This window comes from Aulonocara stuartgranti (assembly GCF_965226115.1).
Source record: "Aulonocara stuartgranti genome assembly, chromosome: 7".
NCBI classification, from domain to species: Eukaryota; Metazoa; Chordata; class Actinopteri; order Cichliformes; family Cichlidae; genus Aulonocara; species Aulonocara stuartgranti.
The window spans coordinates 33638534-33710622 of NC_138945.1; the positions used below are offsets into that span (position 1 = coordinate 33638534).

Consider the following 72089-nt stretch of genomic DNA (forward strand, 5'->3'; position numbering starts at 1 on the left):
CTGATGACTGACTGTTTGACAAACATCGGGGGTGAAACTACAACTCTCTTCAGCAAGGAAAAAGGAAGAAGGTTCAGGAAAAAAATAATAATAACAGGGGTACCTGGGTAATGTGTAAAAGAGAAAGAGAAAAAAGGGGTTTAAAAATGAGGGAGTGAGAGGACAAAAAAACTAATTTATATCCTATAAGAGGAATGTGAGGCACCCAGGGGGGCCCTGTAAGTTGTGAAAAATTAAAGGAGACGGATTCAAACTGTCCAATTTCCACATCAAACAAACCCCAGGCTCCATGCTCCTGGAGAGGCTGCCTCATATCCAACACATAGCCTCAGAAAAAGGTGCCCCCCCTCGTCTTCTCCTTCTTCCCCCTCCTCTTCATCCCCTTCATGAGTCCACCACTGCAGCCGCCTCATTTTTTATTTTTTTGTATTTTATTTATTTATTTATTTTTTACTGGTACTCTCCATTTCCTCAATAACCCCCGCTCTCTATAATTCCCCTAAGCACTGTACTGGTTACACTAGCCACTGTCTTTCCCCTGCCTAATTATACCCTTGTGAGTCTATTAATCAACTTGTGAATTATTTAAGAAGGAGAGCTCTTCTGTCTGTAACTGGCTTTGACACTGTCAAGGGGAGACGGAGAAGAGAAAGGCAGAGGGTAGGTGGTGGGGGAGGCTAAAGCAAAGGGGGACGAATATTAGGAAGGAGAGGAGGGAGGCGGTAGGTGGGTGGATGGATGGATGGAAGGGAGGAGAGAAAGAAATGTAATGAAAAGAAAAGGGAGATGGAACCAGGGGCTTCTTGAATATGTCCCCCGAGGACTGGGCTGCCTGTGCACAGTGCGCTGCACCCAGACGATCAAAATTCACCCTGTTTGTTTTTTGGTGTTTTTTTTTTTTGTCGTTGTTGTTGTTGTTTTCCTTCCCACCCTCTATTTTCATGCATAAGTTTTCATGATAAACAGGAAATTCATGAATATATGGAGTGATACAGTGAGAGACGGAGGAAGGAGGTGGGGGGCAGAGGGGTGAGGTGAAGGAAGAAAAAGAGGAGTGAACAGTCAAATCCAAAGAGTGAGGTGAGACTTGGGGAGGATTATGTAGACAGAAGGAGTACGCGCACACGCGCACACACACACACACACACACACACACACACACACACACACACACACACACACACACACACACGGCAAACCAGGGTCCATCCGCTGTTTGACAGGAGGCAGCGTCTCCCCAGAGCAGCAGGTATGCGTGGCGATGGTGATGATGGTTGTGGTCGTTAGCGTGCCGGAGTATGTCCTCTTCCTACTCCCCTGGTCCCTGCTGCTGCAGCCGCTCCTCATCAGTCGGGAGGAGCGGCCGACCCTTCTAATGACTCCCTTCGACACCGACACCGCCATAAGCAGTCGGAGAAGGAAGAAACAAGCGTTAAAGTGAGATCATTATTATTTTCAAAATGTTTTGTGCTTGCCGTTGGACCCCTTGGCACATCGCACGCTGCCCATGGAATCGCAATGAACTCGAGTCTGAGGAGTGCTTTAAGAGGCCGAAGAAAAGAAGTTCACTTCAAAGACAGCATGCCAGTTTAAAAGGAGATTTCACCCAAAGTGCAAAAAAGAAAGATATATCTTCTCTCCTGCCTTTAGTAGTATCTATAAAAATGTAATTTTTTGGCCAAGTTTTGAGCTATATGCCTGCCATGAGCTGAATGGAATTTTATTTATGGTGGTCAAAGCATTGAAAGATCATATTTAAAAGCACTATATCTGGATTTTCCTTTAGTGGATGAGTACTCTATGATCCAGAGTAACACTTTCTAAAAAAAATGGAGTGCAAGTTAACCATTGAATTGATATAAAAGTTTGGACACCTTGTTCACTTGTACATAGGTATTTTTTAAAAGCTGCATTGTGTCCAGGGTTCGAGCCAGAAACTCCTGGGTTTGAATTCACTATCTGGCCAGGGCCTTGCATGTCCTCCCTGGGTATTCCAACTTCCTCCCACAGCCCAGAGACATGCAGTTAGTGGGGTTAGGTTACTTGGTACTTAAATTGGCCATAGGTGTGACTGAGAGTGGGAATGGTTGCCTGTTACTTTGCATTAGCCTTGCAACAGGCTGTTGCCCTATGGCAGCTGGGATAGACTCCGCTGCCCACCATGGCTCTGAATTACACTCAGTCACTTAGATGAATCCAGATACAAGATCCAAGTATTACATTGCTTCAGGAGTACCCAAACAATATTTTATTTAAATCATCTGTGTCTGAGAAATTTACAACTTGGATGCTTCGGTACAACATGCAGTGTGCAACAGTGACATTAATACATGGATTGTGTACTCACAGAGGGCAAAAGGTTGAATTTTGTTCAGCAGAAGCAGAATGACCTCTAACTAATTCAAGGCAATCAGTAGGAGAAAACATAATTAAATCTACTGTGAAATGGCAGTGACAGTGCTAAAGGAGGCATATTTCTTCTGAGGTATTGATGTTATATGTGTTGTGCCATTGTTTGGTATTTATCAAGAATTTTTTATTAAATGTCTGGATGGAGACGCAACAAGATATAAAGGGATGTAAAACACAGCCATTGTTTCTCGCAGGTGCAAAACCTTTCAGGTTTGATTGAGGCCAACAAACCATCAAAATGTACTAACTACACAGAGTATGCAGATAGTGCATTGTGTACTACAGGAAATTACATGAACATGGGTATCCTGATTGAGAAAACTGAGGAAATATTATCTATATTGGATGCATTTTAGTCTGATACCAATATACCTGACTTACATCAATCCTAAAGAATATTCTGAAATGTTTTTTTTGACTGAACCTTAATAATGATATGAACCATTTTTGTCTTCAACGTTTCTCTTCTGTTGTCGCTCGGTGGTGTTATGTGGATGATCCAAAGTACCAGTGTTTCCTAGAAAAAGATATTTTAAAAAAAGAATGATTTTTTCTAAATCTTGTAACCACGAATAAAATCCCACTCACTTTCACTGCAGTGGAGTAGAGGCAGAAATCTCAGGATGTACAACTGAAAACTTTGGCAAATAAAACCAACACTATTTTCACAGCTAGAAACCACAATATGCAAGTGACATTTTTTTTGACATATTTATTGAGCAACTGAGCCTGTGGGCTGCACGGCTGTGTGTTTTCAGAAAGAGTGTGCCCACTTTGTGTGAATTGGCGAGTGTGTGTGTGAGAGAGTAGCACATCTCATTAGGCCCAAGCAGTGCTGTTGTCTGCAAGGGTACGTAAGTCCACATCGCTCCGTCTCCGTGGGATGTTTATTAAATTAATAAAAAGTTGCTCAAGGCGAGCTGTACCAGGGAATGCCCAGGGCTCGGCCGTGATTGGCACTCTCCGCCGCCTTGCGTTTTCTCAAGGGTCCGCCTGCGTTTGCTTTAACTAACTGGCCGTGACTGAGGAGAGCGGGCTGACATAAAGCTCCTCTCTTCTCCCTCCTCCTCTTCTTCCTATCTGTCTCCCTCCTCATCTGACTGGGTCCTGTTCACTTTGAATTGGGTGTTGCAGGAAACCAGTGAAACCTCCAGCTTTATCTTCTTTTTAGGACGATCTGCTGTTTAGCTAATTAAATTTAAAATTATTAGCTAAATAGAGTATTTGACCCAGTAGATTCTGTATGGGAAATGATACAAATATGTATAACTTGCAGAAGAGCTCATGAAATCTGTAAATCATGCTTTCTGTTATTATAATGACACTTTCTATGTATGTTAGTTTTTCTGTCTTCTTCAGGTGAAGCTTTTTTTAAGTATAAACATCACTTTTAGAGCATTTCCACATCTTTCGATTATCTTACCTCAATTTTGAAGATTTTATTCCCGGTGATGTGATGTTAACACCCAGTTCTTCTTTACATAACTCAGTGAGACAGCTGTGCAAATGCCTATAGAAAAAAATAAGAGCAGAGGTCACAAAGAGGAAACAATATTTATATCGACGGAGAATCGTCAGACTCAGAGACTCCTGTGGGAAAGATGAGCCTTGTTTGTTGGAGGAAAAAGAAAAAAAAAAGAGAAAAGAGTCATTATACAACCGTTTCTCACTTCACACAAACACTTTATTTAGACTACTGGTATTATGTTCCAATTAAACTCAAAAGAAAAGTCTGGCATTTCAAACTCTTCAGAGAATCTGCATATTGCCTTTCAGGAAAAAAAAAAAAACAAAGAACAAAAAAAAAAACAAAGGAAAAAATTAAAATATATTATCATCTTTTAAAATCCTTTTAAAAATAAACAAGACAAACACAAACAAAACACAACAAAAAAGCCCCACTCTGTCTCTTTCACTTTCTATCTCTCCGTCTATCTGACTCTTTCCAGCTCGGCTGGGCGACTCTCTGAGGAGGAGGAGGAAGCTGAGAGAACTCATTTGCATATAAACTGTGAGAGGCAGGGATTGTCATCGGCGGCACATTAGACGCAAGGAGAGCGAAGGGAGAGGATTTTCATGTGCAAATTTCAGCCTCGCCAACTCTGTGCATTATTATTTCATCAGCGCCTAAGAAGGAAACCCCTCCGATCCCCAAACCCCACCATCATCCCCATGGACGCCTCAAGATTCAGACCAAATCCCCCCCCCCCGCTCAAGTTGCGCCACTTCCCCAGAACGCCCCACTGCTGAGTAGCTGTTTACACTGGGGGTCCACAACACAGGAGGAGTCAATCCGCCTCTGCGTGAGATCAGATAAGAGGGAGCTGCAGAAAGAATGAGCACACATACACCAATTGTGACCAGCAATATTGGTGTTCCCTTGCATTAATTGCTTGTAAACTGCGAGGCTGGAGGCTTGCTGGCTTTCAAATTTAAAAAGGAGATTACAGCCAATTAGCAAGTCCTCTGAAAGCACTTTACTGCCTGGGGAATAGCAGCTGATCCCTAATATGGGACAGCTGTGAGCAACAAAAGAACAGTCGCAGTCCTGCTTCTGAAAACACACTTGCAAGAGGAGCACTTTCAAAAACACACACATATTGTATGTGCTCACATGCAAATAAAAGAAAACCTGATTGATGGCTGCAAAGAAGTGCCATTATGGGCATGAAAAATGAATGAATGTGAGGCATGCAAACAGGCACGGAGTGCACGCACACATTCCCAAAAGTGACAAAACGGGAGCAGGCAGGGAGGTAAATATGTTTTAAAAGGTGAGAGGAAAACGTTTGTGGGTTGGGGAACGTATTTCATCCTTTTAAATCAATTTGTCAGGTTCTTCTCGGAGCCGCGTTACCAAAAGAGCCGAGTGTTTCCCTGTAAACTGCCATCTTTAATTTCTTTGTCTGACATGCTCCACTGTACCACGACACACCAGAGACCGAGCGTGAGGTGAGCAAAAGGTTCAAAGCCCAGATGGGAGCAGAGCCTGTGTACCCCTGAGCACGGCGGGTTAACTCATTCACTCTCATGTCAAACAGTAGGTAGGAAGAGGAGGAACACAAGTCAAAAGAGCTCCACAGGCTCGGTAATCTACGATGATTTATGCCGAGCCCCACGACTCAAACATTACGAGTCAAGCTCGCTGATTCCCTTCTTCCTCTTTATCTTTTCTCTCCGTGTTTCATTCCACTTTCTGCCTGTTTTCTGCCTGTGTACCTTTCTGTCACGTTCGCTCTGCACCTGCACATCCTCAGCTACACCCCGCCGCTGCCGCCCTGCCATCTTCTTCTGCCTTCTTTCCCGTCCCCGCACGCACATTAGCGAAAACAGCTGTCTGCCAGCTATTGTCACTTCAGGTAATGAGACTCTTAGGTTTCATACAAAACAGTTTGTGAAATCTAAATGTCGAGGTCCACAGTCCTAAAAATGTGTTTTTGTTTGACAGATAAATTGATTTTGGTGCTTCAACCTTACCACAGCCTTAACGTGTGGATTTAAGGCTGTTAACGACCCTGATAGGTAGCCAAAATTAGAAGCTATTGCAACTGGTTATTGTGGTTATTGGGACAGATACCTGAACCATATCACAGTTCAATGCGGTTTCATTGCATTACTATTCTCCTTTTGCCAAAACTGGAGCACATTCAAACCTTCTAAGATCAAGTTTGTCCACTTCTGGTGCTAAAAGAGGAGGATAAAAAAACATGTGTGCTCTGACATGTAATGACGTTGCATCTCCAAGTGAATCTGTAGCTTCACAGAGCTTAACAGATCTCCTCAGTCCTGCACCAGGACTTTGATAACAGATATTTTGGGTTCAGTCTTTTGCAGGGTGAGGTTTCCTTCAGTCAAACTTGTTCTGAGAGGATCAGCAGACTGGACATTTTAATTTTAGTTAGGCTTAAGCACAAAAAAACCCACTTTGGTAATCTTTAGTAAAAGATCACGGTTTGGGTAAAATTGCAACAGTTACTAAGTCTTTTAAAATGTTGTTTTCCTTGATTGGTGACACCTCCCTGCTCATCATACACAAAACCTATGCTTCTTACAAAAATATATTTCCTATTACTCACAAATCTGTACTTACTGACACAGAAACATAACAACTTTTTTGTGGCTATTTCACAAAATGCTGTGACACTGGGCTGAAAATGTTCCCCAAAGCATTCCTGACAATTATTTGTTGGCGAAGACCTTTGCTGTTGGACCGTACCATTGCTGTCAGAGTATGTGTTGCCCTGCAAGAATGTTTAGGTGTGTGATTTGTGTCAAAGTAACATCCAACTCAATGCTCAGACTTTTTTTTCCTAGTAAAACACCTGTTGGTCTGATTGGTGTATACTTCAGAGTCTTGTTATTATGGCTTTCTGTTTTCTTCTCTCTTTCTCTGTACTCGCACCTCATATTGCTTCTCCTCTAACTGATAACATGATCATTGTTTTCTGCCTTGTCTGTTTTGGTGCACTGCAATAAAGTATATTTATCAAGGTGGATAAATATATAAAAAAAGAGTAAACAATCAACTGGCTCAAATAACTTGTCACTGTTGACTTTTTGCATCCATAGGGTGCCCATTTTTGTGGGTAAAGCACATTAATATGATGTCAGAGATCAAATATCATTATTTTGTATTATATTATTATATAAAAAGGGTTTTTTTGAGACGCAGTTGGATTTCCAGGTTCTCATAAATCTCTGTGCTTCTAAGCATTTTAAGAAATGCCCAATTTCTATCCACTAAATAAAATGTAGAGACAAAGCAGCACATTTTATTTCCAATCATATACTCCACTCAACTGCTGCTTAATTCTGCATGCCAATCATCTTGTAAGACTGGGTGTCCCGTGCTCTCGCTGTGCTCAGGGGAGTATTTGTTTATAGCATGACCCTCTCTGTAAAGTCAACAGCTGTTTCCAGTCGGGCTTATTCGCAACACCACCATCCTTCAACATGATGGGTTTTGCCTTTTAACGCATCGCAGTTAACCACATCCTAATTAGAACTAATGACTTCCTTGTTAAAGACCTCTGCAGCTAATTGGCATACTGAACTGAAAGCAGAGAGAAAACCACTAGGAGGTGAGGAATTTAAAAAAATAATATGTAAGTTGTAAAACGAGGGAGGCTGACCAGAGAACGCTGCTAACCTTCTTATCAAACTGCATTTTTAATTAGAGATAATCAATATTCAAGGCAACAGATTTAACACAGTTTATATATCCATCACGGATCATAAATACTTAATGATTAAAAAAAAAAAAAAATCTGAAACCCCAACACTCCCAGATTTTTATTCCCCAAGTTTATGGCAATCTGGCAAATCAGATATGATTAATTATAAATTAAACTATTAGAGCACGCTTCAGAACCTCACGTTCACAAATTGCATCCACAACTGGGGTTGAACATGAATTTGCTCTCCTGGTATTTCTGCAGCTTGTATGCAAAGTCGCTGTGTCTGATTCGCATGCAGGGTCTGTTCTGCACCCTGTAGTTTCATTTAGATCAAAAAGACTCAAATAGACAGAGAATCACAGGATATCCAGAATATCTGATCATCCCCCCATCACACCTCACCTTGCCTCTGAGAATCTGAGCAGCTACCGAGACAATCTCATTAAATCGGAGATGTAAGAACCGGAGGGAGAAATATACAGCAGTAATACTCCTTGCTGTTGAGTTCGCTGTAAGATACAGTGAATCCTAAGTGCTTCAGCAACCCTCCATGTTGGACCGTTCAGGGAAGCAGTGGACATAAGTGGAAGCTTTGACAGTCACACCACATTAGTGCAGTAACTGTAAAAAGGCCTTTCTGGGATTTGTTCCCTAAAAATACTCTCACACCACTGGAAGCTGAAGTCTCTCTGGAGCCTTATTTGAAGCCTTGCAGCCTGAGGACAAGGCAGGCAGAAAAATAAATAAAAATAATCAAACATGCCCTCAAACAGCTCCTATTACATACACAACATGGCAAACAGTGCAGAAAGAAACAGGACAGAGAGCAATGGCATCTTGGGGCAGAGGGCTGCAGGGCTGGGTGGGGGCCGCTCGGGTGGAGGTGGTAGGAGGGGTGCTCTAATGGGCTTGGGGAGGCTGCTGAGCCCTGCTGGAGGCCCACAGGAGGCCTTAGCCTGTGGTCTTGCCTTGGGCAGGCCTGCCATAGCAGCAGTCAGGTGGGCTGACAGACTGAGGGAGAAAAGGCCCTCCCCATGTGGCCTGCCATCACTCCCACAGCCCCCTCCCCTTTTCCTCCCTCTGCACAGATGTTCAGGGTTTGGGGAGCAACAAGCTGCACACAAACAAACAAAGACGGGGATTTAACATCTCCAAGTTGCATCTGAGTGATATCCTTCAGTGGATTGCTCTAATTGAGTCTCTGTGGTAGCTTTTAATTTTGGCATGTGCCGACCTCTCTGCTGCAAGATTAAAAGTTAAATGTTTGCTCATGCAATATGAAGGAGCCTGTAGTTTAAGGGTTATTAATTAATGGTCATTTACAGGCATGAATTAAACATTAACACAAGTCTGACATGTTGACACGTGTTAGTACAAAGTTTAGATTTGTGGAGTTGAAAGCGGCAGCAAAATCAATCTGCTCGTCAACACATATAAGTCTTTTCTCAATGGTCCGCTCTGGACTCACTCGGTACTTATATAGCCGACCTTTGGCCCAATAGTTCCCCGAAGCCCCATCTATACAGCCCGCTGTAGGAGGTAAAGATCAGGGCTACCCAGCTTGGACTCACCCCTCCTGACCAGTGACGTGTGTAAAGCCTCTGGCATGACTCTCAGCATGGGAAAAGTGCAGCTTTATCACCACTGCTCAAACATTCATCACACAAACCTCTCTTGCAGCACAGGGAGACAATAACGCCTCCATCAATTCCCATCTGAAGCTGCCGATTTCGGCAAAAGGTGGCACAGAGGCAACTTCAAAGTTCTGGGATACTCAAAGAAGAAAAAGGAGAAGCAAGCAGGGACAGTCGAGGAGGAGCATCTCTTTCCAGTCAGGAGGGAGGTCATTATCAGGCCATGTTTACGCCGGTACAGAGCACACTCATGCGTGTTGCTGTTTTAACATTTGAAATACAGTACTGCAGCCATCACTTCAGGCAAAATAGTTTATGTTCCTATGTCTGTGTGCGTGTGTCTGTGTGAGTGTTGTACAAAAACTCCACCGAGGCGCCACTTTAAAAGGTATTTGCATTATTTCTGCATAGAAAGGTGAAGGTCAGTGTTTCCCCAGCCAATCGCAGCATCTCAGCATAAACAGCAAAATAATACTTTAGAAAGTACGGCACCGGGAGACTAAAATGTCAGATTTAACGAGTCATTTGGTTTGTTTTCAGCTTTTTTTTAACAACCCCCTCCCCATAAAAATAAATAACAATAAACTGCCATTAAGACCTATAATATTTTTCTGCTGACAGCAAATAGTTGACATGAATGGACTCAAGCAAAGGAGGGAAAGCAGCTCTCGCCTGAATAGTAACAAATATCTGCTTCTAAAACTGAGTCTGAGGTAAAAAGGGGACGTGGACTAATGAATCCCATCAGAATACATTTACTCAAAAAGCAACAACTAGCATTAACTGTCTCGTTGAAGGCGCATAGCATATTTTATCAATTCTTGATCTGAAAAGCATCTTTGATGCTTAATGGCTATTAAAAATACCTGACTGAAATACAGCAATTTTATAAAATAGAAGATCCAGAAAATTCTTTACAGCATTTTTACTGTAAAGGTGGGAGAAACAAAATCGACACAGCACAGTATTGCGATATTTTGTGATGTGATATCATATCAATATAGCAACACCAAATATTGAAATTTTATTACATTAAATAAATAAAAATACTGTGGGAATACTATGAATAATGGGGCTCATATTGCCTGGTAGGAAGAAATCTCTCTGCAAACAGTCACAATCTGTTAAACTTGAACTGACTGCAATCAATCTCAGAGAGAATGTTAAAGGTTTACAAATAATAATCTAATTTACAAATGCAGATAAACTGCTCACGTTTCAGTCAGTTTGAATGAGTCTTTGAGGGGCTCGACTCAGCTGGCTGGCAGCTAGTTCTATTCTGGTTATTAGTTATTATTAATCCTCCACAACATGGTTTTTGTCCTGTCTTTCTTGCTTCATACATAAGATAAGATAAGATAAGATAAGATAAGATAAGATAAGATAAGATAAGATAAGATAAGATAACCTTTATTAGTCCCACACGTGGGAAATTTGTTTTGTCACAGCAGGAAGTGGACAGTGCAAAAGTTATATAGCAAAAATTTGAATCCAATAAGAATAAAATACTGTACACAACTGTACAGAATAGAATAAAATACTATATACAGTAGAATAAATAGAATAAAATATACAATAGGATAAAAATAGAATACAAATGCTGTATACAACTGAGTAAAAAACCAGTTGAAGCAGATGGGTGCTCCTCTTTCAGCCTGGCTGTGCTGGTGGTTTCTTCCTGCTAAAAGGGAGTTTTTCCTTCACACCTTCTCACTTTTATGCTCAAGTTATGCTCAGAGGGGATCATTTGATTTGTTGGGGTTTCTCTCTAATATTGTAGTGTCTTAGAATATAAAGCACCTCACAACTGTTGTTGAGATTTGGCACTGTATAAATAACTTGAATTGAATTGATTATAGTTCTATAGAACATAAATGTTGCTAACTGCAAATGTAATAGTTAAATGTGCAGTTTTGTTAAATGTGAATTTCTTTCTTTGCAGCAATAGATATCTTTAACAATTTATCACAGTTAGTTTCTGTATTATCTGAACCAGACTGTGTGTAATTGCCAACTTGACCCCATTCAATCACAGACTGACAGAAGACTGATAACAAATTGGCTTCTTCTCCTGCTTTTGTCTGTGGCTTTGTCAACACTTCTGTCTGACGTGGCCATCGTGTTCAAATAAAGCAGGCTTCTCTCTTAATGTTAGTGTTAGCGCCCATGTTGCGACTGCTTGATCAGTTCAGTACAGCGTGGGCACAGAGCACAAACACTTTGGTTGTGCAGAAGAAACCGCTGAACTCGATTTTTTTAAAGAATGAAGAACAGTTAAGAACAATGAAAGTGCAGTTATTTCTGTGGCAGAGCTGTTTACAGACCTGCTGCGCCGCTCACTGTCTCTACAAACCAGTTAACCCATAATTCATTAACATAAAGTGTGACTGAAAATAGCAAAACAAAGTCAAACTATGCCATATCAGTGATGTCAAGTGAAGTATGATAACATATTAGAATTGGAAATCTGGCAAAGTGATGATAACAACCTTGTGCACTCGCTCGGAAGGCGAGAAGAGGGTTAAGCGAACAAAGCCTTGAAAAAGAGTCCAATTCTCCAGCTCCTGCCCCAATCCTCGCAGTTACCCCCACAAAGTACACAAGAAAAAAGAAAATAGTATCATGCATATCATTCATTAGCAGCAAATAAAAGAAATTCTCTCTAATAGTGCCCCCAAATCCCTGAGCTCCCAGCACCACGGCGCAGGGAACTGAGGAAATGGGGGAGAGAGATGCAAAAGGAAGCCGTCTCCCTCAAGTGCTTGTTAGGCCCAAATTATTATGGCGATGAATAATTTTAAAAATAAATAAGAAAATAAATAAATAAAAAAAGGAACATTTATAGATCTAAGTATTATCAGAGGAGCCGCGGGTCTGTTGCCAAGCTCTCTGGGCCCGTTTGAAATCCGCCTTTGTTTTTCACTTTGATCTTTAACTGCTAACCTATCCATTGACTTCACCTGAATCCCCCACCCGTTGCTTCTTCACCCACTTCCTCCTGTTAAACTTTTCTCCTACGAGGCGCAGCACTGCCCGCACTAAGTGGCAATCATGATCGCATCATCATCCTCATCATCCTCGTCATTAACTTTCTGTTCTTCCACAACAATAATTAACATACTGCACAGGGAGCAAGATTAGGCAGAGAGAGAGATGCTGTGGTAAATGAATATAGAGCAACACAGAGCAAAGAGTCGAGGGAAGGAAGCCATGTTGGAGAGAAAAAAAGACAGAAAGGAGATGAGAGAACACTGAGACCAGCTCGAAGACTCGGCTTTCTCTCCTCCTATCACAGTTTCAATGATTTGCTTTCTTTTTTCGCTCCTTGCTTTCATTTCTTTTCCTCTTGGTTTCTTCTGCTTACTGTTTATCTTTTCTTCTCTTGTTTGTTCACTCCTCTTATCTTTTATATTTCTTCTCATCTACTTCCCTCTGACTTTCTTCCTCCTCCTCGTCCGGTCACGTCTTCCTTCTTCTCATTTCTGGTTTCTGCTTCTCCTGCCATGCTTTACATTCCCATTTGGTTCCTCTTGTTTTATCTTATCCTTTACTTTACTTTCCTTTACCTCCTTCCTTCTTATGTTTTTGTATGTCTATTCTCATTTTCTTCTCCTCTTTCATTTCAGACTTTCCATTTCCTTTTCTCTTTCACCCATGTTCTACTTTTATCACCTTCATTTCATTTCCCTTATTTCTTTCTTCTTCTTTTTACACTTCCCTCCTCAGTATCTTCTTTCCTTTGCCATCCTCTTGCTTCTTTTTCTTTAATCTAATCCCTTTTCCTCCTTCCTCGCATTTCATTTTCTCTCATATATGTTTCCCCCCCGCTATGGGTCCCTCTGGTATCCATTTTCATAATTTCTTCCTCTTTTTCTTATTTTACTTTCAACTTAATTTCATTTTATCTCATTTCCTGCCACATTCCTTCCTCACTTCTCACTATAAAATCTCCTCTTACCTACAATATCATTACCTCTTTCCTGTCTTTTTTTATCCATCATCCTTTACATGCTTTTTCATGCCTACACCCTTTGTCTCATTTCCTTCTCTTTACTTTCACAAGTTTTTGTCTTTTTTAAAATCTACTTTGCTGTTCTCATTTTCTCATGAGCCCACTTTTCCATTTTCACTGTTTCTCATTTAATTTTATTAATCTCTTCTTCCCTAATTTACTTTCCTTTTTCCTCATGTTCTCATTTCTGCTCTTTCTTTCTTCCAAGTTCTTTATCTAATTTCTTCCTCTTTCGCCCAAAACTTCCTTTTGCATTTCCTCGAATTTCCTTTCTCTCTTTCCCTCACATTGACTTGACCTCCTGCACTGATGCTTCTTCTAATTTCAACTTTGTTTCCTCTTTTCTTAGTTCATATGTCCATCTCCTCTACTTTTCTTCCTTTTTTCTTTTACAGTCTATTTTTCACTCTTCCCTTCCTATCTCCACCTTCTCCCTAATTCCTCCATTTTTATCTTCTTCTTGTCTCATTCATTTCCTTTTCCTTTTTATGTCCTTCCTTCTGCTCCATTCTCATCTTCCTCCTGAGCATTTCAGACCTCCAGTGAAGCAGCATCTCAGCTCTGTGGTCTGTGCCTGGCCTCTGATTCATATTATAATGAGACGCATCCCAACATCCCATTTTCACTGTACTCTTCCCCACCTCCTTCCCTGGCTCTCATGTTTTCCCTGGTACCCAACGTCACCCCCCACTCTCCCCACTTTGCTCCCCAGGTCCCCGAGTGGCTCGCTCGATTCCGTTTCATCACACTTCAAACGGGCCCAACGCGATCCACGCAGGGAGGACCCAGGGACCCGAACATCTGCACGGGGAGGCATGTGTTGTGTGGTACTCCAGCGTCCGAGGGGCTGGGGGGGGGGGGGGGGGGGGACACGCAGTGCTACGAGCAGATGTCACTGGGAGCTGAGCAGCAGGCTGGGGGGATGCCGCAGGGAAAGAGAGACATAGTGAGGGACCCACCCCTGCAGCCCTGCCTGGGGAAGGGGGAGAGACAGGAGATAAACCTGAGTTTCTCCAAACACTCCACCTTTGCTCTGCTCTCCTCTCCTCACCTTGCAGCTCAACTTCCCCTCCTGCTCCCCATTTTGACAGTACATTTAGGTAATTAGTCACCTCGGCACTAATAACCTAATCATTGCTTGTCTGGGTGTGTTTTCTCTCCATTTCAAAGTCTGTGTCCTCCACGGGCTCTCCTCAGAGTCCCGGTGTGGAGGTGGAGGGGCAGAGGAGGCATACAATTACCTTTGTCTGGTTACTCCCCATGGCACAGAGAAAGCCAAGGGTCTGATCCCAACCAAAGCAAGGGCCCCTTTTACTGGAGAGAGAGAGCCTGCTCTTTGGAAAGGGTCAAGATTGCTCTCACATCCATTAACACCGGAGCTATTTCATCACTGCCTTGTTCTGGCAGGCGGGAGCTGTTGGGGACTGTGATCAGCCTCAGTCGAGCACAGACGCTGACATTTCCCCAGTTAGTGAAAGTGGCAATCCGGAGCTTCTGCTGTCAATGAGTCATCAAAGGGCTTGTTTGAGAACAGCTGTTGACGTCAGTGCACTGCCACAAGCGTTAACCCTTGTTGAGATATGAAGTTGTTTTTTCTTCCCGTCTGCATGCATGGGCATCATACAGGCAGATCTCTAAGTTCACAGTTAATCTGCCATCAAGCAGGCAGCGTCTTCTGACAGCTCGAGCGGTACGGTGAATATTAAAAACTTGATTTTTGCAGGTGTCTGGTGTTTATTACAAGTATACTTTGCTCAGCTGCCCAACATTTTCCAAAGTATACTTTAAAAATTTGTTGTTTTTGTTTTTTCGTGGGGTTTTTTGTGCCAGGAAGGTATTAAATTTCTTTTATTTCAGAGCTGTGAAATCCTCCAGCAGTAATGTGTTGTTTTCAAACTACTTCACTGTCTCACAGCTGCAGTCACTGTTCAAAACTGCAAAGTTGTTTCTCCAATTTTAGTGCGTTCGTGCATTTTTAAAGCCAGAATGTGGAAACGACACAGACGCTACATATAAGATTTGTTGAATTTTAATGCTCAGAGTGTTTACAAAACATGCTGGAAGCTGCGTTTCCAGTATAAGGAGTAATAATAAAAACACAGCTGTACCTTACCTGCAATTTTTCCACCATTCTATGATTTGATTTGACAAATTTATTTTCATTCACCGTGTTTTTGTGTAGGACATCAACAAGTTGCCAAAATTGTATCTGTTTTTTTTTTTTTAATACAACTTGAGGAAGAGTTCACGTGAATTTTCCCAGTTGGGAATTCATTTTTTACGTTACTCCAACACTGCATGAATGCACAATGAGATTTGGACACACAGGGTACAAAAATATAGATTTGTCTGCTGTGACTTAAGTGGGTTTGTATTAGGCCAGTATGGTGAGTATTATAATGCATTTATCTTACATTTACAATGTAGTTTAGCAGATGGAGAATTTTTTGATTATCATTCAATTTAAAGTATAGCTGAAGCTGCGTTTAGTTTTGCAAACATGTTAGCACAAACTACAGTAATGCACAGATGAAAAGGTTGAAAAATAAATAACAGAAATAGTCACAGTGAGTTTATGTAATAAGCAGTAAAAGAGCTAAGAAACCTCCTAGATTTTCAATCTGTATCTGCTTTTCAATTTGGAATATTTTTCAAATCTCAACAGTTTGGACTCGTGTCCTGCAAGCACAAAAAAAATCTGCTTATTGTTGCTCTGAAATCACCCTCATTCATTCCTTATAATCTAGTGTTGTGTTTTTGGTTTTGGATCTCCAGCTGTGCTCACTGCGACAGCCGTCATGTCACCCTTTTTTATTATTCAAGTTTCTTGGAGCCAAACAGCTGTTTTGCATGGCAGATTGAATCAGAGCTTGTCATGACTCCTTTACTTACTCTGGTGATGGATAGAAGGACTGAATTCTTGCATTGTGGCACAGTTAAAAAAAAACACAAAAACAAAAAAAAGGAAAGAAGCCGATGTTGTAACCCCTCGGTACGTCGATGATGAATTGCAAAAGACTCTAGCTTTTAAGTGTGCTGTGGAGGTTGTTAGAGTGAGATTTTCACAGTGTACATTTATACTTGTATATAAATTAAGTTTCACAATGAATAAAACATCTAAACTTCACATGCATAGACTTTTAGTCAGAGGCAAGCGTCAAAAGCAGAGAGAAACAAAATTAATCGTTGCAGCCACTAACAATATTCTTGTCCGTAACAAACTCCTTCGAATGGATTTCACAAGGAAACGCGTGGTAGACGGGCTTTATTAGACGGAGCTGAATGCATTGCTTTGGCTTGATGGCGAAGTCGATGTGCTTCATCACAGTCTGGGTAATGAGAGATAACTTCCCTGCTTCTGCAGGAATCGAGTCCGGCACCACAACCCCCATGCATTTTTTATCAGCTGCAATTACTCAGAGCTTGTTGATATTTCCCATTCGTTTCATTTGGGAAAATTTGCATCTGATAACCAGAGGCCTGCTGTAGGGCTAAGCGAACTGTGCTGCAGTAAATTATAGGTCTCAGACTGTCCAACAACAAACTGGAGGATTTGCTAATGGCCACTCTGCAGAACAGGTCATCTGCAGAGAGGTCTTCCTTTTTAGATGTACTGTGCACATTCATTCTCCTGGCAGTTTAGTCAAAACTTGTGAATAGTACACATTGTGCTTTTCAATATTCTTCATTTGGATCATTCTCCCCCTCCTCACACGAGGTTGCACGTAAATGATGAAACAGTCTGCGATTTATGACGTCGCTCAAGGTGTAAGGTATCACCTGTCTACCAAAAATGCTCAATTTGCTTTAACCAAGATGAGCTTTGCTTCATTTCTCCAACTGCACTCTAAAAGTAGCAAAAATTATCTAGATGTAGGCCCAGCATCCTCAAAGTGGTTGCATGTTGTGGAGCCCTTGAATGGCAAGGAAATAAAACTACAGTGTGGTACTTTTCATTTGTCTATAATTCATTTGATACAAAGATAAAGGACCACAGAACAAGACTGCGGGAGTCTTCAGTTTCAACTCTTCTGTTCTACCAGACTTAATCTCTACAACAGTGACAAACACCACCATGTTCAGTGTGTGCGTTTTTCTTGTGTAGTCCTCAGTTACATGCTGACTCTTAAAATCGCCACTCGATAATCAAAACTTTTGGAATCTTGGCCTAGGCCTGGAGTTTTTAGAAAACTGGTTTATTTTAAACGATTAAACTATAAATAATCTAGCTTCAGCCAAAGTCTTGTGAGAATTGGTGTCTCTTAATTGGACTGCCCTCATCCATACCTTGCCAGGTGTAGACAGTTAGCAAGGCAACACTGTAAACTCATGCACTGCCACTGCAAAGCAATGAGGGGTTGTCATCACAGTTAAATTACTGGGCAGCTGCAACATGGTACAAAACAAAAATGGACAAAAATGAGATTGCCAGGAAATACATAATTGAGACACATTCCAAAAGTCATTGCACGATTAAGCAATCTATGATGGCTGGGTCAAAATATGTGATTATAGAGCATTTAATATATGCAGACTATGACAGGTGGCCGCAAGCCTAAAGATGTCAGCCACTGCCCCAGAGTAATAAAAGAAAAAAAGCACTGCATGATATTGCTTTTGTACTGTCGGTTTCTCTGGCGTACAGCGCTTTCTTTAATCAACTCTAATTAGCAGCAGTTCTTTTCGATTAATGCCGCAGACCTGAGGTAGAGATGAAGCTTTGAATATCAGTATTTCCCTGACAGGACGGGGAAGATGAGAGCTGATTGACAGGCAGCCTTCTACCCTGATCAAGGTGAGGAGACCAGGGTGGCTCCTTCCTGGTGTCTTGGATTTCTTGTAATTGACAGGTGCAGAGAGACGTTCGGGGGTCCTCGTGGAGCTCTTTGCCGTTTATGCAGATTAACACGTCACAAGTACAAATGAATAAATAAGCCAGTAAGCGCGAATCAGGCATTTAGCCTGAGGGGACGCCATCATTAACAGATTAAACAAAGTGACTAATCACAAAAACAATCCGCTTCAGAAGTGGAGAAAGTCAAAAGACGGCAAAGTTTGGGGGTAAAAAGCTAAGCAATCTCAATTATTCAGCTATTGGCAAACAAAAGATATGAATACATAAAAACCGAGTGCTGACAGATAATAGATTTTTTTTAACAGACAATTTTGATGAAAAAGAATTTGCTTGCTTATCTGCATTTCTTCCATAGCCCACAGAAGAACTGGAAGTTTATAATGAAGGAAGTTCATAAATGATCTTCGAGGGCAGGATCACACGGATGGCTTAAATTCTTAAAGCAGTCAGGCAGTGTGGGCATCTGAGGCAGAAGTCTCATGGGAATGCTTTAGGTCAGTGTGAAGAAAATGGTGGGATAACAGATGATGAACAAACGAGACCCACGCAGGGTGTACTGACACTAAAAAGAAAATCCTGCTTCCTTTGAAGCCCAAATGAGCTGATGTGAAGTCCTCATATTCCGCACACACACCCATGCCACTGCTCATGAACTGAATCCTTAAGAATCAACCAGAAATCAGATTTTTTTTTTTTCCATGGCGTTTTATATATATATATAAAACTCAGATGACCAGAGCGGCCGTAACCTCAAATTCAACTCCATTCCTGGAAACAACTCAGCTGTAAACACATCACTGCTTGTAAATTGGCCTAAAAGCGCTCCTGGTTTCTAGACTTCCCTTCACGCACAGCGGACACCAGCCTACTTTGACCTTCACACCGAGCCATGGCCCAAAACCTCAGCTATTGATTTTTCTAACTATCTGTTTACTCCTCGTCTTCACACTTTCCCAGCTGCTTGGAGAGCATCGTTTGCCCCGAGGCGATCAGCAGGGCTCAGCTTGTTCCAGTCTTTGATCATCGTTCACCCAGCGGATTAACATATGCGCACTCTCTTCCTCCCTTTGTCGCTGAGCTTGATAATAAATCTACGGCCTTCCTCTATCTCTCTCTCCCTCTCTCTCGCTCCAATATAGGACGAGCCATGAATCAATCAGCCTCGCTTTACGCCTCGTGTCCGACATGGATGCAAATCACAGAAGGATCTACGGGTAAAGCTCTGCTTATTAAAACCCGATGCCTGAGTCATTACAACCCGCTTGTGCACGTGCGTGTCTCTGAGATGAACAGCAGGTAACACTCGTGAAATACAGCAACTCCGGTGGAGATAGAGGAGATAGAACACAGACGGACAAGATTAACTGATTTCTAAGACTATTATCTCAACAGAGGCCAAAACTAAGCCTAACCCACTTTGCCAAACCAAAAAGAGAATGGGAAGCTAATGAAGTTAATTACTGAGTCATTGTGGGAGGTTACAGCCTCGTCTAAAAGAGGCTTAATCTGAGGGAAACTGCAGTGCAGAGGCTCGAGTTCATACCTGCCCTCGCTGTGCAGTAAGTGTACTAATTAAGGTTGGTTTGAGCCTACAACCATCCCAGTTAGCTCACTTAAAGGGCCAGGGCTTCTGGGGTTTGGAACAACACTCTTAAGGACTCTGCAAGTAGGACACTGAGCAAATGTGTGCGAGACCAAGCGGGAAGAAGAGAAAGTGTGCGTATTTCCAGGTAGACAGGTGACTTTTTTCTTAAAAAGCAACCCATGTGGTTTCTCTAATGGCCACTGTTGAGGCACGCCCTCACTCCCCGTTGCCTTTCTTATTTATTACGACCTAATTATATCAGTGTGTCAGCTAACACAACCAGCTCCTTGCCCTAAATGCCGCAATGCTCTTGTGACTGAACTCGTACTTACAGACCTTATGTTTCTGAGCTGTGTACCATTTAACCACAGCTTCTCGAGGCTCACATGGTTGTTTAGCCTGCTCTTTTTTTGTACCCCCACTCTGCCCATCAAGAATGCAACGGACAAGGCAGAGGACCACATGTGGCGAATGAAAATACAGTAACAACATGAGCTCAGGACTGGCAGGACGAGGCAGAGGAGGAGGAGGAAAAGGAGCGGGTCTGGACGAGTTCCCCTCCTCATCATCAGCATGTCGGCCAGAGCAGGCCTGCGAGGTGCCATAGCTGGGGCCCTATTAAAAAAAAGAGGAGGGGAAAAAAAAAACAAAGCCCAGCTTGCTGGAAAAGATCCGTCCTCTCACCTTGGAAAACAACAACCCCACTCGCTCCGACAGTGAGACAATCAGCCGTGAGCTGCTAAGGGTGAGGCGGCAGGTGACCCGGCGTGCCAAGATGAGGCCGGTTCCACACACTGATGAGCGCTTTCACAGACATCAAACCAGAGTGCCGCAGACCTCCCCACGACCTGCCTGTGCTGCCTTGTCTCCTGCTCTCTGCTTTTATTTGAGGTTGATACGGGCAGGCGGATTGGCAAATATCGATCACGGCGCTCTCGGTAAAATTCTCCCTTCAGGTCTGAGCGGTGATTACAGGCCTTGGACCCAGCTGATGCAGCCTGTGTGCGTGTATGTGTGGACATTTAGGTTTTCTCCTACCCCACCTCCCAGACAGGCTGAGGAGAGCAGCCCCATATTCTTTGGTTCGAATGTCTCCAATCATCTGCAGAAGAGAGACATCTTTAAAAAACACCCAGACAGACGGGCGGGTGGGCAGGCAGGCACACTGTACAACACAGAAAATAGGTTATAAAGCACGGAGAATAATGCATGTGAATCTCAATCATCGAAATTCAAATGATTTGGATGCATCCCCAACCAGCCCTCCTCTGCTTGTCTGCCTTCTGTCGAGGCCTCAGAGCTCACCAATCGGATCGGAAGGAAACAGGCTGCAGATTCAGAGGGTTTGCATTAGGAATGGCCCGTTATTAATTAAGCTCGTGGAGAAGAGTTTTTTGACAGCGGCTCCCGAGGCGGCGAGCGGTGTGGATCTTGGCGCTGACCTGGCCCAGCAGGGGAAGGAGCTGTGTCTTTGAGGTGGTGGTGGCGGTGGTGGAGGGGAGTAGACGGGGGCTAGAATAGGTGGTAGGCGGGAGAGAAAGAGGAGGAAGGTGGCGGATGAGGGGTGGGGGTTGGGGGGCTGGCTTCATGCCGACAGCCAGGCCTGCCACGTCTGCGTGCCCGCTTTGAAGTGTCACCTTGAGGGAAGAGCCGATGGCCGGGAAGCCGGGAGGGTGGGAGCCGCGGAGAGGAGTGGCACGGTTGGCATTGCCAGACACGGCGCTTTAATATTGCATGGGCTCCCGTCCATCTCTGTACACACTCAGGACATTCCTTCTGCTTGATTTAGTTTGAAAGTAGATCTTTGTTTTTTTTGTTTTTTTTCCTCCCTCTCCTTTCCCCTCCTCTCTCGCCATGCTGTGGCTCAACACCTGTGCTTGTTTTGTGCTCATTCCTGCCTGAACAAATGTCAAGCTCTGCAGTCAGAGGAACTTTAACAACTCCTTGCATTATGAAAGTTGACAGCGTTGCATTTGGCCTGCTGAGTGACATAAAGTCTGTGCAATATTACGTATTACAGTGCAATAAACATTCTGTCGATCAAAAGCTAATATGTTGACAGAAATATTGATGTTTTCGTGAGAAAAATTTCTTTTTTCATAAAGCACACGCATACACACACCAAAAAAAAATCTGTTAGTACAGTGAAAATGAAACCAATGTGTTTCCAGTGCTGAAGATAGAAACTTTAAGATCAATATACAATTAAAAGAAGATGTGCAGACATTTTATACTTTCTGGTCTCCAAGACGCCCTTAAACCCTTGGATGCTGAGAAAATTTAAACTTGGCAAAGAAAATCTTTAGTATGAAGCATTTCACATTTCAGAATAAAACCAAAGAAACTGGCAGATCGATACTCCCATACCTTAATGGCCAACTTTCTGTAGAATCTTACCAAGTAAAGGCAAAAAAGAAACTCTCACTCTAAATTTGCTAATTTCTAATACTGCTTTTATCCCTTCCTCCAGTGCCATCCTCCCTTTATGAAAACTAAACCATACCGTTGGGGACTCAACTTAAACTTTTATTACTTCTCTCCCATCATCACTGTGCTCGCCTGACCTGCTGCCAACACAGTTACAGAACACGGCGGAGAATTAAACATGGCGTTAGTTTGAGAAGATGCATAAGAGGGAAGTTTATCAACAGAGGCTGCAGGAAGGAGGTGTTTTGAAGTGAGGAAAAGCGCATTTAAAAAAACACTCACGCTGCACGCACTTTCTACCCACTTTAACAACCGTCCCAGTTCACAAATAGTAGTTTTAACTCCCCTGATTAGCACTGACATCTGCTGCCTTTCATCTCTCCCTCCATCTTGTTTTTTTAATCAGATTAACCCAAACGGGCATCCTTTAATGGCCTCTTTTTTAGGAAAGCTGAAAGAGGAGAGATAATTAAAATAATTAAACCGCTGGGACCGGTCTGTGCACGCTCATCTCCGGCTCTTTTCTTTTCTTCTTGCCTTTAAGTTTTGATTCCGCCTTGCTTACCAATTCAAGCAGCACAGAAAAAGAGAGGGAGAGAGAGAAAGACTCATCATCCTCACTTAATTGCATTAAGTTGACTCTCGGAGGTCCAATTTTTCCCTCCAAAACCAACAGCCAATGTAGGATCTGATCTTTAGGTGCATGTCAGCCTTCTAAATGTGGAAGCGGTGGGGGGAGGAGGGCACACTTCTAAACAGTCTTTATGGAGCATATTTATTTAGTCAGTGAGTGTATTTTGCATAAGGCCAAAGATAAAAAAAGAAAAAAGGAGGGCGGGAGTATCCTCTTTAATGATTATTTATTCATGGACTTTTAAGCTTTTAATGAGGACAAATGAAGGCGTTTTTCAGAGTGTCAGTATGTAGTATGCTTACCAAAAATATTCTTGTTTAGCATTTTCTTTTGCACTGTATGTCCACAAGGAATAAACACTAACATTTAAATATAACTAGGAGTTTGGAGCAATCAGTTTATCTTGATCTTGCATACAAACATCAAATCTCCCGCAAGTTTTGATCAAATTCTGTAATGATGATGCAGATGATGCTGATTATGATTTAACAATTTTCAGCGTTCCTTGTAACTGGCGCTAAATCTCATTGATAACCACTACAAAACAACAACAACAACAAAAAGAAACTGAAATTATAGGAGTCTGGGTGTTTTTCAGAATAAGAGTTTTCTCATTTATTTCCAATTAAAACACCAATGACAACGTTGTCAATCAACAGCCTTGGAATTGAACTGTTTTACATCAGCTATTCACGCCGGTGTAAGTTATTCCCCTTCATGCAAACACACGTCATACACTGGTATATTGTAGCTTCCAAGCTGACAGCCCAAAGGGAAAAAAGTAGGCTATACTGCACCATCTGAGTTATATTCTACATTATAGGTGTACATATCTTGAATATTATAATTACACGTCTTCAGATGAATTCAAACTTCCTGTCAGAAAGAATCTAATGAATTCTTGCATGAGGATTTTACTGAGAGCAACAGCCCTGACATCTTCCTCGGAGTGCAGCCCCAAACTTTACACAAGCTTCGATGTCTTTTTCCCCTCTCATACACTTTCACTTCATTCAGATCATTTTCACAGGGCTTCATTTCAAGTTTGCACCAAAAAAAAAAAAAAAAGAAAAGAAAAGAAAAGGAAGAATCCCTTTGCTGGAAATACTTAAGATTTATATTTAAATTTTCATGGAATCTTTGAGAACATTGAGGAGCAATTTCACATTTGCACTGACATCTAATTTCTCAAGTAGAGTCTGAAAGCACAAATTGCCAAGGATTCCCTATGTGCCCAATTATCCTGCATCAATTTCCTTGACCCTGCGGAATGCTGGTAAATTAATCATATCACTTTTTCCCCCCCTTCTTCTTTTTTTTTAGGGCTCTCTCTCGTGGAATACATATGCACACGTTTGATAAACTAATCATACTTGGTCGGTTGTATTCAGAAAAAAAAAAAAATTCTCTGAAGCAGGATGAGAGTCAGCAGTCAGGCCCAGAGAACTGGGAACTGATGCAACATGCAAAGTCACATACATAAACATGCAATCCATAAGCAGAAAAAATACAACGCAAAATGACAAAAAACCTATTCATTTTTGTATTAGTAAAAACTCAATTGTATTTATTAATCAGTAAATCATTGTGTCTAGTTTTCTGTATGCAGTATTTATAGACAGTAGATGATGGTAGAAGTATTAAAGAAAATAATTAATGTGAAGAGTCATTGGCAATATTATCAATACTTTTATATAAATAAATATACACATATTTTTATGTTTATACACACACTTTAACAGCACCATTAACAGCCTAAGGATCTAAAACATCTACGGTGATTGCCTGCATAACAACGTATTTACCAGGCTGCCTTACCTGTTGATCCCAAAGACTATGGTTGATCCTAACATGGCTGCAGAGTCTGGCGTCTGTTTATGGAGGAACAGTGTCCTCTAGTGGAAGCAACACAACACACACAACAGTACAAGTACAAGTAAATAAATAAAAAAAGAGAGGGCCGTGGAAAAACAACAACCATAAAACACTGATCTCAGAAATGTACTCATCATTTGGGAAAATGCAGAACAAGTGTTCTTCTTAAATGTCAAACAGCTAGGAAAAGCTGTATTTTTTAAGGTATTAAACAAAATCTAATGGGGTCGGGTACAGATGATACACAAGGTTCTTAAAAATGTCTTTACTGTACATTGTGTAATTTCTTCTGACTGCAGAGCTTTTACTTTTGTTTCATTTTTTAGTTGTCCACCCCCCTCACGTTTTTATATAAAAATTCTACTACTTATTGTCTAGATTTTTGTTGTTTTGTATGTAACTTAAACACAAAAACAAAGCAAAGGGCAATACAAAAACCTTTTAATCATGTAATACACGCTTGAAATCTTCAAAAAAAAAAAAAAAAGGCAAAGCAGCACTGATAGTTCGAGCAGTTGTTAATGATGCTGAGAAAACTAGATGAAAATACTATCACGTAAGTAAAAAAAAAAAACAACTCTAGGTTTAAAGAACTTAAACCTTTGTTTTGGTTAAGATGCTGGTATGTAAAAGATGAAGATTTTCTTTTAACTTGTCTGAAACTGGATGAAGTGATATTTGCATGGGGCGGGAGGAGTGGGAGTCTCTGTTTTTTTGTTGTTGTTTTTTTAGAATTCTGACTCTAATTTCATAATTATGAAAAATCTGACATTCTGAGAAAAAAAAGTCAGAATTCTGACATTAAAGAGATTTTGGCCCTGATCCTCTTCCATAAAAGTCACCTCATTGCTACTAGCTATGTTGTTTATATCTATTAAATAATGCGACAGAGCCAGGGAGCATTAGCTCGATGTCGTGCTTTTCTCCGGTAGTTTAGGATTTTTGTTGGGGTATTTGTCCAAATAGTTGGAATAAAAGCCATACTAGGTAAAGCTGGGCCCAAAAGTCCTAACTAGTCAATTTGTGGACGCACTAGAAAATACTTTTACATAGTAGGCCTATTTGCTATAATTGCCCAGGCTAGTAACTTTGAGGCTTACTATTTAACTAGTTAGCCGTAAAACATTCCCACGTGACATTAAGGACATTTAACCCCCATTTACTCCTCATTAATCCTTAAAAGAGTTTATAGTAGGTGGACTTACCTTTAGTCTGGACAAACCCCTTTCCCTCCCTGCTAGCAATTTTAGCTTAACTAAGCTAATCTAATCTTATCCTTGCCATATTATCAACTAAACTTTAACTGCCATTTATGGAAGCTTGTTTCTGCTGACTGTTACGACCCGTCTAGGGCCAGGCCATAACATGAGCGAGGCACTCGCTTCCCTCCCCAAGACCCAAGCAGTCACACGCAACAAATCCGTTAGATGTGAAGTGATTTATTTACAAGGTGAATAAAGAGAACCAAAACGGGAGTGTCAACACTTCAGGGTGAGCCAAGGCCAAAACAATAAACAAAACAAACCTACACAAATCCCGCACCCCTGACCTCACCAAAATAAAGTCAAAAATAAAGACAGAGTCTGACCTCCTTAACCAACTCAAAAACAGGAGAAAACGGGTGATCAAAATAAACGGCAGCTCACCCCTACCCACTCCACTTCTACAATTCTCGCACGTATACTGCAGCCAGCGGCTACCACAGGACTACTGCTGGGTGATGAGGAGAAATGCGAGGACCTCTCCCGCTGTAGCACTCCAGCCGCCTTTTATTGGGCGGGTCCTCCAGCTGGATCCAATCACGCCGGGGCAGTAAGTCCACGCACCAATCGGAACAGGGACCTGGCACAGCTAAATTAACATAGACAAAAACACAGCACTTGCACAAACAAACACACGGACATACAAGTTCGTAACACCCCCTTCCATAAGATTTAAACAATCCTCCTATTGTTTAATTCCTGAACTACAAAATTGCTCTCGACAGGGCGTCCGCGATGACATTTTCCGTCCCTTTCTTATGCTTGATCTGCAGGTTGAAGTCTTGCAAAAGAAGGGACCAACGCATAAGTCTCTGATTTGAGTTTTGCATCTGGGAGAGAAATACCAATGGGTTATGGTCAGTGAACACTTGAACAGGGATAGAGCTGGATCCGATATACACCTCGAAATGCTGTAGGGCTAACAACAAGGCAAGGGCTTCCTTTTCAATGGTACTGTAGTTCATCTGATGTTTGTTGAATTTTTTTGAAAAGTAACAAATTGGGCGATACACGCCGCAATGGTCTTCCTGCATAAGGACAGCTCCTGCACCAACCGCACTAGCGTCAACCTCGAGCTTGAAAGGGGACATGAAATTCGGGGCCGTAAGAACAGGGGAACTGCACAGTAATGCTTTCGCAGACTCGAAAGCAGTCTGACAAACAGGCGTCCACACAAAAGGCTTCTTCGGACTGATCAAATCGGTGAGAGGAACGACGACAGTGGCAAAGTTCTTACAAAACCCTCTATAATAACCACACATTCCCAGAAATCGGCGCAGCGCCCTTCTCGTTTGTGGGACTGGAAACTCAACGATCGCCTGTATTTTCGCGGTCACCGGCAGTATCTGTCCCTGACCCACCTGTTTTCCCAGATATGTGATGGTGGCTCTGCCAAATTCACATTTGGCTAGGTTCAACGTAAGCGAGGCCTCCTGAAAACGGCTGAAAACGAGAGAGAGTGTTTGTAAGTGGTCAGACCAGGTGGATGAGTAAATGACAACATCGTCCAGGTAGGCATCGCAGTTATTCACGCCCGCCAGTACTTTGGCCATAAGGCGCTGGAAAGTAGCGGGTGCATTACGCAACCCAAACGGCATAACCGTGTACTGGAGAAAATGGTCCGGTGTAACAAAAGCAGATATTTCAGAGGCTCGGGGAGTTAAAGGTACTTGCCAGTAACCTTTTAACAAATCAAGTTTGGTTACAAACGATGCCGATCCCACTCTATCAATACAATCCTCCATTCTAGGAAGAGGAAATGAATCAGGTTTGGTAACAGCGTTAACCTTCCTGTAATCATTACAAAACCGAGGAGTGTTGTCAGATTTTGGTACTAGCACACACGGCGAACTCCATGCGCTGGCGCTCGGAAAGGCTAAACCGTGTTCTAAGAGATAGTCAACTTCCTTCTGCATTATCGCCCTTTTCACTGGGTTCACTCGGTAAGCATGTTGCTTAATCGGTTTATGTCCTTCCACATCAATATCGTGGCACAGGACCGCAGTTTGACGAGGGTGATCAGAAAAAAGTGATAAGTTCTTTTCTATCAGATCAGTGATGTCAGCTCGAGCGGGTTCAGACAGGTGGACTAAATATGTGTCTAAATCATTTAAGATCTCCGAATTTTTCAACCGGCCGCTACCCAGCGCTTCACTTTTCTGGAGTAGCCCGTCATCAGAGGGTTCATAGGGAGAAACAGTACTAGCGGCGCACACTGGAGACGGCGCACCCGAAGGACTCCTCGAGTGAAACGATTTTAACAGATTAATATGACAAACCCTAGACTTTCTCCGGCGGTCTGGGGTCTGGATCACATAATTGTTGTCACTGAGTTTTTGTTCCACCACATATGGGCCAGCGAACTGAGCTGATAAGCTGGACCCTACCACAGGCAACAACACCAACACTTTCTCTCCCGGCTGAAAACTTCTGCAAACAGCTTTTTTATCATAGCGAGTTTTCATTTTAGCTTGCGTATGGGACAGATTCTCTCGAGCTAACTGACATGCAAGGTGAAGCTTTTCCCGAAGTCCGCTAACATAATCCAGAACATTATGCTGAGTTTCAGAAGTTTCTGACAACCACCTCTCCTTCAGAAGGCGGAGGGGACCGCGGACCACGTGTCCAAACACCAGATCCATCGGACTGAATCCCAAGGATTCCTGAGTGGTTTCTCTGACTGCAAACAACAATAACGGCAGACCCTCATCCCATTCTCTATCCGACCCCGCGCAGAACTTGCGCAGCATAGCTTTGAGGGTTTGATGGAATCTCTCCAGAGCACCTTGACTTTCTGGGTGGTATGGACTGGATTTTACATGTTTTATGTGCAACTCCTCCACAACCTGTGCAAACACTTTTGAAGTAAAATTCGTTCCTTGGTCTGTTTGAATAACCTTCGGAAGCCCGAAAGTAGAGAAAAACTTAAGTAGTGCCTTTATCACCGGTTTTGCTTTCAGCGTGCGTAGTGGAATCGCCTCTGGGTACCTTGTTGCTGAACACATTATTGTAAGTATGTATTGGTGTCCGGATTTGGTTTTTGGCAGGGGACCCACACAATCCAATATTACTTTTTCAAACGGCTCACCTATTACTGGAATAGGATGTAACGGAGCAGGTGGAATGGGTCTGTTAGGTTTCCCCGCCATCTGACATGTGGTACAGGTACGGCAATATGCCACCACATCAGCTTTCAACCCTGGCCAAAAGAAGTTGCGCAACACCCGATGATATGTTTTGTTCACCCCAAGATGTCCAGCCATGCTGGCATCATGCGCTAAGCTAAGCACCTGCCCTCGATGTGGCTTCGGCACCACCACCTGCGTAGCACCAGACAAACCACACCGGTCAGAGGACCACCTCCTCATAAGAACTCCATCTTGCAAAAAATAAGAAGTGGGTGATTCACTTCCTGCACTCTTAGCTGCAGATAGAAAACAGGGAGCCAGTGATGAGTCATTCTGCTGAGCGGTTATCAATGCATCCCTATTCAATTTCTCATCCAGCTCTGGCATCAGTTTCGTCACATCATTTCCGCTTGCTATTCTGCCACTCTCACGGCTGGGAGATTTTCTTTCGTCTAGCGTCGCCATAAACGTGTCAGCAACATCCACAACATCATCAAATTTGCGCGATTGCGCACGAGTAATAGCACAAACAGGAAACACACTTGATAAAGGGGCGGCAACATCAGTGACAGAAGAAATAGGCGTTTCCACCACTTCAGGCGGTGGGAAAACTGTTCCACCAGCCAAGTCATTTCCTAAAATAAACGAAACCCCTTTAATCGGCAACTGGGAACTCACCGCAACTTTGACATGCCCCGTTTTCACGGGCGAATGTAAATGGACTTTGTGTAACGGCGCCCGAAGAACGCTCATCTTAATTCCCCAAACCAACACATCTGAATCACAAGCAGTTTTATCTGACAATGGCAGTACACTATCCAACATAAACGACTGATGCGCACCTGTGTCCCGAAGAATAGTAACAGGCACTTTGTCCCCCTCTTCTCCCGTCACAGAAACAAAGCCTTTCGTGATGAACGGTTTAAAACGTGGCTCTATTTCTGCATCCACATGGTGCAAATCACGGGTGAGAGTGGAATGCGATTTAGGCAAAGGGACAACTTTGATGAGACCTACGCCCGCTGGATTTCTAGAGCCTTTGCGCTGCTCTTTCCTCCGGAGCGCAGGACAGACAGCGATTAGATGTCCGGGTCCGCGACAATAAAAACAGTCGCGATTAACACCATCCTCCTGTCTATCTTTCAGTCCTATCTTTGGTGACTTTATCTTCCTTTCCTGTCCCACCCTAATATTCTGTGAGACAGCGGCTGAAAATATAGTTTTGTGGGTGAGAGTAAACTCATCAGCCATCACTGCCGCTTTAGCAAGTGAGGGCACCTTTTGCTCATTCAGATAAATAACTACTTGGTCCGGCAAACATTTTTTGAATTCCTCTAACAAAAGAAGCTCTTTCAGCCCCTCGAAATCCTGTGCTTTACTGGCCTGCAACCATCGTTCAAACAGGCGACTTTTCTCACGGGCAAACTCCACAAATGTCTGATTGGCGGTTTTTTCACACTTCCTAAATTTTTGACGGTAGGCTTCTGGGACGAGCTCATATGCCTGCAACACAGTCTTCTTCATGACGTCATAATCCAGGCTATCTTCAATCGATAAACTGGTACACACCTCCTGGGCTTTGCCAACCAATTTGCATTGTAACAGCAGCGGCCAAAATTCCTTCGGCCAACTTAACGCGGCCGCTATACGCTCAAAAGCGTTAAAATAGGAATCCACTTCGGCCTCACGAAACGGGGGAACCAGTTTAACGTGTTTGGTGATGTCAAAACCTGTCGGGACCGCGGTGGACGTACTAGGATGACTAGAGGCAGATGTGGAGGGCTTTCGCTCCAGCTCCAAAGCTCTGACACGGAGGTGCATTGCTTGTACCTCAAGCTCTTTAGCACGGGCTTCCACCTCCCTAATACGGAGGGTCAAACGGAGATCTTCCGTAGACCCTCCCCGCCAGGGGTTCCCCGGCCGTACCAGACTCAGCTGCTTCAGGCTTCGCCCCAGCAGCATCAGGGTCCGCCTCGGCTGTGTCAGAGCCCGCCTCAGCCGCATCAGAGTCCGCCTCGGCTGGTAGCACGTTAACAGGCCCTTTGGCATCCGACCCCGGCTCAGCCTCCGGAGCCACCTTCACACCCCCGCCATCAGGCTGCTCTACAGCTGCCTGCGGGGCAGGAAGAACGCCTCGCTCCACCAACTCTGCACACAAAGCGTCCCTAACCACCGCTTTGCGGGCACCATAGGACACTTGAACGTCATAACAACTAGCAATGATAAGCAAATCCGCTTTCCTGCACTTCACAATTCTATCCCACGAAGGCGAAGTAACAAAATCATCCAAAGAAAACTCCATAATTCCACACACCTACCACCCCCACACCCAAGAAAACCGCCAACAGACCAAACACACGCAAAAACCCACAGAAAAAGGCAGAGGACGAGCCCCCAATTCATGTTACGACCCGTCTAGGGCCAGGCCATAACATGAGCGAGGCACTCGCTTCCCTCCCCAAGACCCAAGCAGTCACACGCAACAAATCCGTTAGATGTGAAGTGATTTATTTACAAGGTGAATAAAGAGAACCAAAACGGGAGTGTCAACACTTCAGGGTGAGCCAAGGCCAAAACAATAAACAAAACAAACCTACACAAATCCCGCACCCCTGACCTCACCAAAATAAAGTCAAAAATAAAGACAGAGTCTGACCTCCTTAACCAACTCAAAAACAGGAGAAAACGGGTGATCAAAATAAACGGCAGCTCACCCCTACCCACTCCACTTCTACAATTCTCGCACGTATACTGCAGCCAGCGGCTACCACAGGACTACTGCTGGGTGATGAGGAGAAATGCGAGGACCTCTCCCGCTGTAGCACTCCAGCCGCCTTTTATTGGGCGGGTCCTCCAGCTGGATCCAATCACGCCGGGGCAGTAAGTCCACGCACCAATCGGAACAGGGACCTGGCACAGCTAAATTAACATAGACAAAAACACAGCACTTGCACAAACAAACACACGGACATACAAGTTCGTAACAAACAAACGTAATAAAAAAAAAAACAACTCTAGGTTTAAAGAACTTAAACCTTTGTTTTGGTTAAGATGCTGGTATGTAAAAGATGAAGATTTTCTTTTAACTTGTCTGAAACTGGATGAAGTGATATTTGCATGGGGCGGGAGGAGTGGGAGTCTCTGTTTTTTTGTTGTTGTTTTTTTAGAATTCTGACTCTAATTTCATAATTATGAAAAATCTGACATTCTGAGAAAAAAAAAGTCAGAATTCTGACATTAAAGAGATTTTGGCCCTGATCCTCTTCCATAAAAGTCACCTCATTGCTACTAGCTATGTTGTTTATATCTATTAAATAATGCGACAGAGCCAGGGAGCATTAGCTCGATGTCGTGCTTTTCTCCGGTAGTTTAGGATTTTTGTTGGGGTATTTGTCCAAATAGTTGGAATAAAAGCCATACTAGGTAAAGCTGGGCCCAAAAGTCCTAACTAGTCAATTTGTGGACGCACTAGAAAATACTTTTACATAGTAGGCCTATTTGCTATAATTGCCCAGGCTAGTAACTTTGAGGCTTACTATTTAACTAGTTAGCCGTAAAACATTCCCACGTGACATTAAGGACATTTACCCCCATTTACTCCTCATTAATCCTTAAAAGAGTTTATAGTAGGTGGACTTACCTTTAGTCTGGACAAACCCCTTTCCCTCCCTGCTAGCAATTTTAGCTTAACTAAGCTAATCTAATCTTATCCTTGCCATATTATCAACTAAACTTTAACTGCCATTTATGGAAGCTTGTTTCTGCTGACACTGAGTATCTTGAAATTTTTAAATTCCGAGTTATTTTGACTTTTTGGAATTTTCTCATTTCAATTTCATCTGTTTTTTTTGTTTGTTTGTTTGTTTTTAAGTGTTTTTAATTATTGTTGTATGGGGGACATATGTCAGAGGTAAGAATAAAAAACCTGTACAGGTATTACAATTAAAACGTGGAATTTTATAAAAGCAATGACTTAGACTTGGAGCAGTTCAAAGTCTGAATAAACATGTCCCCCTAACCCATTAAGCAAATTGATACCTTTTTTGTTGTTGTTTTTTAACCAAATTAACACATAATCAAACCAAGGATATCTCCTACATTTTTATTTTAGTTTTACAAATTCACAATGTCATTTGTCTTAGTTTTTTTTTTTCCATCTAGTTCTAGTTTTTAAGTTTACGTTAACTATTATAATACTGATTCTGAGTAAGTTAACCATTTCAGATAACTTTTCAACTTACTCAATTTTAAATTTATTAAGTCCAAATTTAAAGAACTTGAACTTTAAATTTCTAGTAGCTTAACTGAGGAGAGTAAGCTTATTTGTCTACTTCAATTCGACTGGGAGGTGACTTCCTAAATTAATAATATTGTCAATGAAGATCAAGAAACTAAAATTCAGTCAGAGCTGAAAGTAAAATATTAACCCATTTGGTTTTGTCCAAAGATTAAACTCACAATGACCAGAAAAAAAAACAAAAAAAAAAAACGAGGAAAACTCAGAACTGTAGTGCAAAACATTGAAGACGATCTTTATTGTTCACAGTTAAACACAAGCCACTGCTTTACGAACTTCCTTTTTTGCCATTTTGTCCCAGATTCTCCAGCTCCGGTGAGAGTCCTGATTTCTTCCTTCAGTTTGTGCTGATTGTACCTTCTGTCTTGGTTTCTTCTGTCTTGGTTTGCTGTAGATACTATGGTTGGCATTTAAAGTGGATTGTTGAACATGCTTTAGATAGCGAGGCAGAAGGAAAAAACAGCAGGAGTTCCCGGTGGACAACAGGATTTTGATGGACTTCCACAGCCAGAGTTTACTTCTAATACTTCCAAAAGGGGAACAGGTTACTCCATGTTTATCAGACCTGCAGAAAGGAAAACCCATCGGACAGAATATGTCTGTTTTCAAGCGTAGTGAACAAGTTGAGAAACAACACTTATGTTTAGAGATGACTGAGGTCAGCCAGAATGCAAATATATTGCTTGGCACTTTCAAAATAATCGTATTGAACTGAATGTTGTGATAAAACCTGGGTCGTGCAACCCTGTCAGGTCTGATTCAATTTTAGTTCATGTACCCCAAAATTTAAAAAAAAAAAAAAAAAAAAAAAAAAAAAGGGGGGGGGGGGGGGCAGGGGGTGTAGAAAATGTAGCATTTATAAAAATTCATAAAAATGTTACCAGTTTCCAAATCTCATTCACTCACTTTCCTTTTTTGTGGAAATAATCATTTTTGTGTGTCCGCAGCACCTACACTTAAACATTTGGATGCAAAACCAATTTTCCTTTTAACAAAAACGTAAAGGTTTGTCGGAAATGTTCTGCTTAAACACAGGAACAATAAAGTGTGGGTTCAAAATGTCACTAGAACAAACCAAAAACTCAAGCGAACTTATATTCGAACTTTGATTAGAAGTGATAACTGATGAAAAATAAACAGTGTTTTCTTTTTTTTAGAATTGCTACCATTTAAATAGGAAAAAAAGAAAATGTTTCAAACAAAAACAAGAAGAAAAAAAAAAGTGAGTAAGCTGTCAGTTTACCCAAAATTCAGGTTTTCTGACTTGTGCCTTCAGTTACAGTCAAAGAGACAGTTTCTGCCTTCTCAGCTTATGCAATAGTGATGAGTGGAATTTTGCTCACAGCTTTTAGACATGATCTCTAAATATTTCAACAACAAACCGTCTGTTACTGTGGATAGCCACACCACCACAATAGAAAGTAGCTCCAATTTAGGTGAACTGACTTTCTAAAAAGTAAATAGTCAAGGTGTCCTGTGTAGGGAGCTTCATGATTCTTTATCACTGTTATCAGCTTCCTGTCAGTGAAGCTTTCAGCACCTTTGTTTTGTCAAGCGTAGCGTGCTCACTGGTAACATGCTGACATTGCTTGTATCACATTATCAAAATTCTTCAGGGAAATAAAGCATTATGAAAAAAACACAAACAAAAAAACCCCCCAAAATCAATCATAAGTAGAAGAACTTGGGGTGAAAATCCTGTTGTCCACCCAGAGTGACACTTAGGGAATGGGACAAATAACACTGAATTGCTGACATGTTCCTCTTGTCGATTTTGTAGCTCTTCTCCGTCATTAAATTTCAGTCTCCCTTCATACCGGCTCAGTCCTATGTCCCTAACTGTGCTCATGATGGGTCTCGTTATAGTCCATGATCTTAAGCTGCTGCTGCCGGGGGCGACTTGACCCTACCTGTACCCTCCCACCACCAGGCCCCGCCCCTGTCTTTCTGCAGAGACTTTCCTGCCTGGAAGCCCTCTGCTGCTTCGGCTCACAGGCGGGCTCCTTGGTGGGCACAGTGAGAGGAGTAACAGGGGGAGGGGGAGGGATGGGCGAAGGTGCGGGGCTGACTGGGGCAATATAACTTGGGCTTATCGACTCCACGCACAGCTCAGTCTTCAGGCCGTGGGCGAGGCCAGCGAGGCGAGGAGGTGGCTGGTCCTCATCACACTGGCTCTCACTCTTGTTGCGGAACAGCTCACGTGCCCTCATGCCCAGGAAGCTCTTGGCACTGGGGTAGGAGCCCACGGTGAGTGGTGTGTCTGAGGCGGCCAGGGGAGTGAGCAGGCTGGCGTGGGGGCAGGACAGGGAGAGCTCCACCAGCAGGGGTGGGGCAAGTTCCTGACTGCCGTTGATGGAGTTTGCTGTTGACTTGGAAGAGTTGCTCGCCTTTGGTTGCCCTGGCGATAAAGTGCTGCCATTGCCATGAGGGGAGTCATGTGGTGGTCTGCTGTCTGTGTCCTCGTTGTTGTGAATGTTACTTGGTCCATCTGGCACGATGCCACTGTGGTGGGGAGAAAAAACATTATTTCAGAGTGGACCAAATAGCTGAAGTTCTTTTTTTTTTTTTTTAAATGAAAAGAAACAGTGAAACATACATTTTCCATTTTTTCCCTCCTCCAGGTTATTTATGAATAAATTAGACAACTGACATTTTTTTCCCCTTACAACTAAAGATTTGCAATGTTAAAAAGCCTATGAACCATCTATGATCCGCACAATAATAGAAGTTATCTATGAAATACTATGCTATCCATCCATTTGTGTCTGAACCAAAGTGTCAGACTCTAGTTTTCAGCTCTGCCGTTTTAGCACTAAAAAGAATATTATATAATTTGTAATGTACTAATAATACGATTTCACCAAACTGAGTGTTGGTGGATTTGCACACACTCTTACAGGTGCTTTATTATATGCCTTTAAAAAAAAAAAAAGCGCTGTCACACACTCACACGCTGATGGATGCATTAGAGGCAACTCAGGGCTCAGTGTATTACTCAAGGATACTTTGACATGCAGGTTGGAGGAAGCAAGGACTGAAACACTGACTTTACTTTTGCATGGCAAAAAGTAACATCACAACTCCACTCTGACCTGGAGTCACAAGGCATGTGTGGGTCATCTCTGCCCTCTGGTGGTGAGCAGGAGGTGGTGCTGGCTGGAGCCTCCATCTCTACTCTGCTGTAGAGCTGCAGGAGTTCAGTCTGCAGCAGCTGAGTGATTCTCCTCTGAGCCTGATACCTGCTGTCTGAGGCCTGCAGCTCAGCCCTTCAAAGAAAAGAGAGAAGACACTGGTTCAATGTAGGAAAAGACAAACATGGAGAGAGAACATGAGACCAAATTGTGGGGGGAGCCAAATGTTTTGTTTGTAGGAAAAATGATCTTGCCTACTTGCACAACTAGTTTATGATCCGTACTAAAGTAGCGATCCATCTTCTCACACAAAGATTACGACAAACGCTAATTTTCAAATTACACAATGCTGCTTTAAGTTATACAGAAAAGAGTTACATTAAATTCTCTTTTTGTTTGAATCCTGGTGCTCACTTTGCTTGACATTTTACGTCCTCGAGGAACTTCTTTTGCTCTGCGATAAGGTGTTCCTTCTTGGAGAGAAGCGTCTCCAGCTCGGCGACTCTCTGCTGCGCTGCCTCGAGTTTCTGACCCTGAACCAGCAGACTCTGCCGTAGAGTCTCCACCTCCTTTCCGTAAGACACCTGCAGCATCTGGGCCTCCTGGGTGGTGGGTCACAACACAAGAAAAATGCATGAAAATGGGAACAAAATACAGATTAAGATTTTCTGCGAGCCTTACTACAAAGCTGTCATATTCTACAAGGTAAGTTATCTGCAAATTAGCAGTAAGTGGTACATAAGCACAGTCATGTCTTTGTTTCAAAGCATTATGATTAGCTGACTGCCTGTGACTTCATTCACCAGAGTTCATATTGCCATGAAGTTGAAAATGCTTCACTGGGAGAGTTTTGTTTCACACCCAACAAACCCAATTAGTGTCCATTTTCACTTCAGTACGTCATCTCTGCTGTTCCCTGCAAACACACACGTACCTTTGTGTTATTGGCGTCTGCGTGCTGTAATTCCTGCATGGACAGCTTATGTGCCTCCCCGAGGAGCAGCAGCTGCTTGTTCAGGAAGCTCATTTGCTGCTGGGTGCTCTCGCTGTTGCTCAGCTGAAGGACAAATGAGACAAACAATGATGATGGAGGGCAAATTAGCAATTATGCTACAAATACCCTGTTCGAAAGAATTTGAGAAAAGCAGTCCTTAATGATCTGACTCTGATAAACGTCCAATGAGTTGCGGCAAAAAGTCATGTGATATTTCAGTACACAGAGAAATCCAAAAGATTTCAACTTTGTTTAAATGTGTCACACTTTACAGCCATTCTGTGAAATCGTCCTAAGAAATTACTTCCCAGGTCGTGATATTAAACCATATGGCCATGGTCTTGAAGAATATCTTGACTGCCTAATAAGTGAGAAATTTAAGGAATAATTCAGAATATGGTGAGGCATCTTTTGCCTCTGCCAACTTGTACTTAACCTGAATATCGTGAACAAGGACCTTATATATGACCCTATGGATGCTGTCTGATCTGAAATGAATAGACGCCTCCCTGCTCATCAGGATTTCGGTTCAGTCTGGGTCAGAGGAGGGAAACAGACTTCAGACCAATCCCAGGAGCCAGAAAAAACACTCAGACCCCCTGTGTCGCTGACCCAAAAATAAAGAGGGTGAGACAATATCTCCAAGGCAACGAGCCCTGGGACAATCTGCATGTTTTTTTGGAGCTCCCCAAGTCTGACCCAGCTGTCTGCAAGCCTGCTCATGGTACTGCACAGTTTTTCCATTTACAGGAGAAGCAAGCACATAGAAAAATAGAGTAAAAACACAACCTGACTGTGTTAGGAAGTTAGTGATGTCTCACCAGTGGTCATATAGGTCTGTTGGCAAAGACACGTTAATGTCCCTGAAGTTGAGAACTTGCTCTGACAGAGAATGATTAGATATGATATAAGGATATCAGAGCTTGACTTAAAAAAAAAAAACCAGGTCAGGCACACATACCACTGGATTGGAACTTCCTATAGCAAAAGGTATAGGAAGTCTTAATATGAAAGGCAATCAAAGACTGTGGGGGGTGCACCTGCAGCAGCTTTAAGTGCAGCTGCTACTTTTAGATTCCTCACCACAGGCTTGAAGCTGGCTTAGAAAGTTAACCACTTCTCTCTCTAACTGACTCAACTTTCATTTCAACCCGTGGTGACTTCTACCGCTCAGATACCAGACAGCAATTTTTGAGTCAAGGAATCAGTTTTCAATCTGGTAAGGAGCACAATGTCTTCGACCTTCTCATGTTGGTGCACTGAGAATTTGTCTCCCAAGGTTAACCTGTGAGTCCTGCTGCCTAAAGACAAGCATCCAGTTTTTAACTACCTGAACCTTTGTACAGATGCACAACCCTGAACTAAAACCAAATTTAAATTTTGCAAGTCTTACAGAAGGAGTTACAGTGTGCTGTAATCACACCACGTACAGCATAGAGACACCTTCCTTTTTTCTATAACAAGTGGCAAAGCCACCAATCATCCACCAGGTGGAGGTTATCGCACTAGTAATGTAGCTACAAAGGTAGAATGTCAAACTATCAAAACACCAACAAAAGCCGAAGTTCTGACTGTGGTTTGAAATGATCTCACACTCTGTACTTCTTTACCTTGATAGTCATCTGATTCAGGAGGTGACCAGTGTGACAAACTTTGTTGTTGGCCCTTTGAAGCTCAGCTTCCAGTTCATCCATCTTCTTCTGATACTCCTGCAGCTTGCTCTGAACATGCAGGACAGATTTAGATGAATACCAAACTCTAATGTATACCGTATAGAAATGTTAGCACATCATAATATAAGAGTGAACGTGCATGTGTACCTGGAGCTCCTGGTTCTTGGTGTAGTAGTCGTCTCGACCCTGCTGCAGCTGTCTGATCTGACTGTGCAGCCTGGTCACCACCGTCTCCCGGTCCTCCCACAGCTGCCTGTATCGCTGCTGCTCCACTTGCAAGCTCTCCCTTAGAGATAGGATGTCCACACTCTGCAGGTTCAGCTGGTCCTTCTACACACACACGCGCACACACACACGCGCACACACACGCGCACACACACACACGATAAGCACAGAATTTTCTAAACCAGAAACTCAGATTGAACTGTTTTTGAATGATTTACAAAAATACTGGCACACGTCTCAATACAACCTCCTAGTAGACACACCAATGGTAACATATGTCGCCTGGTTCTCAAGTTAATGCATTCAGAAGAAACTTTACTCTGACCCTAACATCAAGGTCACGGAGCTTCGAACTCCAAGATTGCTATTAGATGCACTTGTGGTATCAATTTGAAGTTCCTACATTGCCTCGTTTTCAAGTTACCAAATTCACAAACTCTGGTGTCCATGCTGCCCTGCTGCTTGCCTGGTGGAGTGGGCAGAGGGGTAAAAAGTTATTCTTTTGGTTGATTGCGACATGGATGTAATCAAACACATTTGATTACTGGAGGCAAAACAGCCTTTGTGACTTCTTTGTAACTGTTATTTGTTGGAAACTAATCTGTGTGCAAACAAAACTTCGGTTACAGTTTCATTGGTATGTATGCAGATGACCCTCAGCTGATTAGACAGCTGGTATTATGAAATGCCCGAATGCCTCAGTGATTACTGAATGTCTCTGAAGAATTTAGATGAGCTTTGTCCCTTTTTTTATCGTTCCAAATGAAAATAAGCTATTGAATCAGTGCACATCTAGTGTATAAGATAGCTACATCACCTTTTGTACATTTTCAACACTGTTTGAAAGTGTTCAATCTGTGATAATGAGCACTTGCAAACTTGCCATGGCGTTGTTCTGCTCCTCTAGTGCGGTGGCATTGATGATGCGTCGGAGGAGGCGTCGGTTGCGGACGGCGTGTTGCTCCCTCTTGTAGCGCTCGTACAACAGCTGGTTGTGCAGTAGGAGCAGCTGGCTGCGCAGCGTGTGAAGCTCATCCAGCGGAGCTGAGCCTGAGGAAGCCCAGGTAATAATAATGTAATTAACACACACACACACACACACACACGACTAATTAGTGGAGTTAATTATTATTAGAGTGTGAAACACAAGATGAGCACAGGTAATGGTTTAGGTATAAAATTATATTCTATAATCTATTGCTTTTCCTAACTTTGCTAATCACTCACACGCAGTGGTATAAAGAGCACTTAAAATAGCAAACACCTTTTACAAATGAGTTCAGGTGTGCAGTTTAGTAAGAAAATGTGAATTTTTTTTCTTATTTTCAAATCAAGATTGGCATTTGTTTACATCATGATAACAGAACAAACATTTGATCACTAAAGGCTGAAGTTCAACAATTAAACAAGCAAAAGTAACTAGTACTATGGTCTGGTTGGCAGTTTGACGAATAACCTGATGTCATTACCAGTTATTTACATCATAAATATTATATACATTATGAATATTTAAAATTATGTCAAATAATAATAAAAATCTAGGAAATGCCCAGTCTAACTTTGAATACACGGCTTTGCTTATCAAAAAATGATAGACTAATTTAGTGAGTATGTGCTGGAAAGTTTGATCCAGGATCTTTACAGTCATCCAAGGGCTCCATGCCCATCAGCCACAAGTGAAGAGAGAAGTTTTGTTTTAGATGTAATTTGAAAGACGTGACTCCTATCAGTCAGCCAAGGGAGATTATCAGATTCCAGAGTTGTAATTATAGGTTGGCAGAGTTTTATTTGTTTTTCCTTTTTATGAACTGCAGCTGGAGAAAATTTGATTTGTGCGCTTAAGCATAAACAAAGGCAGAGAAGACATCTTACATCTCATTTCAAAATACTGCAAATGTCTTAAGACCTCGCGGCCAAACTTAGTCATGCATATTATTTATATACTGCTCCATCTGCAGTGTTGATAATGGCTTCTTTCATCTGTGTACAATGGTGTTCTGAGTGTTGTGAAGGATTTACCTCCAAAGTGTGTCCAGTCAGCTGACTTACTTGGCAAAGGTAATCTGTTAAAGAAGATTTTTTTTTTTTTTTTTTGGGGGGGGGTGGGAACAAAAACAAAACAGGTCAGTAACATGAGCAGTTTTTGTCGTATTGTACTCTTAATCTGCCCTTTTTTTTCTAAAAAACAAAACAAAGCCATGTAGTCACCGGTAAAAGCAAATGTTAGCACAGGTTAATGGCCTTTGCACACCGGATGCAAATAAAGCGATCTGACCAATCAGACCACTGTATTGGACAGCAAGTGTGCTTTAGCTCAAAAAGTGCACTTGTGCTAAATATACAATAATACAGAAATGACTCATTTTTTGTGATGAAAGTCAGTGTCAGAGGAAGCATCTGGATGCACCTCCTATCTTTCTAGCAGAACATTCAGTATTTTTGCAAACCAGATCACGCCAGACTCTAAGAGCCTACTCTGTGGGCTCAGTCTTGGGACTTATTTTCTGCTGAAGTGACAAGACACAACAGCTGGCTTGGCTTTGTCCAACAGTATCAAAATCTACCTAGCAGAGTCTAGAATTCACTAAATGTCAAGATATATCAAGACTGTTTATAAGAGCTATAATTATGCTCCTACAATTTTCCCATACGTTGTCCATATTTCCTCCCCTTACAGGTGACCACATCGCAGTAAAAATGGCATGCTTGTAACTTGTCTTATTTCTCTCTCTGCCTTGATTTTGACATGTGTGTGTGCCAACTTCATTCTCTCCACCTGCCTGTATTAACACAGATAAAATCTAAATATGGCAGTAGCAAGCAACTAAAATTGAATGCAGTCTAAATGATCTGTGCTTAGTCCTGGCTTTGCTGACACCGCTTGTGCTGTTGTATTATTGGCACTGTGGACAAGCCAGCTGTGTGTGTGTGTGAGTGTGTGAGAGAGAGAAAGAAAAGAAGGGGGAGGTGGATTTCAAACAATGTCATGCTTGTTCAAACCGGGTGTTTTCCTTTGGAACTGCGGTAATAGACTGGAAACAACCCAGAAACACTCTGAACATTGAAAAGCACATCAAAACAGACTCATGAGGTTCTTCAGTGTGATCAAGATGAGTGGCTGACTCACAACAAAGAAGTTAAAGAATGAATACCTAAACCACCGCAACATACATGTGTTACTTCAGTATTTTCATACTGAAAGTTGATATTTAATAACTTAAATTTTCTTTGAAACTGTATCCATCTAGCAGAGTTTGTATCACACTCACTAAAGCTAATCAGGAAAGGCACAGAGCTTTTCTGTGCAACTAAAACTACAACTGAAAATACAGTTTCGGTGCATCTAACCTCATGGCATGTGTTTCATGCCATTCAACAATGTTGAAAAAAAGGTTTCTGCATGCTTTTCAAAAGTTAATTTAAGATGTTTGACAGCAGAACACAGTAATAACTTGAGCAATGCACACTGATTATCTATTAAAACTAAATGTCTTCACACATTCTGATTTAGGAATCATCAACTTGAAAATGACACAAATGTTGTGGATTATGCAAAGGAGCCACAAACCCTCTTCTAAATACTTAATGTTGTGGGTGTTTCATTACGCCCAACATAACCAGCTTGCGGTCCACGTGGCACTGATGATGAGGTAACAGTGGAAATGAAAGACTCCACTGGCACCCTTTTTTTCTAAACAATTTGAACCTTATATTGGACTCAACTGGATAAAATTTATTTTTTAAGTTTAATTTTTTTCCAAAACATTTAGAAATCACCTAACAATTGGAACCTCGTGTCCTTGCTACTTGCATTTCCCATCTGTCACCTTCTAATTGTCATTTCACCTCTTCTAAACAGCCTGTAATAGAAAACAATGCCGACTACATGTAGTAATGCATGTCTGATATGGTCAAAGTATTAGGACATTTAAAATTTATGATCTCTCACAAGTACTTAAGACTTTTAAAATATTTTATGGCTTAAAAATCAATTTAAATACTGGAAAGAGCTGAGCGGATCCTGTAGGAGTTGGAGATAAGAAATACTCAAATACAGGGACTTGACTTTTTACTCAAGGGGCTAATCTGATAGATTACTGGCTGCTGCGTTTGTAATAGCATTGTGAGGAAACTAAATGCAGTTGCTGCCATTACACATGACATTTTTAGAAGAAATATTTTTGGCAAATCAAACCATTTCTGGTCTGACTATAGCACATCAGAGGCTGGGTCATGACCAATTCTAGTCTTTTCATGCACAACAGAACATTTTAAACTATTAAAATACACTGTTGCTAATGTTTCCAAATAAGCTACAATCTATAGAATCTGTAGTGTTCGCAGAAGCTGTAGCAGCTGAGTCTACACAGGATGTGTGCAGGCACAGGATGGAGTGCAGGTCACCTGTGTTTTAGACCACAATCACTGTAGATATGAGTGTTAAAATGATGTAGACTTAAAAGTCTCTCACCTCTTGAGAACTTTGTCGTGGGCGTCACTTCCCTGCTGAACAAGGCGATCCAGCACCTCCAGTGGTGAAGCAGACACTACCCCTTCCTCCTCTCCATCCTCCAACCCCTCTTCCCGCTGCAAAAGTCTCTCCATGGTGACCTTGTGCGCCACCTCTGACGTCTTCTGGTGCACAAAGAGTGAAGCTGCCCTCGGCAAGGCCAGATCAAAAAATGACTCATAGGGAACCGGGGCTGGCGTCTTGCTGCACGGACTCGGGGAGAACATCCCAAACTTAGTCACTTCATCATCCGGGACAGAGGGGCTTTGGTGCAGGTGGTGCTCAATAGGAGTAAAACATGTGTGAAAGGAGCATGACTGCTCCAGGCCAACAGCTGAATTCCTTCCTTCTCCTGCTCCCGCTCCTCTTTCACTGCCAACAGTGCTGCTACACACGGTGTTCTCCGCTTTATCTGGTGTTGATACAGCATGATGGGTGTCCCGGACGGTGCCTCCAGGCTGGGTGCTGGAGCGGGTCTTGTCTCGTGTCTGACAGCCAGTCAGCGTTTCAGTGGTGTGATAGAAAGGGGAGTCAAAGCCCCTGACACCTGACAGCTCCAGCTTTTCTTCAGTGAGCTTCCATAGCTCCTCTGTGATGGCAGCTGCAGTAGATGGAGACAATGACATTCAGAATATACATGCAGGTTTAAATATTTCTGCAATCACAAAACTAGCGCCCAATTTTTTTTTGTATTTTTTTTTTTATTATTTAAGAAGGAATGGATGTTTACATCTAAGCACCTAGCTTTAGAAACAGAGCTTGTGCCATTTGGCAGATGCTTCTGTTAAAAGTGGTGTTCGCAGCACTGCAGGTGCATTTATTTTTATTATAAGTGGCTCAAGTGGGATTTAAACCAGTAACTATGCAGAGAAAGCTCAACATACAGGGAAATAAACAGATGTGTTGGCATCCTGGATGTTTAGTTCATGAGCTGAGAATTGTCCAACTTAACTGGGGGAATCTGTTTATCAGAATGTTGATTTAATTAAAAACAGACCATCCTACTGACTCATTGTTCTTATATATGTGTTATCCAATTTTATTAAGGTGTCTGTTCTGAAAAATCAAATTACTTTGCTTTAAAGAATGCAACTAGTTTAAGGGAAAATCTATTGGGCTAGGAAGTACAGTTTCCTTAACTTTCCTTTCATTTCTTTTTGAGAGGCAGCGTAGGCCATCTCTAGTCGTATGACAACTGGGATAGGCTCTTGTCAAACATGGTTGTGGTAGTGTGATAGCCTGGGGCTGCTTTGCTGCTTCAGGACTTAGACACTGTAATTAATGGAACCATGAATTCTGCTCTCTACCAGAATATCCTGAACGAGAACGTTGGACATCAGTTCGCACCCTGAAGCTCAAGCTGGGGTGTGAAGCTGGATGATGATCCAAAACACACCAGAAAGCCTACCTCTGAATGGCTTTTACAAAAAAAGGCAGCAAAACAAGGGTTTTGGAGAGGCCTAGTCAAAATCTGGACTTGAATCTGATTAAGGTCATGCCAAAGCATCTCAAACAGGCCTTAAGAGAAAGGTGGGCCTCTCCAGTGATGTGAAACTTACTACAAATGCTCGACTGCAATTCTTACTGCCAGGGTGGCAAAACCACTTATTACGTTAAACAATTTAAAAACTGAATTTTACATTTACTTTTTTTTTCCTTTTTGTCTAATATAAAAATGTAATGAGTTGAAACACTTAAGGGTGACAAATATGAAGAAAAAAAAAACCAAACAAACCAAGAACTCTGCAGGTGTAATATTAAAGAGAAAAGGAGCAGACTGCTACATTAAGAGCCTCTCAGGATTATCAATATGGCTTTGATGGCTCCAGTGATTGCCAGTAGCAACCACTAAACAGAAAAGCCATATGACATTGAGAATTTTCAAATGTAGGTCTTGTGCCAGAATCACCAGTTCATACAGCTCTTTTGATGAATATGTGCCTGTGAATGCTGCTCAGATCCAATGTTTGAATAAAAAATGGCTAGCATGAATTTATTCAACATCTTGCTAGCATTTTGTGTGCATTTATAATTCAATAAGAGGAATGAGAGCAGCAGGTAGTCTGCCTTTAACACCATGTGAATAACTTGGGGAAACTATAGACTTCTTTTTTGTTAACCTCAAAATAAATATTTTTTTTAATAGTACAGCAACATTTTCTTGGGTTGACTTTAGTCCTTGTGGCTTGAATTTGCTGACAATGTACATAAATGTGTTTCTGCAAGAAAGAAACTCACCCTCTTCCTTCTCTTTTTCTTTCTCTGTTCTCAGCTGCAGCTCCAACTCCTGTTTCTTCATGAAAACTGAAAGCTCTGTCAGAGTCATGGAGATGTTCTCTGCAGCCCCTGCATCTGATGACGAAAAACATGCCACATGTTTGCATATGGTATCAAAAAATGAAAGGAAAAAAAAAGAAGAAATACTTTTACCCTAAACTTGAGAAATTAACTATTAAACCTCTATAAATAGTAAAGCAGAAATCAAACACATTTTAGGTCATTTCAAGTAGAAGTGTGCACTTCACTCAGATTACAAATGTTTATGCTGTTGTAAAATATCCAGCATTTTAAAATTAGGCAGAACGGAGTCTTGCCCAGGAGGGGTGGACCATCAGATCAAATTACAGTTGTGAGTTAACTGCTTCATCTGGAGCTCCATCTGAAATGTATTTCAGTCAGACTGGTTTTCTAGGATCATTCTGGATCTAATCCAAAAAGTGATGGCCTGTGAAGACTACTGTAAAATGAATGATAATAAACCGTATCAATGACAGACATCACGTCTAACCTTTGCTTGTGGCCACTTCTGAACTCTTCTCAGGCTCTTTTACTGGGTCTTGTCTCACCAGTGTGGGCTTTGTGCCTTCCCCATGTCTCCGATCCTGAAAAGTCACACACAGTTAACAGTCTCATTAGAGACAGTTTCAGGACACATCGATGGTTTGTTCCAGCTCTTCTTTCCCAGTGTAATTCTAAAATACATTTTAAATAAAGTTATAATTTTTCCCTCATTAAACATAATTACTCAAATCATATTGCCTCCTGCTGTTTTCATGTAAGGCACATTGAATTGTTCAACATATTAGTCATATTTTTTTCAGATTCTTAAGTGATTAAAAAAAATGAAAACATCATAGTGTAATGAATAATCACAATCTGCCCACTGCCAATGACCTTTTGTAATTCTATCATGCAAAGTGTTTGGCAGGATTTCTAAAATCTGCATCTTATGGACATTTTCAGGATAGCATTGAGAGAGCATACTTTTCTTGGTGGACTGGACTGTACTGTGTTGGCTGGTAAGGAGATTACAGGAAAGTCATCTGATAAGGTGGGAGGCGGAGAAGACGTGGCTGGGGTGCTGGAGGCAGGCGTTCCTTTTCCTCCTGCTCGGATCAAAAACAATCAGCAGTCACCAGAAAAGACACGACAGGACGTCACGTCAGAAAACGGTACGGTACGTACAGCATGATGTAGCCTGTACCTGATGTGCAGTGGAAGCGGGTGGGAAGATGTGAGGCACTGTGGGAGAGCTCCAAGTTGGGCGACATGCCCCTTGAGGAAGGGGGTGTAGTCATGCCACACAATGAGGAGGGGCTCCACAGAGGGTCTTTCCCACCACAGGAGGAATTTAATTCACAGGAGTTCTGCAAAGAAGAGAGTCATTATTACTGTAATATAATAAAATTTGGGAAACAAACTGGTCTATAGATGATATACTGTTGTAGCTTAGTAAACAAAATTATTAGATCATTCTCTGTCATATATGGTGATTTGGTGCCCTCTTGTTATAAACTATAAAGTGGGGACTAAAACTTCCTGATGCATTTCGTCGCCCACACAGAGAGGGACACAGACCACCTGTGTATCACAATCAGCTTTATGAAAGATTGGCAGTGCTACATTAACTGGGGGCAATTTAAAATTGCACTTCTGGAGGAAGCTTGACTATCCTCATTTTGCAGGACCAGTCGCATGCCCATTTGCCTGGATACCTGAGTTGAGCTTCTCAAAAATTACAGGATATTTATTATTCTAGAATTTAAAATACATCTCAATTGGCTGGGGTTTCTTATTCTGTTAATGCATTGTAAGAATTAATTTACTGTCAGATGGTAGCTTGAATGAACTAGAAAACATTGAATAGTGGCTGAATAGTGGAACAGGTGGATGTGGGTGAAGCAAGCCAAGTAAAAAATGGCGGCTCTCACGTGTTTTCCAGATTATCCATCCGTCACAGTCGTGGGAGAGAAAAATTCTCAGACAGACCCCAGGGGGCAGAAAAACACCCAGACCCCTCCTTCATGCAGCTGGTCCGATAATAAAAAGGGAGACAGCATCTCCAAGGCAGCAAACCCTTTCCAGCCCTTACGGAGTGGTGGCAGGATAAGCATAGGGGCATGAACCTGACTCTGCCCGCCAGCTGATTTTAGGGACTCAAAAACACTTTTTCTTTGCGTTTTTCAAAAACATGGAGGACAGCTATTGTTCTTTTTGAACTCATTCATAGGGCTTTCTGGACAAACAATTGCCTAACTCTGTCTGACAGGTGCTATATGGGGTGTAAACATGACCCTGTGTACAACAGCCAGCATCAAGCAGAAGCTTAACAACAACGTGCTCTGGCACTACCCTCTGATCATCAGTTACTGACAAACCCTGTGTCCTAAAGCAACAATTATGACAGATTTTGATCGAATTATGGATGATCTTACCTGCCGTCTGGAGGTCTGTGGGCTGCGGTACGAGGATTGTGTCCCTGAGAAGGGGGGCAAGGACAGGGGTGGGGGTAGAGGCTGTCGTGGAGTTGAAAATGGGGTTGAAGAAGTGCTTCCTGTTGTCAAGAAGACAAATGGTATGAACAAGCCACTAATGGATCCAGCCAGCAACTTTCAGTCTGTTCTTAGGGCACCACTGTTCCAGTGCTCTTTAAAAGCTGCTCCAAGTAATGCTTCAAAGTAATACTTCAAATGATAAAATGTTCTAACCTGAGCTATGGTTCTTGATGCAGATGCAAAAATGCAACATGTCTATTATTATTCTTACTCGTATCAGTATTGTTTCATATGCAAAACTGACCATAGCTACTGTGGAGGTCTGGGTAGGGGCTGGAAGTGCAGTCCTGTGGTCGCAGGTGGATTTGGGGGTAAAAGTTCTCAGGCATGGTGGCATAGCCCTCCTCGCAGGAAGCCTCCTTGGGGTCTAGAGACACTTTGGCACATTCAATGACGATATCATGGATTTCATACTTTTTCCACCTACAGAAAAGCAGAGCAATGTTAGTCAAAGTCCTGCTGGAAATACAGAAAAATAAAATAAATAAAATTTGTCTTACCTGGTGGGGTCAAGCTCATGATCCTTGGTTCCCGTCACCAATTCTGGATGAATGCGAACGTGTTCAAGCATCGGCTGAAGGTTGGACACAAATTTAACATCCATCATCACTTTGCTTCCAACTCTAATGAAGAGCAACAGATCACTGCATCTGAAGTAATGCGCTTACCTTAACTACTTCCTCAAAGGTTTCCATGTTCTCCTTCATGCTGTAATGGGAGCGCAGGTAGGACACAAAATTGCAAGGGTACATGCCATAGAGACGGTGGAAGAGGGAATAGACGCTGGCGTGTAGGTGGATTAGGTAAACCTCTGAAACATGGCCTTAAAGTGGGGAAAAAAGGGTTAGAGAGACAAAAACCTAAGCTTGCTCAGCGCCTATAAAAACACCCCTTTACCTCCCACACAACTGGATCAAGACCCTTAAAAATGAACTAGAAAACATTCAAAAAGCCGACAACATATTTTTGAGACATGACAGGAAGTTCCTACCTGGATTTTTCAGGTTCCACGATGCCAAACGGCCAAAGATGTCAAAATACTCCCACAGGTGTTGTTTCCCAGCTTGAGGGATCATGGGCAGCAGAGTGATCAGCACCAGCACTCCAGTGATAAGCACAACTACATCTGTATCTGTCTGCCATGATATCAAGGTGAAAGTATTTAGGTTTAGGGCACACAAAAGACATTACATAGGACAATCAAAAATCTTAGGCTTAGCGTATTAGCATACAATTTGCTGACAAGCTCTAGTAGAGCTAAGGCAGATTTTGTGAGGTTTGGGGATGGGTATGTTGTAGCTATTAAAAATAATACAAGCCAAAGTACAATACAATAAATATAATACAATTCTTAGCCTATACTCTGTAAGTAATGTTGTGTTTAATGATGTTGTGTCTAATGGTTTTTAATGTAGACATTTAAATACTTGCTAGTAACAGCTCAAAGATGTGTGTATATGAACAAAACCCAGGTAAGTAACTGCTTTGAAAGCAGAAAACTAAACAATCTACTGCTTTGTGTGCTCACTAGAATTAAATCCATTCTAAAAGCTGCTTGGATGAAAAACTTCTGATCCGCATCCATCCACACACGACTCGGTGCCTTTACAAGATTTCTTTGTTCATCGAGTCGTATCTGGGTCGTTACCTTTAGGCATTTGAGCAGTGAGAGTAGCAGAGGGTATCGAGCAATCTTGTGGATCCAGGACGGCTGCTTGCGGACTACATGGCCGAGCAGAGTGAGGGTGGGCAGCCGGCAGGCCTGTTTGGTCATACAGTCATTCATCTTATCTAGAAGGTGCTGTGACAGAAGGACATTAGGGTCAGGGTAGCAAACACAATCAGTACTCAGCACAGGCAGTTAGTCTCCTTTTTAAAGCATGTTGAAACTAATCTGTGACAATATAAGCTGCAACTTTATACAGGACCATAATGACCAATCAATACATAGAGTTTAATGTTTCTAGAAGCAGTGCTTTTTGTTTTGTTGGTTTTCTTTTTTTTTTCCACCCACGTCACAGGTAAGCTACAACAAACAAACTCCACCTCACCTTATCATGTGGCTCTCTGACAGATGACAGGATATGCACAGCCTGGGCGGAGTTGGTTTCTAAATAGTAGTCCACCAGCGTGTTTAGCAGCATGGACCCACGTTCTTCAAGGAAAACAGGGAGGAGATTTTGAATAAATATGCAGTGAGGTAAGTTAAACCAGGTGATAAAGCAAGCATTATTAAAAGAATGAGATGCAATCGGCACAGAATGGCCAAGGTTATCAAAGTTCAGTGGTTTCCCCACACACAGATTTTACTTTTATGGGCTATTGATACCCAAGTACATTTTGTGATGTATTATTTTATCTGTCTGAAAAGATGATGCAATTGCTCAAGTAGCAGTATCACTGCTTACCAGCTAGCTTCCTTTCTCCTACTTCCTTACAGCCAGGTTGACTAGGCTATCTTTTTCATGGTCATATAGCCTTCAGCTGCCTCACAAACTCAACCTCCACGTTCCTGGACTACAGCTAGCAATGGAAGTCCATATTCTAGTCTAATGGCCAATTTCTGCTTAAGCTGGTAATCTATGTTGCAAATTACACATTGAGTCGACATAGCCTGCTACGACTACAACTGGTGTTGAAGGTTACATCGCAGGGTTAAGAGGGGTTTCCGGTTATGACCTAAGTTAACCAAGGCTGCAGAGCAGAACAAGGACTACCATTGCTAGGTGCAACTTAAGAGAGTGGATCAGAGTTTGTGAACAGAATGAGAAACTCACTGAAGAAGCACAAGTATGCATATAATTTTTAATTATTTATTCTGTTAAGTTGTAGTGACATCACACACACACAAGGAGAAAGAAAGCTGTGCCCAGAATAAACTGTGCTGACACATAACAAGCCAAGTGCCTACCAGTGCTGAGCTGCTCATTGATAAGGCCTCTGATCTCTTCTAGCTGGTGGAGGTCAGAGGTCTCCAAGAGTGGGAGGAGGTCCCCCACATTTGGCTGCTCCCTGGCCATGGTGGTGGCAGTGCTGGACGTGGAGGCAGCGTCTCTGTCACGGCGTCCGTCCCCACTTGCCTGGAGGACTCCTGGGACCCACCCACCAATACAGTCTCCAGGCACCTCTACAATGCACCAAGATCAAATCAAAAACATTTCCAAGAATGTGTTTAAGCTCTGATCCAGGATTACTGCTTGCGTGACAATATCAACGGTGTAATGGGAAGCAGGGTTTGCAGTAAAGAGAATTCTCTTAAATGGGGAGAGAGAAAAAAAGTTAACCCTAAATGAGTGGACTTCTCTTTTGTGATACCCACAAGAGCTCTGATTTGACTAACATAATGGCCTTGTCATCGTATCCTATCAGGTGAGGGAGGTGTGAATGACAGACAACGCAGCCATATTTCCATGTAATTTCAAGTTATAAGCAATGAATACAACGTCTCTGCTGTAAAGACACGCAGTGGTCCTTAAGTCTCTCAATCATCCCGCAGATGAGGCCAAATAAGGCCTTTAAGAGGGCCACATAAAGCAAAATCAATTATTTTTCTGTTATTTCTGATCGTTTGCGAAACATAATTGTGTTCGTGTTGAGTTTATGAAGCCAAATTAACATGTTATCAAAAAGTGCAACACCAGAAGGCATAGAGGAATCCTCTATTAGAGCTAGTCAGTCTAAAATTCCTCTAAGCAGGAAAAACCCTGACTTCACGATGCCTGCTTAGTACCCAATAAACTGGTGAGGATGGTGGAACATTCACCAGCCTTTCCTTCTGAAGTTCTAACTGGATGCTATTGTGTCAATGTTTTCACACAATGGCAGCCAGTTAGAAAGAAGATGGCTTAAAGGGAGGGTGTCCCTAAAGGAAAAGAATATAAAACCGTGGTTACAGTTGACGCGGTGCTCAGAGCTTATGCAAACTGTGACGTCAACATAGACCAGTAACCATTTATACTCAAGCCTGAGGCACACTGGACTCCTTACAGTCTTCTCCTAAACAACTAAAGAATCACCACGTCAGTGCTCACAAAAGAAAAAAGAAGAAACAGAGAAATTGTTGAGGTTTTCTACAGAATGCCCATGTGTTCTAACCTGGAAGCTCAGGCCATGCCAGAGTTCACCCCCAGGTTTAACACCACTTTTGAGGAGCCACCATTTTTAAGGGTCAAAGGCAAGAATATACTGCCAGTTCATGAGGATGAAGTAGTGGTAGCACCAAAGCCAGTATAAGATAAATAAGGACCACTCTGGGCTATGCATCATGGGTCCAAGAATAAAAGTATGGAGTCAGTATAAGAGATCCCTATTATATAAAATATCTGAAGAGATTAATAAGGTTGAATTAACAGTGTGATAACATTTTGAAAACTTGCATTTACTATAGTTTCAGAGCAATAATTTGGTAATAGTTTGAAAACGGCAAAAAGTGACACAAACAAACCAAACAGTTGATGATAAGATGTGGCTCAAAGAAATGACAGAGTTCATGTTATTTTTCAATTATATTAAACAAACCGACTGTTTTCCTCTGCAGACATTTTAACTTTGTCACCGCAGAGAATGCAGAGTTTTTACCATTAATCAAACGTCCAAGGAAGTCGTGACAATTTGACAATGGAGCCAATTCATAATGTTACTTAAACCCACGCTTTTTCCTACAGTGACAAGGCAAAAATCTGGAACAAGCCTAGACATTTTGCTTTTTGAAGTAAGAAAATTAAATCTTTTCCTCAGGGAAGCACAAGCTCAGCAGGCTATAACCGTTTTTCCATCAAAGTCCTGAACCACACGCAGCTTTATTGACACAAACACACATAAACCACCTCACTTGTCAAACATACTGCGGGACAAATAAAAAAAAATTTAAAAAAAAAAAAAAGGTCAGAGAACGGACTTGGAGCGGATTAAGCAGTGTCGATGGATCCAACTATGTGACCTGCTGCTAATCTGACCTCAAGAAGACAAGAGAATCCTTTCAAATCCTGCCTGTTTACTATCTGAGCTTTAAGTGAGAAGTTGTTTAATTTATATTGAGTATACACAAGTATGTGCTTTGAAAAAACAAAACAAAAAAAACTTAAATACAACGGGACCTAATGTGTTTACCATTTCAGGGGATAAGTCTGTTTATGTTGTCTGTTTAGGCTAGACGCTGAGTCAGCTGTTCGAAGTAAAGGAGGCCAAGGAATCCTCGCAAATCTCCATCTGAGAAACGGGCATTAATAATACTGATAGACAGGCCATTAGCATCAGGGTGTCTGCACCCAGCAGCTTCTTCCCCAAAAGGAATAATGAATCAGCACCAGAGATCTCATTTAAGCTCTTAAACCACAACCCCTAACAAGTTAGAAAATGATGAGACTCTTGTTTGTTTTTGGTAGCTCACAGGGTGTAAACTATCAGTGCAAAAATATTGAAGCTTTCAACATGGAGTCACATGCTATGAAACCCAAGATAACAGGAGCTTATCCGGAGAAAATAAATGAATCGATATCCAGTGTATTTCCACTGAAGTCATGTGTCACTTCCCCTCTGGATGGAAACGTGACAATATTAGTCGCTCCAGGATGCTCCCATTCAAAACAAATTTAAAAAAAAAAACCCGAAAATGCACGATTAACATTTGCACATGTTCCCGTTTGTTCACTCACAGGACAAGTCACAGCCCAGTTTTCTTCTTTTTTTTCTAAATCAATTAACTGCTGAGTCACGGGGGTTGAGAATTGGGGTGTGGAAATGAAGTCTTGCAGGGACAGGTCAGTGGTGTAAACAAGAGTTAGCCTCAGTGTGATCTCAGGCAGCTTGGGAATGCTCAGGAGCACACAAAGAAGCTTTATGCAGCCCGAGCGCTTCCATGTACACACTGAAAATTACATTTGGCCGAGCGCGAGCTGTTAGCAGTAGCCTTCTATTCTCCTGCGTGAATATTTAAAAGAAGAAGGACATTTGCCTTCTTTATGATGTGGCTATATGGTCCGTTTGAATAAGTTTTTAATCAGACACAGTTTGCAGAAGTTTACTGGACTGAGCAAAGATACAACTAACTTTCTATTCCTGAGCTATATAATGGGTGGAAAATAATGAAAAATGCCCCATCAAGTCTTCCCAGAGCTAAAATTGCTTCTTTTGTTTAACAAACAAACCATCCCACACCATATTAAATCTTACATCAACTTTTAAATCGGTGTACATCTATTCTTATCATTTTCTTACCATCTGGTTTTTTTTTTTTTTAAATATAAATCATCCAAAAAAAAACAAAAACAGCAAAAATGTCTGTCACAATTTACAAGAGTCTGATGTTAAATGAGAAAACAGTATTATGTTTAATACAATGATTAATTACTATAAATGTAATAAATTGTGTTGGACTAATTGATTAAATAATGGTAGATAAAATAGAAAAGCAGCAGGTCACCACATGCAAATATGAAACTGAATGAACTGAAAAGACTCCACATTTAAAGTATTTATATGAAACACGTGTGTGTGTGTGTGTGTGTGTGTGTGTGTGTGTGTGTGTGTGTATGTATGTATGTATATATATATATATATATATATATATATATATATATATATATATATATATATATTGCACACCTACATAAACTGTCTTTAGGTAATGTTGTAAGAATGAGATCTGGATGTTGTACAACGTTATGCTTCCTTCAGAAGCTAAGGCTACACTTACTAATATACTGTGTTGGGGTAGGTGAGGGGTGCTGTCTGGGTAGTGTACATATGAGGCCGAACACATGACACCCACTTGCTCACTGCAAATTTACCAGACAATTATCAGCACCACTGGATGTCACACAGACTTTGTAACACTGTCAAATGTCCGCTTAGCTAAGCTGGACATTTCGGGGCAGAGTCTTGAGGAGTTTAGTGCTGCACAACTAATTAAAATTTAATTTCTTTCCTTCACAACAACATCCTGAAAGAAAGAAAACACCTCAAACACTTGAAAACAAACTCTAAACAGTTATGACTGGGTGGCTATCATTTCAAAATTCCCAGAACCAGAAATCCAAACAGGCAGTATGAGGCCATGTCGGTGGCTGGGAGCTTGTGGTAAACTGCATTAATCTGAAAACAGTCAGTATTCCCTGGAAATAGCTCGGACCTTTTCTCACCATGACAGAGGGAAGCCTTGGTGCCTAACTCTTAAGTGCTGGTGCACAGTATTCCCATTTTTTAAAATGAGTTATGTGCAAAAATAATAATAATAATAATAATAACAATAACAATAATAATGATGATAATTTGAATTAAATAAAAATTCTGCATAGATAACCAAACCAGGAAATTCTGCAAACCTGGCTTTAAGTATTACTGACATTAGTCACATCTATTTATTTTTTTCCATCCCATGCATGCTGCTGACCGGAAAAATGAAAAAGGTCAGCTGCATGCATGGGATGTGGTTCATTTTATATTGCCTGGGAAATAATGAGTATATCACACATTAATCTTATCTCCTGGGCACCAATCTGACCAGCTGTCTAAGGACATCTATCATCAGCTCAGCACAGTAGTTGCCATTTTCGTGTTGCTAATTCGTTGAGAGCTTATATTAAAAACAAATACCTACAGAGGACCGGTTCAACTTGGGACGCTGCCATTTCTGGAGAGACACGAAGCTTATGTCTTTACGCATTTATGTCAAGACTGTGAGCATGCACAGAAAGAATGCAGGTTAAATCACACATGGTCTAAAATATTTGTGAAAAGCTTTAAATACCCCTGTGAAACCCATTTATTCATGAACATGTTGTTAGGGTGGCTTACAAATGAAAATAAATGACTGAGATGAATAAACATGAATGGATTCTAAAGAAGTGTCACATATAAACATTTATCCCTTCAGGCAATGTGTTAGGTTAGTGTTTATATATAATGCAAAGGCCCAGCTACCAGTGCTGGAATTTTAACAGCTTAGCCAATGTGACAGGCAGAAATGAGAGCTCGAGGGGGTCAAAGTGTGAAACTAGTGACCCATTTCGTCTTTGGAGTGATTGAAAAAGCTGAGGCGTTGACAAGCCAGCAAAAAACAACAGGATATTAATGGCTGGTGTGACAATAGAAAAAAAAAACTGCTGAGGTGAATTTGAGTAAACTGCTGGCTGTAAATGAGACGCTGCAGAAAGGAGCAGCAGATCTGTCACAGGGATGAATAGCGAAGCGTGAAAAAGCAAATAAAAATACACAAAGGCCGTAAAGACTGGAAAAATACTGACATGGAAGAGGAGGGCCGTGCAGAGCCAGGACAGGCCGAGATGTGGAGCTGAAAAGCAGCAGAGCTCCCCGCTGTATGTGGACTGACCAGAGGCTGCTGCTTGTCGTAAACAACTCGCAGGGAACAATGGGCAGGGTTGGGTTGACTTTATCCGATTATAAAACTATGCAGACGTCTCCTCTCTGGCAAACTGAGCACTGCTTTCGTAATACATAAACAACAAAAGCCAGATAAAACCAGAACGAAACGCTTAAAGCCTTAACATCTACCCATCACAGGTCTCCCCAAAAACAAGTCAGTCCCACCGCTGAGAGCTAACGTTAGCTGGGAGCTGCGACCCACACTCGGCGGAGAATTCACTCTGTCAGCCGCATTCAACCAGCTGAGAAACAAGCGAAACTAATCTCTTTCACCAAAACGTAACTTGTGCGTTGAAATTCGTAGTGAGAAAAACAGACGAGATGTAAAAAAATCGGACCTGTTTACCTGTTAGAGTAGCTGCACTCCACAGGGCGCCGCCATCTTGAACAGCTCACAGCCCATCCCACCACAGTGTGCCTCCGCTGTCAGCCTGCATGCAAAAATAATCCCAGGCGTTGGAGCACTGCGCGTCATGACCGCAACTTTTACCACTCGAAATCAAATTACATCTAAAAAAAAAAAAGAAGCTCCAACTCTCTTGCTCGGCATACTTTACCGCTAGAATTAGCATTTACAGACGTTTCTCGGAATGAATAAATAGATAAATATATGATGTATGTAAACATATATATTTATCTATATTTTCAAAGCTAAATAAAGCTTATAATATTTTTCAATCACCCAACTGGTGGAAGAATGAAGCCTGCATGCAGAGAGTGAAATTGTATATATTTTTATTATTATTAAATCAGGTGGCAGTAGTTGGTAGAAATATATGGAAGCTCATTCGTGCCATAAAAAGAAAACCAAAATTGATAAATAATTAAAAACATAAAAAATAAAAGATATAAAAAAACAGATAAATAAATAAATAAATACTGGTGAAAATCCACCATGAAATACAATTATTTTTCTTTAACCTGAATAATTAAGTCAAATGTATGAGGCAGGGTTTTTTTGTTTGTTTGTTTGTTTGTTTTTTTACTTTATACATTTAATTATATGCAAATACACATCAGGGCGGCCCAGTAATTGAACACATGCCTGCACACCACTGGTCAAAGCTACTCCACACAATCTAAAATCAAAATCAAATCAAATCACTTTTATTGTCACATCACATGTGCAGGTACATTGGTACAGCACATGTGAGTGTAATTCTTGTGTGCGAGCTTCACAAGCAACAGAGTTGTGCAAAATACAATAATGTAAACAAGCAAAATACAAGAATGGCTACATCTGAAACTAATAAATATATGTACAATATATAATAGTATATGCATTTCTGGATGTGAATACTAAATGTTTTTCTACGTGTGTGTGTGTGTGTGTGTGTGTGTGTGTGTGTGTGTGTGTGTGTGTGTGTGTATACACATATTTTACAAATTAAATAGAATAAACAATAAATAAAATATATAAAAATATACAGAGTGAGACATGTGCAAAACAGTGGCATTACTGTACAGTATGGAGTGCATAATGTTAAAGTTCCAGTAGTGAAGCTGAGGTGTCTATGACGTGTTCAGCAGTCTGATGGCCTGATGGAAGAAGCTGTCTCTCAGTCTGCTGGTACGGGACCGGATGCTGCAGAACCTCCTTCCTGATGGAAGCAGTCTGAACAGTTTATGGCTGGGGTGACTGGAGTCCTTGATGATCCTCCCCGCTTTCCTCAGGCACCGCTTCCTGTAGATGTCTTGGAGGGAGGGAAGCTCACCTCCAATTATCCGCTCAGAGCACCGCACTACTCGCTGGAGAGCTTTGCAGTTGTAGGCGGTGCTGTTGCCATACCAGGTGGTGATGCATCCAGTGAGGATGCTCTCAATGGCACAGTGATAGAAGGTCCTGAGGATGCGGGGGCTCATGCCGAATCTTTTCAGTCTCCTGAGAAAGAAGAGGCGCTGCTGCGCCTTCTTCACTGTTTTGTTTGTGTGTACTGACCACGTAAGATCCTCAGCCAGATGTACACCAAGGAACCGGAAGCTGCTCACTCTCTCCACAGCAGCGCCGCTGATGGTGATGGGGGTGTGTACTTCTCTGCACCTCCGGAAGTCCACTATCAACTCCTTTGTCTTTGCGACGTTGAGGGTGAGATGGTTGTCTTGACACCAGTGGGTCAGGGCGCTGACCTCCTCCCTGTAAGCCGTCTCATCACCGTTGGTGATAAGACCCACCACTGTAGTGTCGTCCGCAAACTTCACAATGATGTTGGAGCTGTTAGTGGCTGTGCAGTCGTAGGTGTAGAGTGAGTATAGGAGAGGGCTCAGTACACACCCCTGTGGAGCACCAGTGTTCAGTGTGACGGGGGATGAGGTGATGCTGCCCAGTCTGACCACTTGGCGTCTGTCAGACAGGAAGCTAAGGATCCAGCTGCAGAGGGAGCTGCTCAGTCCTAGATCCTGCAGTTTCCTGTCCAGCTTCGAGGGAACGATGGTATTGAATGCTGAGCTGTAATCTACAAACAGCATTCTCACATATGTGTCTCTCTTCTCCAGATGTGACAGGGCAGTATGTAGTGTCAGGGCTATGGCATCATCAGTGGACCTGTTGTGGCGGTATGCGAACTGTAGAGGGTCCAGTGAGTCGGGTAGTGCAGAGCAGATGAAGTCCCTGACCAGCTTCTCGAAGCATTTGCTCACGATGGGGGTCAGGGCTACAGGTCGCCAGTCGTTCAATGAGGAGATGGTGGAGGATTTGGGTACAGGGACGATGGTGGCCATTTTGAAGCAGGCTGGGACTACAGACAGAGAGAGGGAAAGGTTGAAGATGTGCGTGAACACTCCAGCCAGCTGAGCCGCGCATGACCTGAGGACGCGGCCGGGAATCCCGTCCGGACCAGTAGCTTTGCGTGCGTTCACCTTCCTGAAGCACTTCCGCACATCCTCCTCAGACACAGTGTGCGCACTGACGTCATCCGCGGTGCGCACACTGTCCGGTCTCATGGTGTTCGCTGTGTCGAATCTAGCGTAGAATACGTTTAGATCCTCACACAGAGAGGCCGTGGTCTGCGGTGTGCTGGTTTTCCCTCTAAAGTCTGTGATCGTGTTTAGTCCCTGCCACATACTCCGAGGTTTGTCAAACTGTTGCTCCACCCTGTCCCTGTACTCACGTTTGGCTGCTTTGATCGTCTTCCGGAGTTGGTAATGTGCGTGTTTGTAGTCCGATGTGTTCGCGGAGGCAAAGGCGGTGCTCCGTGCCGTCAGTGCCGCGCGAACATCTCCGTTAATCCAGGGTTTTTGATTTGTGAAGGATTTAACTGTTCTGGATGGGACGACATCTTCCACTCATTTCCTGATGAATCCACAGACTGAGTCTGTGTACTCATCAATGTCCCTAGCAGCCACGTGAAACATTTCCCAGTCCGCGTGATCAAAACAGTCCCGCAGCGCAGACTCCGATTGGTCCGTCCAACAGTGCACCGCCTATTGAAGCTCAAACAAGATGGCGCCGAGTATGGCAGCCTCGTCGCGAGCTCCCCCAAGCAACGGCTTTCTTCTGTGTTTAATTTTACTTTTCCTTAATTTTTTTCGCGAGTAGCACATGTCTCCATGTGTACGACCGACAAACCTTACTGGACATAAAAGACGGTCTTTCTTATAACTTTCCGGAGTTCAAGTTTTGCAACACGGACGCTCCGTTTGCAGACCCCCCATTCATCTCACCTGAGACGCCTTTGTTCTCTGGCCCTGGAGGCCGCAAACGCCGACGCAGAGGGAGAAGATCTGGCGTTCTGGTTCGACTGAGACGGCGCACTAACAGACCACCGTTACCCAGTTTATTACTGGCTAATGTGCAGTCTCTGGAGAACAAGCTGTGCGAGCTTCGGGCACGGATCTCATTCCAGCGAGAGATGCGGGACTGCTGCGTGATCTGCCTCACAGAAACCTGGCTATCGGACAAGGTACCGGACTCCGCAATACAACTACCGGGGTTCTCTGTGCATCGCGCGGACAGGTCACAGGATCTTACTGGGAAAAGCAGAGGCGGTGGTGTGTGTTTCATGATCAACAACAGCTGGTGTGATTATGCGAACGTGCACCCGGTCAAATCCTTCTGCTCACCGGACCTGGAGTACCTGATGATTAAGTGCCGGCCATTCTGGCTACCGAGGGAATTTACAGCAGTGATTATTACGGCTGTTTACATTCCCCCACAAGCCGACACTGACCGAGCACTCAGGGAACTGTACAGCGCGATCAACAGCGAGGAAACCGCACACCCAGAGGCAGCGTTTATCACGACCGGGGACTTTAATAAGGGAAACCTGAAGAAAGTCTCACCGAAACTCCACCAACACATCCACTTCAACACTCGTGGAAGTGGCTACTTGACCACTGCTACACCTCTTTCCGGGATGCGTACAAAGCCCTCTAAAGCTGTATAGCTGTGATAACATTTAATTAAACTGGAACTGTGACTTCTTGTTCAGTTAGAAAAGTGGTTCCCAAAATTCTTTTGCTAGGCCCCCTTTGTTTTACAAGAAAAAAGTGTTCGTGAACTAAAAATCAAGAATGTGGGATACTGTTTGTCCATGATTTGGAGAGCCCAGTATGTGCTCCCGACGCAGGGGAAACGAATTATGTTGGGGAAACCTACCTTGGCACTTGTGCAGGTGAAGCCAAAGGGAAGATATGCGACCCTGTTGACTATTTTGAATGAAACGCTTGATTGTTCGATGATCACGCTTCAGAAGCTTTGCAATTTTGAGACTGCTGCATCCCTCTGCAAGATATCTCACTATTTTTGACTTTTCTGAGCCTGTCAAGTCCTTCTTTTGACCCATTTTGCCAAAGAAAAGGACGTTGCCTAATAATTATGCACACCTGATATAGGGTGTTGATGTCATTAGACCACACCCCTTCTCATTACAGAGATGCACATCACCTAATATGCTTAATTGGTAGTAGCCTATACAGCTTGAAGTAAGACAACATGCATGAAGAGGATGATGTGGACAAAATACTCATTTGCCTAATAATTCTGCACTCCCTGTAGGTTAAGAGACCTACAAACTTCTTTTCAGCCATCAGCACTCCTGTATAATGGCACACTGTAATACTCATTGCAAGTATTGCTTTAGAAAAAACATTCTTTGGTTATTTTACCATAGCTGAAACGAGCTCCACCGAATAAATGAGGAATTACAGATGTAGTTTCAAATGTATCAGCAGATCAGAACACTGATCAAGCCATTCAGTGTTGTAAAAACACTATGCACAGTGCTTCACTTGTTCCATGTTTCGTTATGTTACAGCTTTATTCCAAAAGGGATTTAATTACTTTGTTTCATCTCAAAATTCTCTACACAATGCCACTGTCATGGTTTGGCAGGGCAAACCGTGGGGATGTAAGGGAAAGGAGGACCCAGGCGCAGAGCTCTGAATAAAGACAGTGCGCTTATTTACAGTGAAGTTAACAATAAATGCACCATTCTTCCCCTTTGCTCCCCAAGACTCCCGTGTGTGTCTCCCACTCAGACGTCCGTGTTCGTGCTCCCCACCCTGTGCGTGCTGCCCTTCCTCTCCACGTTCCTCCTGTAGGAAAACAATAGAGGCAGCCGTTAAACACTGACCCCCGCGGGCACACACACGATCTGCACTTCCTAAACACACACACTGACTTGGGAGTCTAATGTAATGATCCCGCGCCGGTGGGAGCTCCAACACTCTCCTAAATAGCTCCCCCGACGAGCCCTGATCAACAGCAGGTGTGTGGCAGGAGCTTCGGGTGTTTGCCAGTCCACCAGCAGAGCCACACCCACCAGGCCTGAAGGCGCCTGCAGAAACACATACACACATCCGCAAACAGGGAGAAGAGGGACAGCAACACCAAATATACATACAATAGACAAGTCCAAAACTGCTCAGGGACCCTGGGTCACTCAGACCCAGGACCCTGACAGCCACACATACCCACATATATATATAATTCTTCACAGCTTTTTCTCAATACTTTGATTCACTTTTACAGCACCTTGTAGCTTCAAGTCTTTTGCAGTATGATGCTAGAAGCTTGGCACACCTATTTCTGAGTTCTATGCAAAACTTTTCAAGCTCAATGAATTGGACAGGGAGCATCAGTGCACAGCCATTTTCAGATCTTTCCAGAGATATTCAGGTTCAAGTTTGGGCTCTGGCTCGGCCACTCAAGAACATTCACAGAGGGGTCCCAAAACCACTCCATTGGCATCTTGGCTGTGTGCTTTTGTTTGAGCTTGAATAGTCTCCCAGTTCCTGGTGCTGAAAAACATTCCCTCAGCATGATGCCGCCATCACCATGCTTCCCTGTAAGGATGGTATTGCGATGGTGATGAGCAGTGTCTGGTTTTCTCCAGAGACGATGCTTGACATTCATGCCAAAGAGTTCAATCTTTATCTTAGATCAGAAAATTTTGTTTCTCATAGTCTGAGAGTAAAGTCCTTCAGGTGGCAAACCTTTGGAAAACTCCAGGTGGGCCGTTTACTGAAGAGTGACTTGCGTCTACTCTACCATACAATTGTGATTGGTGGTGTCATGGTACTGGGTCTGTGACCCAGTGTTTTGTGTTTGTTGGTTAATTTAGATTCTTTGGTTATTGTTATTCATGGTTTTGGTTCTCTTTCTTGTTTTCTGCTTGTGTTATATTCTTAGTTCCTAGGATTTAGGTCTCCGTTACTTTGCCTACCCAGTGTTCCACATCTAGTCACTCTTCTCTCCATGTTCCCTCTATCTCCCCAGTCAGTCATGTCTCTATGTCTAAGTGTCAAGTTGGCATCTTTGTGATTTTCTCCCATTCCCCGTTTTATTTTGATAATCCTTGTCCTGTGTGCATCTAGTAGACTTGTAGTCAAGACCGCCTAAAACAAGATCAAGACAATACCAAGACCAGAGGGTGTCGAGACCAAGACCAAGACAGACCGAGTCAAGACCAAGACAAAAAAGTCTTTAAACTGCAGCCAGATGCTGCTTTGTTTACGGGTGTCAGGCATATTTATGTGTTTTTGCGATGCGCTCGCAAAGCCCTCCTTAACCGCTGTCTACTGTCTCACTCACTTACTGAGAGGACAGACACACGCTCCACGTGACTGTCGCGTCTCTCACCCTCTGTTTTTCACATAATGATATTATCCTATATCTTCGCATGCGATTGGCCACAATATGGAGGGACTGGAGCATAGCTGAGCCACTGTGTGAGCTGAGCAGCGAAAGGAAATTAAGTGAGGAGCCGACTCTCGCTGATGGGAGTCGACTCTTCTGATTCACTACAAAGCATTCTCTAAGCACGGCTCTTAGAGCTGATGCTTTTGCGCATGACACGATGGTTGTGTCCAAATTCATGGGCTGCATCTTCCTGAGGACCCGGCCTTCGTGGTCTACGTGGGCCGGGTCCTCAGAAGTAAACGGCTCAGAAGTAAACGGCTGTGGAATTGGACGGTCTAGCCCAGCGGTCCCCAACCCCCGGGCCTCGGACCGGTACGGTGGGGAGTCGTTTGGTACTGGACTGCGAGAGTTGAGGCTCAGGTGTGAAATGTATGGTTTTCAGGGTTTTTATCGATTTTCAGCGTTATTTTGTCATCGTTTTTATTGTTAACTCTGTTTTCCTGGGTCTTTTCACGTGTGTTATGAATAAATCTTCTTTTTTCAGTACCGGTACTAGTTTTATTTTGTTGTATTTATCCGCGACATCTTAAAGGCCGGTCCGTGAAAATATTGTCGGGCATAAACCGGTCCGTGGCGCAAAAAAGGTTGGGGAGCGCTGGTCTAGCCTTCTGATTAGCGCCACCGCTGTCTCAGTGGAGTTTAATAAACTCGGCCGTCTGCTCCTTGCTATCTAAAACATAACAGGACACTGGCGTGAATTCTCGACCATCTCACACTTCTGTTTAATCAGTTTTCTGTTTGACGTTTAGTCAGCTGTGTGAAAACCAAGGAGGAACCCACCCGGGGGATTAATAAAGTTTTATTTTATCTAATCTATTCTAATAACTCTAATCTCAGCCAAACCGATTTACTCACTACACTTATTTTTTTTCTACCAAAGTACACTATTTAGATTCAGAAAAGTTAATATAACTATTTAGCCTTGTTGTGTAAACAAGCCTGCATAACTTAATAAATATAGAATTTGAAAAGTAACAAATGGTATCTAAAAAGATATGAGAAAGGATGAGAAAGGATGAGTTTTGGCAAACAACAATTTGACTAACATGTGTGTCTCACCTGCTCTTGTTCCATCTCTGTTCTGTCCTCATTCTCCTCCATCTCCCTCTCTGTTCCTCTCTCTCCCTCTTTGTGCTGACAATCAAGCCAAACACCAACATCATCAAATATACAGTTGAAACCAGACACTTACACACTCTTCAGATAAAAACAAAAACACTTTTTTAAGTGTAACATCAAATCAAACTAAATGTTTATTTTTTTAGATTGATAAATCTAAAAAACATATTTGTTAACTTTAAGAGTAAAGAGAGAAATTGTCTGTATTTCTTAATTTCAAATGGCACCAAATTGTATTCAAATTGAGCCACACTTATGGAGCTCCACAATTCTTTTCCTGGTGTTTTGGTTGACATCTCTTGATTTTCCCATGTCAAAGAAACAGGCTCTGTGTTTTGCCTTATATGCATCCACAGGTGTGCCACCAATTTACTCACATGGACTCTACTAACCTATCAGAAGCTTCTTCAGCTCAGAATGGAATCGTCTGGAGTTTTCTTATTAATTAACAACAAACTTGGTGTATATGTACTCCTACATTTGATGAAAGTGATAAAAAAAATAGACAGCTCTGTCTCTCTTTATTCTGACATTTAACTAATTCAAAAGATATTTCAATATTTATTTATCCAAAACAAAACAAGTTTACTCTAAATTGATGTTTAACCGGAAAAAAAAATCTTTTCATGTTTTTTTCCCCTAAAGTGTACGTAAATATCTGGTTTAAACTGTGAATATACTGCTGCGTATTGAAATTCCTCTTGTTTTGCATCGAAATATACTGAACAACATACAAAGCATAATATATAAAATACTACCAGAGTTTTTTCTTTGAAAGCTAAGACTCTCTAAAAAAAACAAAAAAACCCCAGCATTATTGTTGATCGGCTTTTCATTTCGCCATTTGTTGATTCACTCGAAGAGCAAGTGACGTAATATCGGTCAAGTGATCAGTTTGATATCAATCTTTTGTGATACACCGTCATATTTACATTATCTGTACAGTGCAAATGATTTGCTTTGGTACCTGATCAAACTTAAGCTCTCCTCTGTCTGCCTGGCTGCGCTTCTCCTACAGCAAACTCGCAGGCAGCAGCTTCTCCCCCCTCGCTCACATGCTAAGTGCTGTGCTCTGTCGCCTAGTGCCTGAGCTCGGATCATACCAAAATTAGGGGGAATTTACGACTGTGCGCTATGCGCTTCGAATATTGTGTGTAGTTTTTGTTTTATACAGTTTTCAGTCAGGCATCTAACTATGAAACAAATTACACTCCAAAAGACCCCGGGTTTCTGAAAAAAATGATCCGGGCTTAAGCCCAGTAAGCCACCCCCCTGCTTTGCCGATGGTTGACTCCAAATCTCCCGACCACTATGTCGATCTGAGACAGCAAGACCGAGACAGCGAGACCAAGACAAGACCGAGGGATCCGAGACCAAGACAAGACCAAGACCACGTAAAAGTGGTCTCGAGACCAAGACCGGTCTCGAGACATCCAATTCTAGTATCTAGTTTTACTTCCCCTTGTCTCATTATATCTGATTAAGCTGGGCATACACTGTGCGATTTTTGGCCCATTTTGAGACGATTTTTCAGTCGTGCGACCATTTTGGGGATCGGCCCGAGTTTCGCCTTAATCATGTGTCATGCACCGTGTAGTATACATGGGGTAACAAGAAGCGATTAACACCTCACGACCAGCTCCCGATCAGCAATCGTCTAGTCGCAAGAAAATCAAACCTGTTTGAAATCCTGGTTGCCCCTTGTGAGGGTATCGCACTGTTGAACCAGTGCAACGAGTCGATTTAACGCAGGCTCTCACACTGCACACGCGCAAACACAGAAATGGAAGTGAAAAGGAAGGAGTAGCATGACAGTGCAGCGTGTGATCTGGACACAAGCGATGAAGGCACAACTTGTAGAACTTTGGCAAGCTCATCCAAGCCTTTTCGATGTGGCCTCAAAAAATGATCACGACCGCAACAACAGCGAAAAGAGTTGGATGGACATTCCTGCTAAATTACAGCTGCCTGGTCAATGTTTTTCATTCGCATTTTTGCAAAGTTGATTGTGGTGGTGTGTGTGTCTGTGTGAGTGAAAGACAGAGAGGGAGAGAGCACCAACTACCTTGTGGCCGCAGCTCAGTGCAGCGGCTTCGGCAATGGAGGTGCTGAACATGGTCTATTCGGACTCAATGTCCCCAGTCTCCCTCGGAATGCTATTGAAGCTCTGCCGGAGGTGTGAGTTGAAGATCTCGCGGACTGGGCCTCTGCTCGACGTTACCAACACAACCTTAATGTACGTTTGGGCGCGCCAGGTCTGTCCGGTGTCCTCCCTCACCATCTGATTAAACTCACCACCAGGTGGTGATCAGTTGACAGCTCAGCCCCTCTCTTTATCCGAGTGTCCAAAACATATGTACTCAGGTCTGGTGATACGATTACAAAATCGAACATCGACCTGTGGGCTAGAGTGTCCTGGTGCCACGTGCACTTATGGACACTCTTATGTTTGAACATGGTGTTTGTTATGGCCAAACTGTCGTTTGCACAGAAGTCCAATAACCAAACACCGCTTGGGTTCAGGCCGTTCCTCCCAATCACGCCCTTCCAGGTCTCACTGTCGTTACCCATGTGACTTCCAGTAGGACAACAGAGTCCCCAGGGGGAGCACCCTCCAGTGCTCCACCCAGGGATTCCAAGAAGGCTGGAATGTGTGCCAATTGTGAGGAGGGAACCTGTGACCACCAGGACTGTTAGGAGGTGGTCAGAGGAGGCAATAGCGGAACTACAGGGCTGTTTCGAGGTGACCGACTGGGAAACACTCTGTGAGCCTCACGCCGAGGACATCAATGGGCTTACTGAGTGTATCACAGGCTACATAACTTTCTGCACCGACTCCATTGTTCCAGCTCAGACTGTTCATTGTTACCCAAATAACAAGCCGTGGGTGACTAAGGACATCAAAGCCCTCCTCAACAACAAGAAGAGGGCTTTCAGAGGGGGCAACAAAGAGGAGGTGAGGAAGATCCAGGTGTTACTAAAGGACAAGATCAGAGAGGCTAAGGACAATTACAGGAGGAAGCTGGAGTGGAAACTCCAGCAGAACAGCATGAGAGAGGTGTGGAGGGGCATGAAGACCATCACTGGATTCAGGCCAACGAACAGCAGGGGAGCTGAGGGAGGTGAGAATAGAGCCGACGAGTTGAATCTGTTTTTCAATAGATTCGACACCATAGTGTCTGCTCCTACCCCCACAACCTCACCTGCAGTCAGCCTGGAATCCAGAGCCACACCACTGTGCCAGCCTCTCTCTTCACATGTTGCCTCCTGTGAGATTCCTGACACCCCTCCCCCACCCACCACCCACAATATGTACGTCTCCCACAGTGTGTGTCTGACAAGGTGATTAGCAACACAGGGGCACCACAGGGGACTGTCCTCTCCCCCTTCCTCTTCACCCTCTACACCACAGACTTCAGCCACTGCACAGAGACCTGCCATCTTCAGAAGTTTTCTGATGACTCTGCGGTGGTTGGATGCATCAGCAGGGATGATGAGACAGAGTACCGGGCTGTGGTCGACTCCTTTGTCACGTGGTGTGAGCAGAATCATCTGCAGCTCAACGTGGCAAAGACCAAGGAACTGATCGTGGACTTCAGGAAGACCAGGAAACACTTGACCCCTGTTTCAATCCAGGGGGTCAGTGTTGACATTGTGGAGGACTATAAATACCTTGGAGTACACATTGACAATAAACTGGACTGGGCTAAAAACACCACAGCACTTTACAGGAAGGGCCAGAGTCGTCTCTATTTTTTGAGGCGACTGAGGTCCTTCAACATCTGCCAGAAAATGCTGAGGATTTTCTATGAGTCTGTTGTGGCCAGTGCGATCCTCTATGCTGTTGCATGCTGGGGGAGCAGGCTGAGGGTCGCAGATGCCAACAGACTCAATAAACTGATCCGTAAGGCCAGCAATGTTGTGGGGATGGAGCTGGACTCCCTCAAGGTGGTGTCGGAGAGGCGGATGCTGTCCAAGATAAAGACAATGTTGGCTAACACCTCCCACCCACTCCATGACATGTTGGTCAGTCACAGGAGCTCGTTCAGTGAGAGACTGAGATTACCGAAAAGCACCACTGAACGACACAGGAAATCATTCCTGCCTGTGGCCATCTCCCTGTACAACGCATCCACTTAACACACTGTTTGCTGCTACAGCTACACATGTTTCTTTTCCAAATATTTATTTATAAGTGACTTATGTATGTATGTATGTATGTATGTATATACAGTGGGGCAAAAAAGTATTTAGTCAGCCACCGATTGTGCAAGTTCCCCCACTTAAAATGATGACAGAGGTCAGTAATTTGCACCAGAGGTACACTTCAACTGTGAGAGACAGAATGTGGAAAAAAAATCCATGAATTCACATGGTAGGATTTGTAAAGAATTTATTCGTAAATTAGGGTGGAAAATAAGTATTTGGTCACCTCAAACATGGAAAATCTCTGGCTCTCACAGACCTGTAACGTCTTCTGTAAGAAGCTTTTCTGTCCCCCACTCGTTACCTGTATGAATGGCACCTGTTTGAACTCATCATCTGTATAAAAGACACCTGTCCACAGCCTCAAACAGTCAGACTCCAAACTCCGCCATGGCCAAGACCAAAGAGCTTTCGAAGGACACCAGGAAAAGTATTGTAGACCTGCACCAGACTGGGAAGAGTGAATCTACAATAGGCAAGCAGCTTGGTGTGAAAAAATCAACTGTGGGAGCAATCATCAGAAAATGGAAGACATACAAGACCACTGATAATCTCCCTCGATCTGGGGCTCCACACAAGATCTCATCCCGTGGGGTCAAAATGATCATGAGAACGGTGAGCAAAGATCCCAGAACCACACGGGGGGACCTGGTGAATGACCTGCAGAGAGCTGGGACCAAAGTAACAAAGGTCACCATCAGTAACACACTACAACGGCAGGGAATCAAATCCCGCAGTGCCAGACGTGTTCCGCTGCTGAAGCCAGTGCATGTCCAGGCCCGTCTGAAGTTTGCCAGAGAGCACATGGATGATACAGCAGAGGATTGGGAGAATGTCATGTGGTCAGATGAAACCAAAGTAGAACTTTTTGGTATAAACTCAACTCGTCGTGTTTGGAGGAAGAAGAATACTGAGTTGCATCCCAAGAACACCATACCTACTGTGAAGCATGGGGGTGGAAACATCATGCTATGGGGCTGTTTTTCTGCCAAGGGGACAGGACGACTGATCCGTGTTAAGGACAGAATGAATGGGGCCATGTATCGTGAGATTTTGAGCCAAAACCTCCTTCCATCAGTGAGAACTTTGAAGATGAAACGAGGCTGGGTCTTCCAACATGACAATGATCCAAAACACACCGCCCGGGCAACAAAGGAGTGGCTCCGTAAGAAGCATTTGAAAGTCCTGGAGTGGCCTAGCCAGTCTCCAGACCTCAACCCCATAGAAAATCTGTGGCGGGAGTTGAAGGTCCGTGTTGCTCGGCGACAGCCCCAAAACATCACTGCTCTCGAGAAGATCTGCATGGAGGAATGGGCCAAAATACCAGCTACTGTGTGTGCAAACCTGGTAAAGACCTATAGTAAACGTTTGACCTCTGTTATTGCCAACAAAGGTTATGTTACAAAGTATTGAGTTGTATTTTTGTTATTGACCAAATACTTATTTTCCACCCTGATTTACGAATAAATTCTTTACAAATCCTACAATGTGAATTCATGGATTTTTTTTTCACATTCTGTCTCTCACAGTTGAAGTGTACCTCTGGTGCAAATTACTGACCTCTGTCATCATTTTAGGTGGGGGAACTTGCACAATCGGTGGCTGACTAAATACTTTTTTGCCCCACTGTATATGTATGTATATATATGTATATATTGTACTATTCTTAGTTAGCGTATTGTCTGTCTTGTCTTAATGTTGGTTTAAAATGGAGCACTGTAACAAAAAATAATTTCCCCCAGGGATCAATAAAGTATTCTGATTCTGATTCTGATTCTGATACTCAGACCTGCCACTCAGCGCATAAGCACAGATGACAGTCAGGACCCGTTCCCTGACCCAAAAGTGAAGGGAACAAACCCTCTCGTTCACTGGGAGAAACCCAGTAAGCTGAGGGGATACCAAGATACCCACCCCAGCCCGACGCCTCTCACCAGGGGCAACTCCAGACTGAGACATAGTCCAGCCCCTCTCCAGGAGACTGGTTCCAGAGCCCAGGCAATGCGTTGAGGTGAGCCCGACTATATCTAGCCGGTACCTCTTAACCTCACGCACTAGCTCAGGCTCCTTCCCAACCAGAGAGGTGACAATTGGGCAATTCGGACATTCCATGTGCCAATTGCCAGTCTTGGTAGCCAGGAATCGGTCCGCCAGGATCTCCATTCCTGGCCGCCGGCCAACTCACATTGCACCCGACCTCTACACGGTGCCTCCTGCAGGTGGTGGGCTGGCAGGAAGACGGGCCCATGTCCCTTTTTCGGGCTGCGCCTGGCCGGGCCCCGTGGACTAAGGCCCACCAGACGCTTGCCCTCGGGCACCCTCACCGGACCTGGCTCCAGGGCAGGGCCCCGGTAACCCTATCCCGGGCAGGGTGAACTGTTCCCTTGATGGTCTTTTCATAGGGGTCTTCTGAATCGCTCGTAGTCTTATTTTAGAATAAAAGATACACAGATATATACAGGTAATATGTGCAAAATAAAGGAGCAGGTGCAATATAAGGTGCAGTGTAATCAGTGGTAGTGTACATTAAGTAAGAGGTAGAGACCAAAAGTAGGAATGTTGGTTGCATTTATACTAT

General features: G+C 42.8%; 1 protein-coding gene and 1 long non-coding RNA gene across 3 annotated transcripts; both read right to left on the reverse strand.

Annotated features, from left to right (window-relative positions):
- Positions 1-2811: 2811 nt before the first annotated feature.
- Positions 2812-25930, reverse strand: LOC309712007. 2 transcript variants are annotated; one of them, XR_014278156.1, is made up of 4 exons: positions 25817-25930; positions 24555-24631; positions 3836-3922; positions 2812-2929 (listed from the first exon to the last, which is right to left on the reverse strand). It is a non-coding gene; the product is annotated as an uncharacterized lncRNA (long non-coding RNA). The 2 variants fall into 2 exon arrangements; XR_014278157.1 differs by lacking the exon at positions 2812-2929 and adding an exon at positions 3550-3651.
- A 7577-nt stretch (positions 25931-33507) lies between these two features.
- On the reverse strand, positions 33508-57500 carry tsc1b (TSC complex subunit 1b). Its single transcript, XM_082542625.1, has 22 exons — positions 57395-57500; positions 51578-51793; positions 50718-50821; positions 50315-50467; positions 49658-49802; positions 49335-49489; positions 49167-49240; positions 48911-49089; positions 48547-48665; positions 47316-47478; positions 47096-47217; positions 46620-46713; positions 46070-46183; positions 43793-44432; positions 41341-41384; positions 40205-40371; positions 39244-39426; positions 39034-39144; positions 37364-37486; positions 36844-37031; positions 36391-36564; positions 33508-35800 (listed from the first exon to the last, which is right to left on the reverse strand). Exons 2-22 carry the CDS (start codon positions 51684-51686, stop codon positions 35134-35136), a joined length of 3828 nt encoding a protein of 1275 aa, XP_082398751.1. The 5' UTR covers positions 51687-51793; positions 57395-57500; the 3' UTR covers positions 33508-35133.
- Positions 57501-72089: the final 14589 nt, after the last annotated feature.

Bases quoted from the DNA above. Each gene is read 5' to 3' on its own strand.
- tsc1b (XM_082542625.1), bottom strand. From the start codon at position 51,686: ATGGCCAGGGAGCAGCCAAATGTGGGGGACCTCCTCCCACTCTTGGAG. The intron at 44,433-46,069 runs GTGAGTTTCTTT...CATCTACTGCAG, and splicing joins AGAAAAAGAGAAGGAAGAGG to CTGCCATCACAGAGGAGCTA. The intron at 41,385-43,792 runs GTGAGAGACTTT...CTTCTTTAACAG, and splicing joins CACGACAAAGTTCTCAAGAG to ATTACCTTTGCCAAGTAAGT.